Source organism: Phyllobates terribilis, unplaced genomic scaffold, assembly GCF_046119375.1.
Source record: "Phyllobates terribilis strain yellow unplaced genomic scaffold, ASM4611937v1 Scaffold_7__3_contigs__length_470593459, whole genome shotgun sequence".
NCBI classification, from domain to species: domain Eukaryota; kingdom Metazoa; phylum Chordata; class Amphibia; order Anura; family Dendrobatidae; genus Phyllobates; species Phyllobates terribilis.
Genome location: NW_027362767.1, coordinates 171,868,728 through 171,940,816, shown reverse-complemented (window position 1 = coordinate 171,940,816; position 72,089 = coordinate 171,868,728).

Here is a 72,089-nt window from a genome sequence, read left to right as displayed (position 1 = left end):
GCGTGTTGGGAAGGGGAAAAAAGGTTGTGTCCGTGGGGTAGGTGTTAAAGCAACAGTAACATCTGTAGAAGAAAGACCATCTTCCAGCCAAACTAAAATGTCTACTTCTTTTAGCGGACAATGTGATAAGATCCCTTTCTTACGGCCACGCCAATCGCTACAAATTCCAGATGAGGCACAAAAACAGCAGGTGCTTCAACGGATATCAAGTGCTCCTTTAAGTGGGCTCTCCTCCACATCAACTTCAACATCACAATTACTCCAGTCCTCAAAGGTGTCACCCAAATCGCACTTGCTTCCTCACAGCTCCCAAATCTCCAGCTGCCCGTCTGAGTATGAGGTAGAACAGATGGTTGAGTCTGCAGAGCTGTTTACGCATACTATAGCCTGGGAATCAGAGGTCGACTCCAGCGCTTCTGTGAATCCAGACGAGGAAATGATCTGCACTGATGCCCAGAATCTTTATGAGTCGGATCCAGGACCAGACGCAGAAGGTTCTGACCATAATGTAGACCCTCATTCCCAAACTGTAACTCCTGTTGGTGGAGACAATGAGGAAGACGATGATAAGACTCAAATACCTGATTGGAGCGACAACTTTAGTTTTTTGTCAGGGCAGGAAGAGGTTGGCTCTGAGGACGACGGGTGTGATAACGCACAGGGTGATGATGATGAGGTCGGGGATCCCACTTACTGTCAACCCACAGTCAGCCAAGAGATGAGGTCAGCAGAGGAGGTGGAGGAAGATGCTAGTGACGACGAGGTCAGGTTGCGCCTTCCTGGACAGAGACGTAGTACTGGAAGCACGTCAACAACTGCATCCTCAAACACAACTCTGCCTCTCACCACAAGTCGTGGTGGCTCTTCAGGTCGCATGGGTGCTAAGCCTTGCATAGCCTGGGCATTTTTTCAGATCGATAAAGATGACCCAACTCGTGTTATCTGTAACATTTGTCAGCAAAAGCTAAGTAGAGGCCAAAAAATACATAGTTTGAGTACTTCATGCATGAACCGGCACATGGACATGAAGCATAAGTTGCAGTGGGAAGCTCAGTGTGCTACAATGCGGCCTAGCCGGCCGGGCCAATCACCGTCTGCCATATCTTGTGCATCCGCGGCCTCTTCATCCTCTGTGACTGGGGGGACAGCAGTCACACCTGTTTTGGGGCGCAGACCTGCCACCTCTTTACCCGCAACAGCCAGCGTGATTGGCAGGTCATCATTTTCTTTGGAGGTGGTAACACCAGCTGGTGTTGAGCGCTGTCCGACATCGATAGCACCACCTTTGGATCAAGGCAACCTAACATGTCCGCCTGCATCTTCCTCACAGACCGGCAGTTTGCCGGGGACACCCTTATCAACCCCGTCTAAGCACAATAGCCAGCCCTCGGTCCCTCAGATGTGGACAAGTAAAAGACCATTTCCTCCTAGCCATGAGAAAGCTAAGAGGTTGAATTTCACCATCTGCAAGCTCTTGGCTACAGAAATGCTGCCTTTCCGCCTGGTGGACACAGAGGATTTTCGAGACCTTATGTCCGTCGCAGTGCCCCAGTACCAGATGCCCAGTCGGCACTACTTCTCAAAGAAAGGTGTGCGTGCGCTCCACCAGCATGTCGCACACAACATCACCGCTTCTTTGAGAAACTCTGTGTGTGACAGGGTGCATTTCACCACAGACACTTGGACGAGTAGGCATGGACAGGGGAGTTACATGTCGCTGACTGGGCACTGGGTAACTATGGTGACAGCAGGACAAGGGGCTGCTGTCCAAGTCTTGCCGTCCCCACGAGTTGTGCGTCAATCCTCTTTATGTCAAAGTTCCTCCACTGCTTCTGCCTCCTCAACCTCCTCTCAGTCTTCCACCTGCACCCAAAGCCTGTCTGGTCATGCCACAAGCTTTCTAACTGCGCAGAAGGGATCCTGCACACCTCCTTACTATGCTGGCAGTAGGGCTCAACGTCATCAGGCGGTTTTTACATTGAAATGTCTGGGAAATGTGAGTCACACAGCTGAGGAGTTGTGGTCAGCTCTGGAGAACCAATTTCATGAATGGTTGTCTCCACTGGACCTGAAACCAGGGAAGGCCGTGTGCGACAATGCTGCAAACCTGGGTGCGGCCCTTCGCCGGGGCAATGTCACACACGTGCCTTGTATGGCTCACGTGTTGAACCTGGTTGTCCAGCAATTTTTAGCCCACTATCCCAGACTAGATGGCCTTCTGCAGAGGGCACGGTCGCTGTGTGCTCACTTCCGCCGTTCGCATCCCGCAGCTCAGCGACTTACATCTCTACAGAAGTCGTTGGGCCTGCCACTTCACCGGCTAAAATGCGATGTGCCTACCCGGTGGAATTCAACTCCGCACATGTTGCAGCGACTGTGGCAGCACCGACAAGCCCTGGTGCAATACGTTCTGACGTATAGCCTGGGCCAACGAGATTCAGAGGTGGGGCAAATCACGCTGGAGGAGTGGTCTCAGATCAGGGACCTATGCACCCTTCTGCACAGTTTTGAAATGGCGACAGAATTCGGAGTCAGGTGGTGGCACAAGAGGAGGTGGAGGAAGTAGAGGAGGAGGAGTTGTATGCAGAAGGGCTAACATCTGCAAGGTCCAGACGGTCGGCAGCACCAAGGCGGCAGGCATGTGAGGGTGGGGGAGATGGTTTTACCAGGGCGCATGGTAGCAGCCAAACTAGTGAGGAAGGTGCAGGAGCCCAGGAAGAAGTGGAGGACGAACTGATGGAAGACTCATCAGATGAGGGAGACCTTGATCACATTTCTGTTGTGCGAGGTTGGGGGGAGAGGACAGAGGAAGGAAGCATGATTGTTACCTCGCCACCAACACAACAGGGACTTGGTGCTCCTGGATGCGCAACACACATGAGTGCCTTCTTGCTGCACTACCTGCAACATGACCCTCGAATTGTGAGAATTAGAAATAATCCTGACTACTGGGTTGCCACACTGTTAGATCCCCGGTACAAAAGTAAATTTGCAGAAATTATTCCTGCCATAGAAAGGGATGCACGCATGCAGGAGTATCAGCAGAGACTGTTGCAGAATCTTACATGTGCTTTTCCACAAAATACCAGTGGTGCACGTAGTGAATCTCACAGTTCCAACTTGCCAACCGTGGGACCGTCAAGTGTTCAGCACACAAACCGTAACAGAACCACAGTATCTGCTGGTAACATCAATTTTGCGGAATCATTTCACCACTTTTTTAGCCCATCCTTTGCAAGGCCACAGGAGACAAGAAGTCTGACACATAGTCAACGCCTAGAGACGATGGTACAGGAGTATCTCCAAGTAAACATTGAAGCCACGACTGTGTCACTGGACCCTTGCTCTTTTTGGGCTTCCAATCTGGATAAATGGCCGGAGCTAGCCACTTATGCCTTGGAGATCTTGTCATGCCCCGCAGCCAGCGTTCTGTCTGAACGTGTGTTCAGCGCTGCTGGTGGTGTGCTGACAGATAAGCGCACGCGGCTCTCCACTGATAATGTAGACAGACTCACGTTCATAAAGATGAACAAATCATGGATCCGAAACGACTTTTCTACCCCTGTGTCATCCTGGGGAGAGTAAAAGCTTGATGATTGGTTAAAATCACCCTACCAACCGTTTTAAGCTTTCAAATTACTAATCATGTTTATCTGTATCTTGACTGGAAAATAATTTGGGCTTTGTAGCAGTGTGCAGCAGTGATCCTATTAGGCCATTTATACTAAAGCTTCACCAGATTTAAAATTAAAAATAATTTTTAGCTGCATCTAGCCCGGAAAATAATTTTGGGGCTCCGAGATGCGCAAGGCACATTAGTGCCTTCTTGCTGCACTACCTGCAGCATGACCCTCATATTGTCAGAATTCGAAGTAATCATGACTACTGGGTTGCCACACTCTTAGATCCCCCAAACTTTTCGATCAACCTTTTCATTTTAATAAAGACCAAAAAAATGGTCATTTTTGAAATTATAAGCATTAGCAGGTTGTTAGAAACTGAAATCAAACAGTTTTCAACTCAAAACTTTATTCTAGGTGATGTTACATTTTCACATAGGACCCCTTGTTCGAAAGGAGCTTCTGAACTCTCTCGTCCATTGAATTTGTCAGGTTTTGGATGGTTTCTGCTTCAATTGTTTTGCATGAGGACAGAATACCCTCCCAGAGCTGTTGCTTAGATGTGAACTGCCTCCCGCCATCATAGACACTCCTTTTAATGATGCTCCAAAGGTTCTGAATGGGGTAGAGGTCAGGGGAGCATGGGGGTCACACCATAAGTTTGTCCCCTTTTATGCCCATATCAGCCAGAGATGCAGATGTTTTATGTGCAGCATGAGATGGTGCATTATCATGCAGAAAAATGATCTTGCTGTGAAATACACGGTTCTTCTTCTTGAACCATGGCAGGAAGTGCTGTTTGAGAAAATCCACATACATTATGGAGTTCATCTTTAGCGCCTTCAGGGATCCTAAAGGGGCCGACAATCTCTCTCCCCATGATTCCAGCCCAAAATATTACTCCACCTCCTCCTTGTTGGCGCTGTAGCCGTGTTTGCGTGGGGTGTCTATCAACCAGCCATCCTCCACTCCATCCATCTGGACCATCGAGCGCTGCACGGCACTCATCCGTGAACAAAACAGTTTTGAAATCAGTCTTCATGTAATGTTTGGCCCACTGGAGCCGTTTCTGCTTGTGTGAAGTGGATAGAGGAGGTCGACAGGATGGCGCATGCACAGCTGCAAACCTCTGAAGGACCCTGCATCTTGTTGTTCGGGGGACGTTGGAGGCACAAGCAGCTTCAAAAACTTGTCTGCTGCTATGACAAGGCTTTTTTGCCGCTGCTCTTTCAACCTGACGTAATTGCCTGTAGGAAAGAGTCCTCAATTTGCCCTTAGCAGCACGCACACGTGTGTACTGTGAATCAGCTACATACTTCTTGATTGCCAAGACACTTCATCCTGATCATCGCACAATGTTGATTGTAGTCATGCCTTGACCTAAACACTCCACAATTTGTTGCTTCTCAGCAGCCGACACATCCTTTTTCTTTCCCATTTTGGCAGAAAATGTAGGCTGCTTAATAATGTGAGAGAGCCTTCTTAAGTAGTCTTGCCTTTCATTGGACACACCTGCCAAACTAATTAGCACAGGTGTCTGCAATTGCTTACAGTGATATAAAGAGCCCTGACACACATCACCATCAATGAGTTTAACTGACAAACAAACAAATTCTTCCCTTATCACTCCTAAACACTTTTTGTATAATAATTTGGAACGCAGTGTACATGTGCTTTTCCACAAAACACCAGTAGTTCACGTAGTGAATCTTACAGTTCTAACTTGCCAACCGTGGTCTGTATGGAGTTGTTCAATAAAGGGCCCAAAATTAAGATAACATAGATGGGAGAGGTCTCTATGAATAGGAATTCCTAAGTATTTGATACCCTGTGAGGGCCAGGCAAAGGGAAAGTTGGACTGGATGGAATCCTATATGGATTTGGGGAGGGAGACATCAAGGGCCTCAGACTTCGCTGCATTGATTTTAAAATTTTACCATGTAACAAAGTGATCTATTTCAGCCATAACAGCATGGATGGATATATGTGATTGAGTGATATATACTAGGACATCATCAGCAAATAGAAAGCACTTGTACTCGGTGCCTCCCACCTCAATCCACCTAATATTGGGGTTATGGCCAATTGATGAGAGCAGGTGCTCCGTCACTAGGATGTATAAGAGAGGGGACAGAGGACATCACTGCCTTGTCCCATTGGTGATTGTGAAAGGTGATGAAAATGTTCTGACGCACCCCCTGGGCCTTGGGACACCCGGAGCCGGACCCTTTTTGGTGGATGCTGGTGGTTGTAGTCTTCGTGGCGGTGACCCAGTTCCGTGGCTCAGGGCGGTCAAACCAGTGGCGGAACTATTTATGTGGTTTTCATGTTTAAATGTCCGACTACGCCACCCGTGGATTGCGGTCAGAGTGAACCGCCGCTACAGGGCAGACCACTGAGGCTGGTGTTGTGGGTGCAGCAGAGCGTAGCATAACTCCCCACGGGAGGAGTATATGACGCGCCCCCTGGGCCATATTCTTTTAGGGGGAATATCCGGAGCCGGATCAGATGGGGTTGTAGTCTTCCGAGTGGCTGTGACCCGGTCCGTGCCCAGGGTGTCAAACTGAGTTGTATGTGGCAGTCCTACAGATGTTACTAAGTTCTTAATGTCGACTACGCCACCCGTTGTGTTGCGGTCACTATGGCCGCCGCTGCAGCAGGGTCCGCTGAGGCTGATGGTGCAGGTGCAGCTTGTGATGATATAACCCCCAACGGGTGGGGTATAGCCTCAGGGGGATCAGGTGCAGAGGATGGGGGTGGTGGTGATGCAGGGTAGACGGCAATCAGAGACAGAGTCGGGTTATGCAGTTTAGGATGTTTACTCACTGCTGATGTTCCGGTCACTCCAGCTTCGAGTGACCTCCCGAGCCGTGCTGCGTCCACCAGGTTCTGGATCCAGCCAACCCCCAAATAAGTCCGGAGCGTGACCCTGAGCTCTCCTTCTGTCCTTTCTCTGGCCGTCCCCACTATTGATCCACCCAGGTCCAGCTCCCTCGGGCCTTCTGTTGGGAGACCCTTGGCCTCGGGTTCCCTGACCCTCCACGTGGTATGCCTTCGTGGTGGATGTGGTGGGTGACCGTGGCAAACGCTGCCCACGGTCTCCGGTCTCTGGCTGGGGTGTGTTTTTGCCCCCCACCAGCTTGGGTTCCGGTACCCTGTGCCGACTCTTCACCCGGGGATTTAATTTGGGGTCTTAGAGTCCTTTCTTCTTTTTCCCCCTCTGGGTCTCTCTCTCTCCTCTCTCACTCAGGGTCTCTCTTCTCCTCCGCTCGCTGACTTTCTCTCTGCAACTGACCCTGTTCTTAGTTGGTGCCCACCTTATATACACCCTCTATGTGTGAGCTCAGGTGACCAGCACCCAATGAGCTCCTATCTTTACCCAGGCTGCTCCCCCTATCTGCCCCTACACTACTTGGGATGTTCCACCCCCCTCCCACTCCAGCCAGGAACAGACTCGGTCGTACCTGCACATTTCTAAGTGGGAGTACCGTCGGTCTGCTCCTCGGAAATGGGATGTGTGTAGTGCATGCAGCCTACCGAGCTCAGATCCACACTCCATCCTTACCCGGGAGTGGAATATCACACCTCTGGGTTGAGGTGCAATACCCCTGTAGCAGCCGAATCCTCAGGGTGCTACATTCCCCCCTGGTAAATCACAGCACGTCCTCGGGCTGTAAGACATAACACCAAAAACATACAAAATTTTTTCCATAAACATATAAAACATATAAAACATATAAAACAACATATATTAGCATATAAAACATTCTCGTCGCCTCTGGCTCCTCCTCCGGTCACTGTGCAACGTGTGACCGGGTAAAGTGCGACAGTCTCTCTGGAAAACTGGTTTTCCTGTAAAACCGGTAGGGGGCGCTTTAGGACGCGCAACTATATACAGGGATAGTGGCCGCTCTCAGTCCTCGGCCAGTTAAGGAGGGAAAGGGAATGGCTGCTCACAGTCCTCAGCCTGTGGGATTAAGGGTAAACGGGTAAACAGTTCACTCAGCTGGTCCCAACGGGGACTATATTTGCAGTAACAGTTTCTTTATACCCCGATCGGGTAACTATTTACAGCACCTACTCCGCTGTACTCAACAACGTCTTCCTCCTGCTCCTTCTTTGGGGATCTCAGCTTCAGACCCGTCCGGATCCTCTTGCTCTTCCTCCTCACATCGCAGCTCCTCCTCTGTCAGGCGATGCACATGGAGGGCGTAAGGTCCTTTGGCACACTTGTGCCGGGTGAAGGTGACCTCGTCCCCGATATAAAGGTCACGACCTCTGTGCCCCTCCGGCAGATGGGACTCCACATCTCTGCGCGTGACAAAGACGTCGCCGGGGGTGTTGTGGTCTCTGATGAAGCCCCACCCATGCTGCATGTTGAACTTAATTACAGTCCCGGTGGTGCGGGGACTGTGCGCTGCACGGGGGTCCCTCCTGGTTCGGCTCTTCTGCTCGGCGCTCCTTATTTGGGCCTGTTGTTCCCGGACCCGCCTCTCTCTCCGCTCCCTCGTAAACTCCTCGAGCTGCTGTCGGCAGCACTCAGCACGCTCCGCTGCAGCTGCCCTGGTTTCTTGAGTGAACCCCATTAGGTCTTCTCCGGTGGGGTCCCACTCAAATTGGGTCTCTTCAAGCGGGGGCGAGATCCTTATCACGGGCTTCGGAGCCGGAATCAGGGGTGCACACATGGCCCCAACTCTCCTCTGGTGCTCCAGTTCATAATATCTCTGGGGCCAGATGAAAGGCTGCCCGTCCGGCCACGTGTGCTGGGCAAACAAGTCCTCTCCCAGACGCGGCACCCTTGGTTTTACGGGTGCGGGCGCGGTGGTGGTGGCGCCCGGGTTGCCCAGGCCTTGCGGCCAGGCCTGGGGCACCTGGAAGGTGAAGGGCACCGTCAGGACGGCGGCGCCCTGGGCTACCTGGCCCTGCGGCCAGGCCGGAGGCTCCGCGGAGGTAGGGGGCGCTGTTGGTGATGCGACGCCCGGGAATTCTAGGCCCTGCGACCAGGCTGGTGTTACTTCCTGTTTTGCCACGCTCGGGGTCGGTGCGCATGGCGTCACAGGGGTCGCGGCGGCGGCTTCCGGTTGGGGCCTAGTCTGCGTCGGTGACATGGCGTTTTCGGGCACAGCAGGGGGACTTTCGGGCTCTGCGACGGGGAGCTGGGGCAGGTAAGTGGTGTCCTGGTTTGGGGTATAGACGTCCCCTTTACCTGCCTCCATGCGTTCGGCTCCCTTCTCGGCGCCGTCTCCGGCCTTGGGTCCTCCCGCGCCATCCTCAGAGGCGGTCTGTCTCCTCATCTTGGCTGGCGTGCTCCGGGTCTTGGTTTGCTGGGCCATCTCTCGGCTCCACTCCGCCAATGTCTCTCGCTGTACCCGGGCCATCCTCCTTGCGAGGCCCTCCAGAGCGGTCTGTGCACACTCCCGGTCTCGGGGGAGCTGTGCTAGGACCTCCACTAGGCCTAGTGGGGTCGTAGTTTCCAGCAGGCTCCTGACCAACGGGTCGGTGCTGCTCTGCTCTTCTTCCAGCAGGCTCCTGGCCAGCGGGCCGGTGCTGCTCTGCTCTCCGGCCATCTCCGGGTGAGCTTCTCTGCTACTCCTCTCCAGGCTTCTTGCCTCCGGGTGCGCTCGCTCCAGACTCCTCCAGGCGGCACCCATCTTTGTTCTTTCCTTTCGTCTCCTCCCCCTTCGAGGGCAGTCCCGGGGCCACTTGGTGACTGTCAGCTCCAGGGGCTGTTCTTTCACGCTGACAGACACCTCTAGCATCACAGTCTCTGTTGGTGGGGGCGGTTTCCACTTTTGGCGCCATTTTCGGTCCTGGCCCACGATGGGAGGTGGCCTCTCGCCACCCTCTGGCACGCCCATAATGGCGTCCGCTCTTCCAAGGCGGGAAACCTTTGGAAATGGCGGGAATCGCTTCCCAGTGGCGGGAAACTCTGCAGATGGCGGGAAAACGCTGTTAATGGCGGACAACCGGCGGGAATCGACTGGTGATGGGGTCCGATGGCGGGGACCCTCCGAAACCGGCAGGAGACTTCCTTTTGAGGTAAACTCGTTCTTTTCTTCAGGCACGCAGTACCCGGGTGTTGCGGGCACGTAATCCTGCCGACTACGCCAAAGTTGACGCGCCCCCTGGGCCATATTCTTTTAGGGGGAATATCCGGAGCCGGATCAGATGGGGGTTGTAGTCTTCCGAGTGGCTGTGACCCGGTCCGTGCCCAGGGTGTCAAACTGAGTTGTATGTGGCAGTCCTACAGATGTTACTAAGTTCTTAATGTCGACTACGCCACCCGTTGTGTTGCGGTCACTATGGCCGCCGCTGCAGCAGGGTCCGCTGAGGCTGATGGTGCAGGTGCAGCTTGTGATGATATAACCCCCAACGGGTGGGGTATAGCCTCAGGGGGATCAGGTGCAGAGGATGGGGGTGGTGGTGATGCAGGGTAGACGGCAATCAGAGACAGAGTCGGGTTATGCAGTTTAGGATGTTTACTCACTGCTGATGTTCCGGTCACTCCAGCTTCGAGTGACCTCCCGAGCCGTGCTGCGTCCACCAGGTTCTGGATCCAGCCAACCCCCAAATAAGTCCGGAGCGTGACCCTGAGCTCTCCTTCTGTCCTTTCTCTGGCCGTCCCCACTATTGATCCACCCAGGTCCAGCTCCCTCGGGCCTTCTGTTGGGAGACCCTTGGCCTCGGGTTCCCTGACCCTCCACGTGGTATGCCTTCGTGGTGGATGTGGTGGGTGACCGTGGCAAACGCTGCCCACGGTCTCCGGTCTCTGGCTGGGGTGTGTTTTTGCCCCCACCAGCTTGGGTTCCGGTACCCTGTGCCGACTCTTCACCCGGGGATTTAATTTGGGGTCTTAGAGTCCTTTCTTCTTTTTCCCCCTCTGGGTCTCTCTCTCTCCTCTCTCACTCAGGGTCTCTCTTCTCCTCCGCTCGCTGACTTTCTCTCTGCAACTGACCCTGTTCTTAGTTGGTGCCCACCTTATATACACCCTCTATGTGTGAGCTCAGGTGACCAGCACCCAATGAGCTCCTATCTTTACCCAGGCTGCTCCCCCTATCTGCCCCTACACTACTTGGGATGTACCACCCCCCTCCCACTCCAGCCAGGAACAGACTCGGTCGTACCTGCACATTTCTAAGTGGGAGTACCGTCGGTCTGCTCCTCGGAAATGGGATGTGTGTAGTGCATGCAGCCTACCGAGCCCAGATCCACACTCCATCCTTACCCGGGAGTGGAATATCACACCTCTGGGTTGAGGTGCAATACCCCTGTAGCAGCCGAATCCTCAGGGTGCTACATATAGCCTCAGGGCAGTGTATGCGGAGGATGGGGGTGATGGTGCAGGGCAGCAGCAGTAACGACACGGAGTCAGTGATGCAGTTCAGGGCCTTTACTCACAGTTCTTATTATCCAGACCACGTCTGCAGGTAACGGCTGCCCACGTCGTACTGTGCTCACCAGGTGAGGGGCTCAGACAACTCCCAGATAACTTTGGAGCACTTCACAGGACCCCCTTTGTGTGTCCTTTGTCTGGCCTTTCTTACCAACACTTCTGTCCGGCTGCCTCGGGCCTCCTCTTGGTAAACTTGGCGCCAGTTTCCCTGACCCTATGTGGTGACTTCCTAGCGGGTGTAGCGAGGGGCTGCGCCACATAAAATGTCAGAGCCTCCGGTTTCTAGCTGAGGGTCGTTTCCTGCCTCCACTAGTTCGGGGACCGGTCTCCCCCTTTGGCCTGACCCCTCCACGCAGGTGGATTCGGGCGTGCGGTGGCGACTCGCCCGTCCGCACCCCTGGGATCCCTTCATTCCTCGTTCCTGGAGCCTTCTCCGCTCCTCTTTCTTCCTTCTCCCTCTTCCAGGCCTGGGCCTCTGTTACTAGGCCCGCCTCCGGAGCAGAGCTCATGCAGAGCCCCTGCTCCCTGCCACTTCTGCTCAGACTTCTCTGCACTGAACTAAGATGGTGCCCACCTTTTATACTCCCTTCTCAATGCACCCAGGAACTGCTTCCTCCCTGCTCCTGCACTACAGGGTTCCCCTTCCTCAGTGTCATGAAATGTGGGAATTTAGTAGTGTGGCCTTTGGCTCGTTGGCTGCATATTTGCGCTTGCGTTCCAAGAACTGGGGTATGGACAACTGAACACTGCGCTGGGACAAGGACATGCTTGCTGATGGCGCTAGTGTAGAGTGTGCAACGACAGGGCAGGGCAGGAGGCATCTTCGCATGCACTATGGACAGGGTATTGGCTGGCAAGCACAACAGCGGAAGTAGCAGTGGTGTCACCCGCAGACACTGTTCCTAGACCCTGGGTTTTGGCCCACAAAGTCGGGTGCTTTACTGCCATGTGCCTGATCATGCTGGTGGTGTTCAGGCTGGTAGTTTTGCTACCCCTGCTGATGCTGGCCTGGCAGGTGGTGCAAATTGCCTTTTTGGGGTTATCAGCAGAGTCTTCAAAAAACAACCAGACTCGGGAAGACCTAACAGTTGTACTGGAAACTTCCATCGTGTTCATGTTACGGGGAACGGCTGCCAACCTTCTGTCTGCGGCCACCACACTGCTTTTTCCTGCCTGTTGGGGTGCACTGCCTCCCTCCCCCTGTGTGCTGCTGTCCTCGTCCTGCATGTCCTCCTGCCAGGTTGGGTCAGTTACTAAATCATCCACCACCTCGTCTTCCACTTCCACACTCTGGTCCTCCTCCTGACATTCTGGCAATTATGTTTCATCATCGTCCACCTCTTGTGACACTTTCCCACCATCGCCTTCGTATGACCGTGGCTGCTCAAATATTTGGGCATCGCTACATCTACTCTTGTCCCGCTTCAAGTGGACATGGCGAGAGACCCGAATCTATAAATAGAAAAGTAAAAAGCTCTTCGGAGTGTCTAAGTGTGGGATCAGTTGTCTGGGCACTCAGCATGGTGGGAAGAAAGAGGATTAGGGTGAGGAATATGCAGTCCAGACTCACAGCTACTGAGACTTGACCATGTGGAAGACAGGGTGTTGGTGGTGGCTAAGTGACTGGAAGCATTATCTGCTATCCAACCAATAACCTTTTCACACTGCTCAGTGTTCAATAGTGGTGTTCTGCGGTCCCCTATTAATTGGTACAGGAAGTTCGAGCGAGAAGATGTGGGTGTTTGTTGTGTCACAATTTCAGCTTGCCCACGACCATGCACCATCACCATTACCATCACATCCAGTTCCCATTGCCACGCGCCTTGCCCATTTTAAATGGAGGACAATATCTTCCACGCTCATTACAAATGGCTGAATTTGGAACGAACTTATATGTGATTCGTGTGACGGATAAACCAAAGTTTTAAATAGCTGGCCTGTAGGTAACTATTTTTAACAGCAAACTGGTGTCAACAAGTTCGATGACACACTGAAACAAAATTTTAATGGAGGCCAGAAATGGCAGAATTTAGAACGAACTTATATGTGATCCGTGTGATGGACAAACCACAGTTTTAAATAGCTGGCCTGTAGGTAACTATTTTTAACAGCGACCTCGTGTCAATAAGTTTGCTGACACACTGCAACAAAATTTCAATGGATGCCAGAAATGGCAGAATTTTCAGCGCAATTATATGTGATCCATGTGATGGACAAACCACAGTTTTAAATAGCTGGATTTTTAGAGCTGTAATATGGAAAGCACCTGGCTGTATTCTGCAGTGCCAACAAGGAAGTGGTGCAGAAAAACGGTGTTCTCTGAATTGTTTTTACAGCAAATAATCAGGATTAAGATAAAAAAAAATATTCCTGGCCCCTGATACCTGGGGCTATTTCTACAAATTTAATATCTGTAAAAGCACCAGCAGACAGAACTGGAGTGGACCCTCTTGATATGTGCACTGCAGTCTGCTATATACCCTGCCTGCCTGCCTGCCAACTCTGATATCTCTGCAGCTGGATTAGTCCTCAGAAGGACTGTTAGTTGAGATGGATATGTGTCACCCTGGCCTGGATGCCACAAATATAATAAAGCTGTGTCTGAGAGCAAGGGGGAGGTTCTCTAGTCAAGGAACATTAGCATTCAATACCTCCTGTCTCAGGCCAGTAGGGGGTGCAGGCTGCCCCTATAAAAGCTGGAACTGGAGGCAGGGTTAGAGAGAACTGGACAACCTGTCTCTGATTGAGAGGTGTCCCAGAGCAGGGACAGACAGATGTTTTGCAGCCTAAGAGGACGTGTGGCAGTAGGAGAGGCACGAGCCAGGGACAAGAGGCGAAGTGCACCTGTCCTGGCAGGCAAAGAGACTAATCTACCAGACTTTGGTGTCTGTGGCTGTGAGGATTCCAAGTCCTACAGCAAATAACCAGTCCGCAGGGGACTGTATGTTCCATGGCCTAAGAAGCCTGGAGGCTCCGCCACAGCAGAAGGGACCAGCAAAGCCATACCAGGCCGGGAGAAGAAAGGGACCCACGTTGCAAGCCATAAGGGCGAGAGGACACGGTGAGCTCGGGAACGTGGGCTGTTACCCTACAAGGAGGGAAATAGCCAGAAGTAGCACAGAGAGCATGGTAGGCCTACACCCTCACCCTGAACAGGGCCAGCCTCCCACTTGTTCTCAGACATCCAGGCCCCCTCCTAGCCGTGCCTGTTTCTGGGTCATATTACCTGTTCTAATAAAGACCCTGAACTGTTTAAGAGGCCTCCGTTTCCTGGCTATCGCGGTCGTAATCATCCCCTCCATCATCCATTATATATTCAGCCCTGGGGCCATACTTCTCCCGTGGAGAGTTGAACAATTCAGTGCTGCACATTTATATCAGCCCCAGCGGTCTGCACTGCAGCGGCGGTTAGCCCTGACCGCGATCCACGGGTGGCGTAGTCGGACATCACTTAAAACTTATAAAGGACTGCCACTGGTCTGACCACCCTGAGCCACGAACCGGGTTGCCACTACTACCCCCATCGTCTCCCTGTTGCCCGGCTCCGAGTGCCCCACGGCCCAGGGGGCGAGTCAGCTTTGGCGTAGTCGGCAGGATAGTAACCAAGCCGCCACAAACGGGTATTGCGTGCCTGAAAAAGACTGTACATGCACCTGAAGAAGAGTTTTCCCGCCATCCGGAGCCGTTTTCCGCCATTTTCAGCCGTTTCCCACCATCTTCCGTCGGTTCCCGCCATCTTCAGCCATTTTCTCGCCATCGGATGCCATCCTCAGGACGCCGCATGGGAAGAAGAGGGGCATGGAAGTCCAAACCGCGCGAGACCCGAAGCTTCGCCCCACGCACCGACGCTGCGCAAGGTCCTGGAAGGGTGAGAGAGCGACGCTGACGTCACCAGGACGCGACGCAAGGTCCTCGTCCAGAGCAGCCCCAGCGGAGCCGCGGCCTACAGAAGAGGATCGTCGGAAGGTAGGCCACGCTTAACTAGGGGGAGGAAGATGTCGGACACGGAGGCGCCCACTACCACCAGCGTAGCTGCAGCAGCGGTGATGCCATTTTCCCTGCACTACATCCCTGGAGCGGCCTGGCTGCCTAAGTATTCAGGGGAGCCCCATGCCCTAACTGACTTTAAGGTAAGGCTGTACAGTTTGTTCCAAGTTTACCCCCTGACAGAGGAACAGAAGATTAGCATACTGACAGGGCAGCTAACTGGCGCAGCCCAGCGGGAGGTAAAGTCATGGCCCACTGAGGAGAAAAGAACTGTAAAGGACATTCTGGCCCGGCTGCGGGGTACCTTTGATACACGTACCTCCGCTGAAATTAAAATGCGGTTCTATGGATGTAAGCAGCGGGCACAGGACAGCATCAGAGACTATGCCCTAAATTTGCAGGAAGCCTTGAGGGCCATCAAACAAGCTGACCCTGGCAGCGTGCAGGATACGGATAAGCTACTAACAGAACAGTTCATAGAAGGTCTGCTGTCTAGCGCTCACAGGACCCAGCTGCGCCTCATGTTCTTTCAGAACCCTGATCTGACCTTTGCCCAATTCAAAGACAGGGCCATAAGGGTGCTCTGTGAACCCGTAACCAGTGGCGCTATAAACCCCCGGCGCCCTGCTCTCACCTACCACCAGGAGGTGGCGACCTCCTCTATGGACTCCGTGGGGGCTGATGCACAGGCCCTGAACCAAGCCCCGTCGAAAGATCTGCACCACCAAGTCCAGGAGCTGACCAGGAGCATCGCGACATTGACCAGGACCGTCCAGGCGTTACAAGTGGACCCGTCAAGACCCATCGAGTTGGCTTCAAGTCCGGAGGATGTCCCGTGGCGTCGACAGAGGAGGATCCCGTCGTTCCGAGGGAGGCCCAAAGACTGCTACGCAGAGGATGGACAGCCCATTTGCCGTCGATGCAACCAGCCCGGACACATTTCTAGGTACTGTAATTTAAACGGGTCCAACCTGGGGCAGAGGGCCAACCCCCAGGCATAAGATCACCAGTAGAGATGAGCGTTGTTCTACTCGAACTGTTCGCCAATCTCAAATTCGAGCTGTTTTGGGCGGTGTTCGAGCCGTTCGGCGAACACGAACAATTTGAGAAAAATTCGGCTGTTCGAGGTTATGTTCGATAACTGTTCGTGCACCAAAATCATAACTGGATTTTTTCTCAGTAATGATGAAAATTAATATTAATACGCAGTTTGAGTGTACAGCGGGGTGGGGGGAGGGGCAGGGGATGGATCTCTGCAGGAACAATGAAGATCTCCATTTTTTTTTCTCTTTCCCGCATTTGCAGTGGGGAGGTGCAATCTGTCAGCCTATCAGCAGCGCACACACGGAGCGAAGTGCTTTTTTTCACACAAGCAAGGGCATGTGTCATTGGCAGTGTATGTCACATGTCCTTGCCCTATAAGACCAAGCCATTTTCCCCGTCGGCACCATTTTCTCACTGCTGCAGCTGCGTGTTAGACGGCACCGCTGTTGCAGTGTGCGCTATACCTTGTTAATTTCAAGCCAATTTTCGCACAAATCTACAGATAGCTTGGGAGTAGGGAATAGTTGTGATTGCAGTCCTTTTAAGGACTAGGTTACAGTATTTCCTACGACTTTTATCAGGGAGGTCTGTGCTCTTAAATAGATAGGTTGTGGGAGTAAAGACTAATTGTAATTGGAGTCCTTTTCAGGACTAGGTTACATGAGTTCCTATCAGTTTTTGCCAGGCAGGTCTGTGCCAGTGCTGTGCAAGTTTTTTTCACAGCATTTGGCTGAATCTAGCAAAGCTAATCCTTTTTGGCCTATTGCAGAGTGTGTTAGTCAGTGGAGTAGCCTATCTCTGTTGCAAGATATAACACCTGTGTATAGAATACCAATTTTTTTACTGCAACTAGTGAAGTAAAATCTTTTGGGCATAGCATCATTCTATTAGTCCATCTATACTGACCTCCATCAGGTTGCAAACTGAATATAATTTTTTTCTGCATCTAGCTCTGAAAAAATATTTGGGCTTCTAGCAGTGTGTGGGACTTGATCTATTAGTCCATCTATACTGACCTCCATCAGGTTGCAAATTAAAAATAATTTTTTTCTTCATTTAGCTCTGAAAAAATATTTGGGCTTCTAGCAGTGTGTGGGACTTGTTCTATTAGTCCTTCTATACTGACCTCCAGCAGGTTGCAAATTGAATATAATTTTTTTCTGCATCTAGCTCTGAAAAAATAGTTGGGCTTCTAGCGGTGTGTGGGACTTGGTCTATTAGTCCATCTATACTGACCTCCATCAGGTTGCAAATTAAAAATAATTTTTTTCTGCATCTAGCTCTGAAAAAATATTTGGGCTTCTAGCAGTGTGTGGGACTTGGTCTATTAGTTCATCTATACTGACCTCCATCAAGTTGCAAATGAAAAATAATTTTTTTCTGCATCTAGCTCTGAAAAAATATTTGGGCTTCTAGCAGTGTGTGGGACTTGGTCTATTAGTCCATCTATACTGACCTCCATCAGGTTGCAAATTAGAAATAATTTTTTTCTGCATCTAGCTCTGAAAAAATATTTGGGCTTCTAGCAGTGTGTGGGACTTGGTCTATTAGTCCATCTATACTGACCTCCATCAGGTTGCAAATTAAAAATAATTTTTTTCTTCATTTAGCTCTGAAAAATTATTTGGGCTTCTAGCAGTGTGTGGGACTTGTTCTATTAGTCCTTCTATACTGACCTCCATCAGGTTGCAAATTGAATATAATTTTTTTCTGCATCTAGCTCTGAAAAAATAGTTGGGCTTCTAGCGGTGTGTGGGACTTGGTCTATTAGTCCATCTATACTGACCTCCATCAGGTTGCAAATTAAAAATAATTTTTTTCTGCATCTAGCTCTGAAAAAATATTTGGGCTTCTAGCAGTGTGTGGGACTTGGTCTATTAGTCCATCTATACTGACCTCCATCAGGTTGCAAATTAAAAATAATTTTTTTCTGCATCTAGCTCTGAAAAAATATTTGGGCTTCTAGCGGTGTGTGGGACTTGGTCTATTAGTCCATCTATACTGACCTCCATCAGGTTGCAAATTAAAAATAATTTTTTTCTGCATCTAGCTCTGAAAAAATATTTGGGCTTCTAGCAGTGTGTGGGACTTGGTCTATTAGTCCATCTATACTGACCTCCATCAGGTTGCAAATTAAAAATAATTTTTTTCTGCATCTAGCTCTGAAAAAATATTTGGGCTTCTAGCAGTGTGTGGGACTTGGTCTATTAGTCCATCTATACTGACCTCCATCAGGTTGCAAATTAAAAATAATTTTTTTCTGCATCTAGCTCTGAAAAAATATTTGGGCTTCTAGCAGTGTGTGGGACTTGGTCTATTAGTCCATCTATACTGACCTCCATCAGGTTGCAAATTAAAAATATTTTTTTTCTTCATTTAGCTCTGAAAAAATATTTGGGCTTCTAGCAGTGTGTGGGACTTGTTCTATTAGTCCTTCTATACTGACCTCCAGCAGGTTGCAAATTGAATATAATTTTTTTCTGCATCTAGCTCTGAAAAAATATTTGGGCTTCTAGCGGTGTGTGGGACTTGGTCTATTAGTCCATCTATACTGACCTCCATCAGGTTGCAAATTAAAAATAATTTTTTTCTGCATCTAGCTCTGAAAAAATATTTGGGCTTCTAGCAGTGTGTGGGACTTGGTCTATTAGTCCAGCTATACTGACCTCCATCAGGTTGCAAATTAAAAATAATTTTTTTCTTAATTTAGCTCTGAAAAAATATTTGGGCTTCTAGCAGTGTGTGGGACTTGTTCTATTAGTCCTTCTATACTGACCTCCAGCAGGTTGCAAATTGAATATAATTTTTTTCTGCATCTAGCTCTGAAAAAATAATTGGGCTTCTAGCGGTGTGTGGGACTTGGTCTATTAGTCCATCTATACTGACCTCCATCAGGTTGCAAATTAAAAATAATTTTTTTCTGCATCTAGCTCTGAAAAAATATTTGGGCTTCTAGCAGTGTGTGGGACTTGGTCTATTAGTCCATCTATACTGACCTCCATCAGGTTGCAAATTAAAAATAATTTTTATCTGCATCTACAGTACCTCTGAAAAAATATTTGGGCTTCTAGCAGTGTGTGGGACTATTTGTATTAGTCCATCTATACTGACCTCCATCAGGTTGCAAATTCAAAATAATTTTTTTCTGCATCTAACCCAGCCAATAGTTTTGGCCTAATACCACAGTTTGGCCACTCAGCTCTGCTCGGTTACCATCCATTGTTTTTTTGTGCAAACAACTCCAGAGTTGTGAATTAGTTAACCACCAAAATGAGTGGAAAAAGGCCTGCTGCTGGTGGAAAGGGGAATAGGCGTGTTGGGAAGGGGAAAAAAGGTTGTGTCCGTGGGGTAGGTGTTAAAGCAACAGTAACATCTGCAGAAGAAAGACCATCTTCCAGCCAAACTAAAATGTCTACTTCTTTTAGCGGACAATGTGATAAGATCCCTTTCTTACGGCCACGCCAATCGCTACAAATTCCAGATGAGGCACAAAAACAGCAGGTGCTTCAACGGATATCAAGTGCTCCTTTAAGTGGGCTCTCCTCCACATCAACTTCAACATCACAAATACTCCAGTCCTCAAAGGTGTCACCCAAATCGCACTTGCTTCCTCACAGCTCCCAAATCTCCAGCTGCCCGTCTGAGTATGAGGTAGAACAGATGGTTGAGTCTGCAGAGCTGTTTACTCATACTATAGCCTGGGAATCAGAGGTCGACTCCAGCGCTTCTGTGAATCCAGACGAGGAAATGATCTGCACTGATGCCCAGAATCTTTATGAGTCGGATCCAGGACCAGACGCAGAAGGTTCTGACCATAATGTAGACCCTCATTCCCAAACTGTAACTCCTGTTGGTGGAGACAATGAGGAAGACGATGATAAGACTCAAATACCTGATTGGAGCGACAACTTTAGTTTTTTGTCAGGGCAGGAACAGGTTGGCTCTGAGGACGACGGGTGTGATAACGCACAGGGTGATGATGATGAGGTCGGAGATCCCACTTACTGTCAACCCACAGTCAGCCAAGAGATGAGGTCAGCAGAGGAGGTGGAGGAAGATGCTAGTGACGACGAGGTCAGGTTGCGCCTTCCTGGACAGAGACGTAGTACTGGAAGCACGTCAACAACTGCATCCTCAAACACAACTCTGCCTCTCACCACAAGTCGTGGTGGCTCTTCAGGTCGCATGGGTGCTAAGCCTTGCATAGCCTGGGCATTTTTTCAGATCGATAAAGATGACCCAACTCGTGTTATCTGTAACATTTGTCAGCAAAAGCTAAGTAGAGGCCAAAAAATACATAGTTTGAGTACTTCATGCATGAACCGGCACATGGACATGAAGCATAAGTTGCAGTGGGAAGCTCAGTGTGCTACAATGCGGCCTAGCCGGCCGGGCCAATCACCGTCTGCCATATCTTGTGCATCCGCGGCCTCTTCATCCTCTGTGACTGGGGGGACAGCAGTCACACCTGTTTTGGGGCGCAGACCTGCCACCTCTTTACCCGCAACAGCCAGCGTGATTGGCAGGTCATCATTTTCTTTGGAGGTGGTAACACCAGCTGGTGTTGAGCGCTGTCCGACATCGATAGCACCACCTTTGGATCAAGGCAACCTAACATGTCCGCCTGCATCTTCCTCACAGACCGGCAGTTTGCCGGGGACACCCTTATCAACCCCGTCTAAGCACAATAGCCAGCCCTCGGTCCCTCAGATGTGGACAAGTAAAAGACCATTTCCTCCTAGCCATGAGAAAGCTAAGAGGTTGAATTTCACCATCTGCAAGCTCTTGGCTACAGAAATGCTGCCTTTCCGCCTGGTGGACACAGAGGATTTTCGAGACCTTATGTCCGTCGCAGTGCCCCAGTACCAGATGCCCAGTCGGCACTACTTCTCAAAGAAAGGTGTGCGTGCGCTCCACCAGCATGTCGCACACAACATCACCGCTTCTTTGAGAAACTCTGTGTGTGACAGGGTGCATTTCACCACAGACACTTGGACGAGTAGGCATGGACAGGGGCGTTACATGTCGCTGACTGGGCACTGGGTAACTATGGTGACAGCAGGACAAGGGGCTGCTGTCCAAGTCTTGCCGTCCCCACGAGTTGTGCGTCAATCCTCTTTATGTCAAAGTTCCTCCACTGCTTCTGCCTCCTCAACCTCCTCTCGGTCTTCCACCTGCACCCAAAGCCTGTCTGGTCATGCCACAAGCTTTCTAACTGCGCAGAAGGGATCCTGCACACCTCCTTACTATGCTGGCAGTAGGGCTCAACGTCATCAGGCGGTTTTTACATTGAAATGTCTGGGAAATGTGAGTCACACAGCTGAGGAGTTGTGGTCAGCTCTGGAGAACCAATTTCATGAATGGTTGTCTCCACTGGACCTGAAACCAGGGAAGGCCGTGTGCGACAATGCTGCAAACCTGGATGCGGCCCTTCGCCGGGGCAATGTCACACACGTGCCTTGTATGGCTCACGTGTTGAACCTGGTTGTCCAGCAATTTTTAGCCCACTATCCCAGACTAGATGGCCTTCTGCAGAGGGCACGGTCGCTGTGTGCTCACTTCCGCCGTTCGCATCCCGCAGCTCAGCGACTTACATCTCTACAGAAGTCGTTGGGCCTGCCACTTCACCGGCTAAAATGCAATGTGCCTACCCGGTGGAATTCAACTCCGCACATGTTGCAGCGACTGTGGCAGCACCGACAAGCCCTGGTGCAATACGTTCTGACGTATAGCCTGGGCCAACGAGATTCAGAGGTGGGGAAAATCACGCTGGAGGAGTGGTCTCAGATCAGGGACCTATGCACCCTTCTGCACAGTTTTGAAATGGCGACAGAATTCGGAGTCAGGTGGTGGCACAAGAGGAGGTGGAGGAAGTAGAGGAGGAGGAGTTGTATGCGGAAGGGCTAACATCTGCAAGGTCCAGACGGTCGGCAGCACCAAGGCGGCAGGCATGTGAGGGTGGGGGAGATGGTTTTACCAGGGCGCATGGTAGCAGCCAAACTAGTGAGGAAGGTGCAGGAGCCCAGGAAGAAGTGGAGGACGAACTGATGGAAGACTCATCAGATGAGGGAGACCTTGATCACATTTCTGTTGTGCGAGGTTGGGGGGAGAGGACAGAGGAAGGAAGCATGATTGTTACCTCGCCACCAACACAACAGGGACTTGGTGCTCCTGGATGCGCAACACACATGAGTGCCTTCTTGCTGCACTACCTGCAACATGACCCTCGAATTGTGAGAATTAGAAATAATCCTGACTACTGGGTTGCCACACTGTTAGATCCCCGGTACAAAAGTAAATTTGCAGAAATTATTCCTGCCATAGAAAGGGATGCACGCATGCAGGAGTATCAGCAGAGACTGTTGCAGAATCTTACATGTGCTTTTCCACAAAATACCAGTGGTGCACGTAGTGAATCTCACAGTTCCAACTTGCCAACCGTGGGACCGTCAAGTGTTCAGCACTCAAACCGTAACAGAACCACAGTATCTGCTGGTAACATCAATTTTGCGGAATCATTTCACCACTTTTTTAGCCCATCCTTTGCAAGGCCACAGGAGACAAGAAGTCTGACACATAGTCAACGCCTAGAGACGATGGTACAGGAGTATCTCCAAGTAAACATTGAAGCCACGACTGTGTCACTGGACCCTTGCTCTTTTTGGGCTTCCAATCTGGATAAATGGCCGGAGCTAGCCACTTATGCCTTGGAGATCTTGTCATGCCCCGCAGCCAGCGTTCTGTCTGAACGTGTGTTCAGCGCTGCTGGTGGTGTGCTGACAGATAAGCGCACGCGGCTCTCCACTGATAATGTAGACAGACTCACGTTCATAAAGATGAACAAATCATGGATCCAAAACGACTTTTCTACCCCTGTGTCATCCTGGGGAGAGTAAAAGCTTGATGATTGGTTAAAATCACCCTACCAACCGTTTTAAGCTTTCAAATTACTAATCATGTTTATCTGTATCTTGACTGGAAAATAATTTGGGCTTTGTAGCAGTGTGCAGCACTGATCCTATTAGGCCATCTATACTAAAGCTTCACCAGATTTAAAATTAAAAATAATTTTTAGCTGCATCTAGCCCGGAAAATAATTTTGGGGCTCCGAGATGCGCAAGGCACATAAGTGCCTTCTTGCTGCACTACCTGCAGCATGACCCTCATATTGTCAGAATTCGAAGTAATCATGACTACTGGGTTGCCACACTCTTAGATCCCCCAAACTTTTCGATCAACCTTTTCATTTTAATAAAGACCAAAAAAATGGTCATTTTTGAAATTATAAGCATTAGCAGGTTGTTAGAAACTGAAATCAAACAGTTTTCAACTCAAAACTTTATTCTAGGTGATGTTACATTTTCACATAGGACCCCTTGTTCGAAAGGAGCTTCTGAACTCTCTCGTCCATTGAATTTGTCAGGTTTTGGATGGTTTCTGCTTCAATTGTTTTGCATGAGGACAGAATACCCTCCCAGAGCTGTTGCTTAGATGTGAACTGCCTCCCGCCATCATAGACACTCCTTTTAATGATGCTCCAAAGGTTATGAATGGGGTAGAGGTCAGGGGAGCATGGGGGTCACACCATAAGTTTGTCCCCTTTTATGCCCATATCAGCCAGAGATGCAGATGTTTTATGTGCAGCATGAGATGGTGCATTATCATGCAGAAAAATGATCTTGCTGTGAAATACACGGTTCTTCTTCTTGAACCATGGCAGGAAGTGCTGTTTGAGAAAATCCACATACATTATGGAGTTCATCTTTAGCGCCTTCAGGGATCCTAAAGGGGCCGACAATCTCTCTCCCCATGATTCCAGCCCAAAATATTACTCCACCTCCTCCTTGTTGGCGCTGTAGCCGTGTTTGCGTGGGGTGTCCATCAACCAGCCATCCTCCACTCCATCCATCTGGACCATCGAGCGCTGCACGGCACTCATCCGTGAACAAAACAGTTTTGAAATCAGTCTTCATGTAATGTTTGGCCCACTGGAGCCGTTTCTGCTTGTGTGAAGTGGATAGAGGAGGTCGACAGGATGGCGCATGCACAGCTGCAAACCTCTGAAGGACCCTGCATCTTGTTGTTCGGGGGACGTTGGAGGCACAAGCAGCTTCAAAAACTTGTCTGCTGCTATGACAAGGCTTTTTTGCCGCTGCTCTTTCAACCTGACGTAATTGCCTGTAGGAAAGAGTCCTCAATTTGCCCTTATCAGCACGCACACGTGTGTACTGTGAATCAGCTACATACTTCTTGATTGCCAAGACACTTCATCCTGATCATCGCACAATGTTGATTGTAGTCATGCCTTGACCTAAACACTCCACAATTTGTTGCTTCTCAGCAGCCGACACATCCTTTTTCTTTCCCATTTTGGCAGAAAATGTAGGCTGCTTAATAATGTGAGAGAGCCTTCTTAAGTAGTCTTGCCTTTCATTGGACACACCTGCCAAACTAATTAGCACAGGTGTCTGCAATTGCTTACAGTGATATAAAGAGCCCTGACACACATCACCATCAATGAGTTTAACTGACAAACAAACAAATTCTTCCCTTATCACTCCTAAACACTTTTTGTATAATAATTTGGAACGCAGTGTACATGTGCTTTTCCACAAAACACCAGTAGTTCACGTAGTGAATCTTACAGTTCTAACTTGCCAACCGTGGTCTGTATGGAGTTGTTCAATAAAGGGCCCAAAATTAAGATAACATAGATGGGAGAGGTCTCTATGAATAGGAATTCCTAAGTATTTGATACCCTGTGAGGGCCAGGCAAAGGGAAAGTTGGACTGGATGGAATCCTATATGGATTTGGGGAGGGAGACATCAAGGGCCTCAGACTTCGCTGCATTGATTTTAAAATTTTACCATGTAACAAAGTGATCTATTTCAGCCATAACAGCATGGATGGATATATGTGATTGAGTGATATATACTAGGACATCATCAGCAAATAGAAAGCACTTGTACTCGGTGCCTCCCACCTCAATCCACCTAATATTGGGGTTATGGCCAATTGATGAGAGCAGGTGCTCCGTCACTAGGATGTATAAGAGAGGGGACAGAGGACATCACTGCCTTGTCCCATTGGTGATTGTGAAAGGTGATGAAAATGTTCTGACGCACCCCCTGGGCCTTGGGACACCCGAAGCCGGACCCTTTTTGGTGGATGCTGGTGGTTGTAGTCTTCGTGGCGGTGACCCAGTTCCGTGGCTCAGGGCGGTCAAACCAGTGGCGGAACTATTTATGTGGTTTTCATGTTTAAATGTCCGACTACGCCACCCGTGGATTGCGGTCAGAGTGAACCGCCGCTACAGGGCAGACCACTGAGGCTGGTGTTGTGGGTGCAGCAGAGCGTAGCATAACTCCCCACGGGAGGAGTATAGCCTCAGGGCAGTGTATGCGGAGGATGGGGGTCATGGTGCAGGGCAGCAGCAGTAACGACACGGAGTCAGTGATGCAGTTCAGGGCCTTTACTCACAGTTCTTATTATCCAGACCACGTCTGCAGGTAACGGCTGCCCACGTCGTACTGTGCTCACCAGGTGAGGGGCTCAGACAACTCCCAGATAACTTTGGAGCACTTCACAGGACCCCCTTTGTGTGTCCTTTGTCTGGCCTTTCTTACCAACACTTCTGTCCGGCTGCCTCGGGCCTCCTCTTGGTAAACTTGGCGCCAGTTTCCCTGACCCTATGTGGTGAATTCCTAGCGGGTGTAGCGAGGGGCTGCGCCACATAAAATGTCAGAGCCTCCGGTTTCTAGCTGAGGGTCGTTTCCTGCCTCCACTAGTTCGGGGACCGGTCTCCCCCTTTGGCCTGACCCCTCCACGCAGGTGGATTCGGGCGTGCGGTGGCGACTCGCCCGTCCGCACCCCTGGGATCCCTTCATTCCTCGTTCCTGGAGCCTTCTCCGCTCCTCTTCCTTCCTTCTCCCTCTTCCAGGCCTGGGCCTCTGTTACTAGGCCCGCCTCCGGAGCAGAGCTCATGCAGAGCCCCTGCTCCCTGCCACTTCTGCTCAGACTTCTCTGCACTGAACTAAGATGGTGCCCACCTTTTATACTCCCTTCTCAATGCACCCAGGAACTGCTTCCTCCCTGCTCCTGCACTACAGGGTTCCCCTTCCTCAGTGTTCCCTCCCCCCACTCCAGCCAGGGACAGGGACTGTCGTGCCCATCTCAGGGGCATATTGGTCGCCCTGCCCCACGGCAATGTGGTGTAATGCATGCAGGTGTCGGGTCCTGATCCACACTCCATCCTTACCTGAGAGTGAGATATCACACCTCTGGGTGAGGTGCAATACGTCTGTAGCAACCGAGCCCTCAGGGTGCTACAGTTCCATTTATCTTCAGCCTAGGTGACGTATTGCGATACAGGGCCGTGATTTTGGCTATAAAAGGGTCCCCTAGACCCCTACCCCAAGCTTTTTAAGAGAATCATATATGGCGTGCCAGGAGACTCTATGGAATGCTTTCTCAGCATCCAACGAGAGTATCTAATTACAAATTTTTAACTGCATCTAGCCCAGGAAATACTTTGTGCCTAGTAGCAGTGTCTGCTAGTGAGCGGATTATCCCGGCTGTTAAGCAAGCTGCACCACCTGTAGTTTAGACACTTAATTTTTTCAAAGGAAATGCTTCGGGACCATGGGATACTTAGTGAAGAGCATCAGGAGGCACCCCAAGGCATAGGGGCTGGGACTGGCAGTAGGATGCCTTGCGGTGGACAGCCGAGCTCGATCCTTTTAAAAGCTTTTTAACTGCAGCAGCTTTAGTGGACGCTACTGGAGCTGGAATTACCGCGGCTGCTGGCATGAGACTTGCCCTCCAATAGATCCTTGTAAATGGATTTAAAGTGTATTCATTCAAATTAGAGAGACAATTTAAATTAAAAAGCTTAGAGCTGCCTCCACCACAGGGGGGCTCGCTCGACCCACCAGCGGACAGGCACCAGTATTGGGAGAGGGGGGCTGGCCGTCAGGGTTCACCGCGGCTCTGGCACAAACCCGGCGACACGGAGGTGGCACGGGCAGGAGCGGACTGGCCGTGTCGGCTTCTCACTTTTTGGATTTTAGAAGGGCATGACATGCCTATATCTGTGTCTCCCCCTCCTTTTACTCCTCCACCTCTTTTATTTTCGCATGACTATATGTACTTGTCACTTTTCCATGTGTTAGTTATGTCTTCTGAGCAGTTTGTCAGCTTTTGGACACCTTTGAAGGTGTTTTCTATGTGTTTCTATGTGTTTTTGTTTGCCTGCCATTGGTTTTAACGGTGTTCGAAGGTGTTCGACGAACAGTTCGACGAACAGTTCGGCGAACACACGGGTGTTCGACGAACCGAACCGAACTCGAACACTACGGGGGTGGCTCAACACTAATCACCAGGCCCTTACAATTGGCGTGATAAGTACGTTGGGGGGCGCCCGGTTTTACCCGTGGTGCTGGACGGTATCCCCATGAGCGCCTTGCTGGATACCGGGTCACAAGTAACTACTATCCCTTATGTACTTTTTAAGCAGTATTGGACTGATGCTGATATAACGCGGTATCCAGACAGTGACTTGAGCATCATCACCAGTAATGGCTTGTCCGTGCCGCAGATGGGGTTCAAGGAGATGACCATTAAAATTGGTAAAGTTGAACTACCGGCACAGGGAGTAATTATTGTGGACATTGACCGTCGTGAAAGTCACCCTAAAATAACTCTGGGTACTAATGTGATTGAAAATTGTCTTTCAGAGGTAATTGTAATTCTACAACAGGTGGCGGTGAATGCTAGTTCCTGCCAACTGAGAGTCCTCAACAAGGAGATAAAAGCCCTGATGAGACGGCAGCAGGTAGAACTGTCTGTTGGTGAGATCGGTAGCGTAAGACTGAGTGACCCATTCCCCATTTCCATGCCTCCCAAAAGTGAAATGATGATCTGGTGTCGGACTGCAATCGGGTTGAGAGGTAGAGACTATCAAGCCATGGTAGAACCCGTGTACTCAGACAGCAGGCCCACCATTTTGACAGCCCGGGGGGTGGTTGATGTCCGTCATGGGAGGGTGCCCGTTCGCATTCTCAACATTGGGGAGAGGGAGGTACACTTACCCAGGTACGCTACACTTGCCAAACTGTTTGTTGTCAAACACAAAGCTATCAGGGCCGTGGAGCCTTTGCCTCCATCTCCACAGGCGGAGGGTAATGGCTCCCAGAAACAAAAGGAGCACTGGTGCCAGAAACTCCATGTGGGTGCTGACTCCACTCCTCTGCACCAAAAACAAGGAGTCTACCGGGTGGTCCAGGAGTACGAGAGAATTTTTAGTAAGCACCCGCTAGACTTCGGCAGAGTAAAAGGGATAGAACACCATATCCCCACGGGGAGCCACCCACCAATAAAAGAGAGACACAGGCCTGTACCCACTGCACATTATCAGAATGCCAAGGGCATGCTAAGAGAAATGAAAGAAGCTGGGATCATTAAAGATAGCTGTAGCCCCTGGGCAGCCCCCCTGGTTCTGGTAAAAAAGAAAGACGGCACCATGAGAATGTGCGTGGACTGTAGACAAATCTACCGTATCACCCACAAAGACGCATATCCGCTGCCTAGAATAGAGGAGTCTTTAGCCGCACTAAAATCAGCTAACTTCTTTTCTACTTTGGACCTTACTAGTGGGTACTGGCAGGTTCCTGTAGCAGCGGCTGACAAGGAGAAGACTGCCTTCACCACCCCGATGGGACTGAGCGAGTTCAACTGTATGCCCTTCGGGCTCTGCAACGCACCAGGAACCTTCCAGAGGCTGATGGAGTGCTGTCTAGGGCACCGAAACTTTGAGACGGTCCTCCTTTACCTGGACGACCTGATCGTCTATTCGAAGACTTACGAGGACCATCTAAAGCACCTGGCCGAGGTGTTCGAAGCCCTGGCAGGCTATGGCCTGAAGGTGAAACCATCAAAGTGTCACCTTTTGAAACCAAAGTGTTACCTAGGGCACATGGTAAGTGCGGAAGGAGTAGCCCCCGACCCTGACAAGGTCACGGCAATCAAGAGCTGGCCAAGCCCTTCGAAAATCAATTAAGTGAGGCAATTCCTCGGGTTGATAGGCTACTACCGAAGGTTCATCCCTGGGTTCACTAAGATGGCAGCTCCTATTCAGGACCTCCTGATAGGATAGTCTAAGTCCAGAAGCCAAAAGCCACCCTTCAATTGGGATAAACCGGAAGAGGAGTCCTTCCGCCAGTTGAAGATGGCCCTCACAGGGGATGAGATCCTGGCCTACCCTGATTATGGCCAGCCTTTTATTCTCCACACAGACGCCAGTCATGTGGGGCTGGGAGCCGTACTGTCACAAAACCAACAGGGCAGAGAAAGGGTGATCGCGTACGCCTGCCAGAAGCGGAGGCCCACCGAGAGGAACCCGGAGAATTACAGCTCGTTCAAGCTAGAATTCTTGGCGGTGGTGTGGGCCATAACGGAATGCTTCAAGCATTACCTGGCCTCCGCAAAGTTCACTGTGTACATGGACAACAACCCGTTAACACACCTAGACAGTGCAAGACTTGGTGCCCTGGAACAGCAGTGGATGGCCCGTCTCTCCAATTATGACTTCATGATCAAGTACCGGGCAGGCAAATCCAATGCCAACGCTGACGCCCTATCGAGAATGCCTCACTTACCTGAAGGTGACGAAGACTCAGAAGAGCTGGAGGAGGTAGAACTCCCCGCGTTTCACCGGTATGGAGCCGCTCAATACTCTCACCGCGTGAAGGAGGAAGATTTAATAACCGTTATGATCAATCCCCTATCTCACCACAGCTGGGCCGAGACCAAACATAGTGACCCTGCAATCCGCCTGGTGAAAGATCTGCTGACCCAGGAAGACGCCCGCTAAGATCCGGATGCTCCAGAGGAAGCCAAGCAGCTATGGAAAGAGAAGAGCAAGCTGTTCCTCTACGAAGGCAAGCTGAGCAGAAGACTTGTCAACCACCGGACACACGAGCTGACCTGGCAAGTCGTGGTCCCAAGGCGGGATGCAGCTATGGTCCTAGGGGCTTACCATGACAGAGCGGGGCACTTCGATTGGAAGAAACTGGAGTTCCTGCTAAGAGGACGGTTCTTTTGGGTCGGCATGAGAGGGGCTGTAGAGAAATGGTGCAGGGACTGTGGCCTTTGTAACTTAAGGAGAAAAGACCGCACCATCCAGAAGACACTGTTGAAGCCCATCGTCACCCAGCAGCCTCTTGAGCTGGTAGCTCTGGACCACGTCAAATTGGCTCCAAGCCGGTCAGGATACATCTACGCCCTGACAATCGTGGACCACTATTCCCGTTTTCTAGTGGTGGTCTCGGTAAAAGACTTGACAGCCAAAACGGCGGCCAGAGCCTTCCAGCAATATTTCTGCCGCCCACACGGGTATCCAGAACAAGTTCTGACAGACCAGGGTCCAGCGTTCGAGGCCGAAATCTTCCAAGAGTTCTGCAACCTCTATGGCTGTAAGAAGATTCGGACAACGCCTTACCACCCACAAACCAACGGGATGTGTGAGAAAATGAACAATATAGTCATTGATCTCCTGAAGACGTTGCCCCTGGAGGAACGCAGCCTGTGGCCAGAAAAACTGCCGGACCTGATAGACTTATACAACCATATCCCGGTGAATGCTACAAACTGCACCCCGGCTTACCTGATGCGAGCCAGACCAGGTAAGCTGCCCGTAGACCAGGAGATGGGAGTCCTAACACCTGTGGACACCTCCCCGGATACGGACTGGGATACGGAAAGGCGACTGCAGTACAAAAAGGTACAGGAGAGTGTGGAGAAGAGTCTGGCCCAGGTGAGAGAAAGGCAAGAAAGACTTCAACCAACACGCCCCTGCTGGTCCCCTAGAACCTGGTGAGCAGGTCCTGAAGCAAAAGAGAAGGCTACATAAGTTGGACGACCAGCGGGAAAGGGAACCCTACACCGTACTGCAGTCTGATCACGACAACTCGCAGGTGTGCGTGATCACCAGGGATGGAGGAGAAACCACTAGTACCGTCTCCAGAGACCACCTCAAAAGGTGCCCCGAACAACTCCGTAGTGCAGAAGAGGATCAAAGTGACCTTAAACCCGCAGAGGACAAGGAAGAAATGATCAGCACCGTTCTCGGAGAGTTCCCTCAGTCCTGGACTCGAATAAACGATGCCATAGTGGTTCCCGTCCTGCATTTTCTGCAACCAGCTCAGCAACAACCTACACCAGAGACGGAAGGTATAGAAGAGCAAGCAGTTCCAGAGGCAGAAGATCCGGTACCAGCAGCCCAGGAGAGTCAACCCTCTGCTGACAGTGAGCCTGCCATGCCTGCGGTGAGCCAAAGGACCCGCAGACAGCTGCCTGCCCTACCTGTACACCCAGCTGGTAGCTGTACCCCTAACGCTAGTGGGGAAAGCCAGGTCGGTCCACCACCAGACAGTGGGTTAAGGAGGTCAACCAGGAGCACAAAGGGGCAGATACCCGCTCGCTGGAGAATATAGGGTGCACTAAAACTGTAAATAACCCTGTTGCCAAGTGTTGAAATGTTTGCAAAGTTACATGCATGGTTAGTAATTGTGTATTTCAGTTTCTTACAGTTACCAGACGGACTCAAAGGTTATGAACTTTTAATAACCGGGACTTTGTATGGACTGCGTTCGGAGCCTGACCAAGGAATGAACTAAGACTGTAAAGGACTTGGGGCTAGGACAGACCCCCACCTGGTTAAGGCTCCCTGTTGTGTTGGTGATATGGACACCCAGTCACAGACCACACTGTGATCTTAAGAACTCAACCTGTGCGTCGTCTGTCTACAAATGTTTTATGGTCATGCATGTTATTCTTGTTTCTTGTTTAGTCCCGGAGTACTAAATTTTACTAGGGGGGAATGTGTCACCCTGGCCTGGATGCCACAATTATAATAAAGCTGTGTCTGAGAGCAAGGGGGAGGTTCTCTAGTCAAGGAACATTAGCATGCAATACCTCCTGTCTCAGGCCGGTAGGGGGAGCAGGCTGCCCCTATAAAAGCTGGAACTGGGGGCAGGGTTAGGGAGAACTGGACAACCTGTCTCTAGATTGAGAGGTGTCCCAGAGCAGGGACAGACAGTTGTGTTGCAGCCTAAGAGGACGTGTGGCAGTAGGAGAGCCATGAGCCAGGGACAAGAGGCGAAGTGCACCTGTCCTGGCAGACAAAGAGACTAATCTACCAGACTTTGGTGTCTGAGGCTGTGAGGATTCCAAGTCCTACAGCAAATAACCAGTCCGCAGGGGACTGTATGCTCCTTGGCCTAAGAAGCCCGGAGGCTCCGCCACAGCAGAAGGGACCAGCAAAGACGTACCAGGCCGGGAGAAGAAAGGGACCCACGTTGCAAGCCATAAGGGCGAGAGGACATGGTGAGCTCGGGAACGTGGGCTGTTACCCTACAAGGAGGGAAATAGCCAGAAGGAGCACAGAGAGCACGGTAGGCCTACACCCTCGCCCTGACCAGGGCCAGCCTCCCACTTGTTCTCAGACATCCAGGCCCCCTCCTAGCCGGGCCTGTTTCTGGGTCATATTACCTGTTCTAATAAAGACCCTGAACTGTTTAAGAGGCTTCCGTTTCCTGGCTATCACGGTCGTAATCATCCCCTCCATCATCCATTATATATTCTGCCCTGGGGCCATACTCCTCCCGTGGTGAGTTGAACAATTCAGTGCTGCACATTTATATCAGCCCCAGCGGTCTGCACTGCAGCGGCGGTTAGCCCTGACTGCAATCCACGGGTGGCGTAGTCGGACATCACTTTAAACTTATAAAGGACTGCCACTGGTCTGACCACCCTGAGCCACGGACCAGGTTGCCACTACTACCCCCCATCGTCTCCCTGTTGCCCGGCTCCGAGTGCCCCACGGCCCAGGGGGCGAGTCAGATATGTGTAGAGAATCTTGTGGAATACCTACACTAACCAATGAAGAATGAAATCTCTCCCTAGCTCAGCAGCACCTCTCACTACACTGCCTGATTGCAGAGTAGACTGATGAGTATGGCGGCGCCAGGTCTGATATAGACCTGATGACACTGTGCAGCCAGCCAATCACTGTAACGCCACAACCAACATGGATGTGGGATTACAGTGTGTGGACGACAAGCCCTGCATGTTGAGAGGGAGAGGCCCCGAGCATCCGCCCAAGCATCTCGGAAGTACTAGGCGAGCTCCGAGCATCTTGAGCACTGAGATGCTCGGGTGAGTACTGAGTACTTGCGAGTATGATCGCTCATCACTAAACCAATTGACACTTGGTCGCTGACAAATGCCAAACTATTAGACAACTGCCTGAAACCGTGACCATCAGACGTTATCCCATATGACTGCTCTAATAATCCGGCCATTATTGTGAGCGTGTCAAATATTACACTCTATTTAAAGTATTTATTTTCAGTTGTGCCGCTGACAAATAGCATATCTGTGAACAATGTTGTATGAGTATTACGCCACTTTTGTGGACTGACAAAAAAAAAAACATACAAAAAACAAGCCAAAATGGAAAACATGTTAAGAAACATTCTTTCCAGGGTAATGACTTGTATATAAAGCCAAAGAAATAAAAAAAAATAAAGTTATGGACTGTGGAAGACATTTATGCAACCAGAATGTACACTCATGTGTATCTGGTGATGATACCACCTAGCAGCAGCACCTGTTCCTATTGTAAATGCATCTGACAGCGTTATCAGTAGGGAATAGAATAGATTTTATTTTTTTGGGGGGCAGCACCAGCAGCACGCAGTATAAGGCAATAATACCTGGCTGGATCGATGTAATACGCTATCGATACTGCGATACCTAACCCATAAAATAATTTCTGATAAGACAGTTAATATTCTAGAACATAGAATCTATTTGAATTGTTCTTCCCATTATTAAAGAGTGTGTCTCCTATACTGTTATTGCATATGCAACAATTTCAAGGGCTGCCAAAAATTAGGATGCACTCCAATGCACATTTGAAGAGACGTAAAAAAAACACAGTAGGATCTTTCTTTAGTATAAAAAACAGACTCACCAATGTAAACTCAATGTAATCACATTGTTCAGCTCCTGAACTTCCTCCTCCAGTTCAGCCTCCATCTCCAAAATGACCTCATCAGTCACAAGCTGGAAGCACTGCAGCACTGCCTTGGCCAAGTGGCAACAGGCTGTGCTGAAGATAATATGCTTAATGCTTAGGTGACAAACCACCCAGCACTGCAGAGTTGTTGAAAGCTGTAACACAGCAGCCTGATCTGTGGCGCTCACTGCTGAACATACAGCCAGGCCTGGTCGTGTGTGACAATGGGCGGAACCTGGTGGCGGAGAAATGACAGCCGGCATAGATACGGTTTCCCTCTATGCCAGTCCTTTCACCGAGCTAAAGAATATGACTGTGGTGAAATACAACTCTCACCGAGAAGCAGTGTCAGTGAAAAACATTTCTCCCCCGCTCAAGAGCCCCATAGCAGCTGGAAAGTTTGTGCTATCATGAAGTCTCCTGATGGAGAAGCCAGGGCCCACCAAGAATTCTCGGGTGTGCCCTTAAAACCCTGCCAAGAAGCAGCCCTGTCTAAGAAAAGTGTGTAGGAAGGTTCCTGGACACTCTATGGCTGCTTTTTTTTACTATGGACTGGCTCCAGCAATCTATAAGATTGCAATCTATGATCCCTTCACTGGCCCTCCATTGGCAAGAGACTTCAGTTCAAAACCATAACCGTGACCTGCAAAGCCATCCACAACCTGTATGCTCCATAAATCTGTGACCTACTCTCCCGGTACATACCAGCATGTAACCTCCGATCCTCACAAGATCTCCTTCTCTACTCCCGTCTTCACAGCTATTCCCACAATCACACACAAGATTTTTCCTGTGCATCCCTTCTACTCTTGAATTGTGTAACTCAACATATCAGACTCTCGCCTACTGTTGAAACCTTTAAGAGGAAGCTGAAGACCCACCTCTTCCGACAAGCCTTCAACCTGCAGTAACCCTCGCTCCACCATATCGCTGCACGACCATCTGCACCCTCACCTACTGTATCCTCACCCATCCCTTACAGACTGTTTGTGCGCCCTAATGGGCAGGATCCTCCCTGCTCTTGTACCAGTCAGTGACTTCTTTTCACATGTAAAGCCCAATGGAATAAATGGCGCTACAAAATGAATAATAATTACTATGCTACTTGTAAACTGAGTCAATTGATGGCACTTTCCTGGTGACTGTAACTAAATTGATGTGTTTTGGCAGCTTTTGGTCCCGTTTGAAGGTGTTTTGTATACGTTTGGTTTTGGCACCCATTGAATCCAATGGTGTTTGGCGAATATTCGACAATTACATTGGCGAATATTACAAAAACGGCGATTGTAATCCGAAACGAATATTGAAATATTTGCTGGTCTCTAATCAGAAACATTCTTAAAAAAATTATGTGGGTGTTGCATCACAGTCTCCCTGGTGATATGGTGGTGGAGGATGAGAAGGAGGAGGAGGGCGACATAAAATAGAAAAATTCCTGAAAGGTATACCCATGTCTCGATGTGAAGGAATGCATGGGAATAGACCCCCAAAAAAATAACCACTGGATTTGAGTTTATGTTTGATGCTATTATCTGGTGATGTTGAGAAGTCTGGTCCAATTCAGCCCTTGTTCATTTTTATAAGAGTCAGCCTGTCAGCATTTTCAGTGGACAGGCGGATGCGCCTATCAGTTTTATCAGTTATAATGCCCCTGGCGGCACTAAAAACTATCTCTGACAAAACGCTGGCGGCCAAGACCTCCAAGGCGTAGAAAGACAGTTTATGCCACGTGTCCAGCTTGCACCATTCAAAACTTTTCCCTCCTTGTCAGAGTACCCCGTGTATCAGGGTCTGGGCGCTGGGAGGGTGTGAGAAAACTGTCCCAGACCTTTGACAGCGTTGTCCTGCTTCTGCCGCATCTGGTTTGTGTCTTCCTTGTTTGTACTCCTTGGTTGTCCAATGAACTGTCTCACTGTGACCACTGCCACAAGAGTTGTCAGATGGGAATTTTTTTTTTGTTATAATTCTTCAACAAGGGACTGGACTTAATATCTCCCAAAATGAACTCCTTCGGTTTCCTCCCTCTACTAACCTACCTATATCTGACTTTGCAATTTCCTTTAGGTGGTGCCACCATAACTCCCACTCGGCACGCCTGCTATCTTGGAGTCGTATTTGACACACAACTTTCCTTTATTCAACCTAGAAAATCACTTACTCGCTCATATCACCTGCACCTTAAAAACTTCTCCAGAAGTCGACCTTTTCTCACCTTTGATACTGCAAAAACTTTTACTGTGACTCTTATTCACTAGTGCAACTCTCTTCTAATCAGTTTCCCCCTAACCAAACTGTCTCCTCTACAATACCTTCTGAATGCAGCAGCCAGGGTAGTATTTCTATCAAGCCGCTTCATCGACGCCTCTACCCTGTGCCAGTCATTGCACGGGTTAGGTTAAACAATTGACGCGCCCCTGGGCCTGTGTCGCGCTGCGTTGCGCACGCGGGAGCTTACCCGGAGCCGGATCTGTTTAGGGTTGTAGTCTCGTGGCGGTGACCCGGTCCGTGCCCAGGGAGTCAAACTGGACGGCAGTCTGTTAGCGGTAGAAAATGGTTGATGACTACGCCACCCGTTGAATGCAGCCAGGGGGCTGCTGCTGCAGGGCAGACCGCTGAGGCCGGTGGAAGGATGGTGCAGCGTGATAGTATAACCCCCAACGGGAGGGGTATGGCCTCAGGGCAGCCGACGTGGATGATGGGGGTAGCAGGAACCACTCAGAGACGGTATGGTAGCGTTCAGGGTCTTTACTGGTAACAACGATAGACCCTCCCGGAGTACTTGCTAGCGAACGGGGCCTGGTCAGTCCTTGAGCAGATGGGATCTCCCCTGGCCAGGCGTAGTTGTAGGCCTCCCAAGCTGACTGTACTCTTCTGGCTACCTTGCTAGAAGCTGATGTAAGTAGCCCACGTCCCTGAGTGTACCGTGTGGTGCTCACCCGTATGGCCGGTGACTCGGGGCCTTCTAATGGCTTCCGCTCCACGATGGCAGTGCTGGTCCCACGCGTGTGACCGGGCCTTCGGGCTTCTGGGCCAGGGGACCTGAAATCCCCTGCCTGGCGGATTCTGCTGCTGGGTAGAAGTTAGTTCCCACAGCCTCGGACTCCGGGTCCGGTAAAGAATCTTCTTAGTCAGGGCGAGCTCTTTAGCTGCCAGCCCCTGACTCCTTGTGACTCTGATGCTTCCTATGCTGCTCTTGTCTCTACTCTTCCTGGACTCTCTAACCCTGCCTCAGCCCCGGGTTTATACAGGGGAAGTTCTTCCCCTCCCAAGGCTGGGCAGGAGGTGTGGCATGCACAGGATCCCTGACCAAAGGACCTCCCACCTGCTCTCAGACGTAATATCTCTATCACTGTGGCAACCAGACCCCTGGGGTGTCACATTCCCCAATAGTGAAATTTAGTACTCCGGGACTAAACATATTTTTTTAGAAAAACATAACAAGGTATAACAATAACAATACAATAAGAAAAACACATAAGATGGTTACGGCGTGTCCGCAACCGGGTGCAGTCTCTGAAGAGAGCAAGGTGTCCATTTCACCAACACAGGGAGACGTAACCAGGTAGGGGTCTGTCCTACCCCGAGTCCTTAACAGTCTCTAGTCCATCCTGGGTTACGCTCCAACTATATACAAAGGATTCCCGGCAAATCCACCGAAGACTCCTAAAAACAACTAGAAACACAAAATTACACACAAGCAACAATAAACAGGTAAACATTGTAAAACAACTTAAACATTTAGATCCTCCAACGTGCGGGTAACTGGCCTCTAGTGGCCCTAGTGGACCTACGGAGCTGACTGTCTGGCCCTGAACTACAGGGTGTAGGAGCTGTCAAGGGTAAACTGGGCAGCTGTCTACCGGCTCTTTGTCTCACTAGGGGTACGGCAGGCTCACTATAAGCAGAGGGTGGATTCTCCTGTTCCGCTTGGGTGGAGTCTTCTGCCTCCTGGACCGGCTGCTCTTCCAGCTCTACCCGTTGCTCCGTAGGTTCTTGGGATGATGGTTGGAGGAAGGTGAGTACGGGTACCACAACTGCACCATTGACTTGAGTCCAAGACCGAGGGAAGTCCCCGAGCACGGTACTAACCATATCTTCCCTTTCTTCCACGGGTCGATGGTCTTCCTGTTCCTCCTCAGGGTTCCTCAGTTGTTCGGGGCACTTCTTCAGGTGGTCCCGGGATACAATGGCTGTGGTTTCCCCTCCGTCTTTACTGATGGTACAGACCTTCGGGTTCTCGTGGCTTGAGGGCAGTACGGTGTACGGGTCCTTCTCCCACTGGTCGTCCAACTTGTGGAGCCGTCTCTTCCTCTTCAAGACCTGCTCTCCGGGTACCAGGGGAACAGCGGGAGCATACTGGTTGTAAGTCTTCTCTTGTCTTTCCCTAGCCTGACAGAGACTTCGCTCCACGCTCTCCTGTACTTTCCGGTACTGCTGCTGCCTCTCTGTGTCCCAGTCTGTTTCTGGTGAAGTGTCCTCGGGCGTCAGGACTCCCATTTCCAGGTCAACAGGTAACTTACCAGGTCTTGCCCTCATTAGGTAAGCCGGGGTACAGTTGGTGGAACCTACCGGGATGTGGTTGTATAGGTCCACCAGATCGGGCAACTTCTCAGGCCACAGACTGCGTTCTTCCAGGGGCAACGTTTTTAGAAGATCCATTACCACCTGGTTCATTTTCTCACAAAGTCCATTAGTTTGCGGATGGTAGGGTGTCGTCCTTATCTTCCGGCAGCCATACAGATTGCAGAATTCCTGGAAGACCTCCGCTTCAAAGGCAGGTCCCTGGTCCGTCAGCACTTGGTCCGGGTACCCGTGTGGACGGCAAAAGTGCTGCTGGAAGGCTCTAGCTGCTGTTCGAGCCGTTAAGTCCTTGACGGGGACGACAACCAGAAACCGGGAGTAATGATCCACGATGGTTAACGCGTAGACGTAGCCACTTCTGCTGGGGGTCAGTTTTACATGATCCAAGGCTACCAGTTCCAACGGTTGCCGGGTGACGATGGACTGCAGGGGAGTCTTCTGGCTGGCCCGGTCCTTCCTTCTCAGATTGCACGGGCCACAGTCTCTGCACCACTTCTCGATGGTTCCCCTCATGCCTACCCAGTGGAACCGCTCGCGCAGCAGGAACTCCAGCTTTTTCCACCCGAAGTGTCCAGCTCCGTCGTGGTATGCCTCCATCACCATGGCTGCGTCTCTTCGTGGCACCACTACTTGCCAGAGTAGTTCATGCGTCCTGGAGTTAACCATTCTGCGGCACAACTTCCCCTTGTAAAGGAACAGTCGACTCTTCTCTGCCCATAGTTGTTTGGCTTCCTCTGGAGCGTCTGATTCCAGGCTAGCCTCCGGGCGAGTCAGCATCTCCTTCACCAGTCGGACGGCAGGGTCGCTGTCTTGCGTTTCCGCCCAGTTGTAGTGAGGTAAGGGGTTCAACGTAGCAGCCTGCTTACTCCTTACCCGGTGGGAATACTGGATAGTCCCATGACGGTGGAACGCAGGGAGTTCAACTTCTTCCAGTCCCTCCGGATCTTCTCCTCCGTCCGGCAGGTTGGGCATCCTGGACAGGGCGTCCGCGTTGGTATTGGAGCGCCCTGCCCGGTATTTAATTGTGAACTCGTAGTTGGACAGACGGGCCATCCACCTCTGCTCCAGGGCACCGAGTCTTGCCGTGTCCAGGTGTGTCAGCGGGTTGTTATCCGTGTATACGGTGAACCGGGAAGAAGCGAGGTAATGCTTAAAGCGCTCGGTGACTGCCCATACCACGGCCAGGAACTCTAGCTTGAATGAGCTATAATTCTCGGGATTCCTTTCGGTGGGTCGCAGTTTTCGGCTGGCATAGGCGATTACTCGCTCTTTCCCCTGCTGAATCTGGGACAGTACGGCTCCTAGCCCGACGTTACTGGCGTCGGTGTAGAGGATGAAGGGCTGGCTATAGTCCGGATACGCCAAGATTTCATCCCCCGTGAGGGCCATCTTCAGCTGGCGGAAGGACTCTTCCTCTAGCTCTTCCCATTTGAAGGGCGGCTTCTGGTTCTTGGCCTTCCGGGACTGGCCTATCAGGAGGTCCTGCATAGGCGCCGCCTTTTTGGTGAAACCGGGAATAAACCTTCGGTAGTAGCCTACCAACCCTAGGAACTGCCGCACTTCTTTTACGCTGGAAGGGCTTGGCCATCCTTTGATTGCGGTGATCTTATCGGGGTCGGGAGCCACTCCGTCAGCGCTCACCACGTGTCCCAGGTATTGCACCTTTGGTTTCAGGAGGTGACACTTGGAGGGTTTCACCTTTAGGCCGTAACTCGCCAGAGCTTCGAACACCTCCGCCAGGTGTTTCAGGTGGTCCTCATAAGTTTTGGAGTATACGATGACATCGTCCAGGTACAACAGGACCGTCTCGAAGTTTCTGTGGCCCAGACAGCACTCCATTAATCGTTGGAAGGTTCCTGGGGCGTTGCAGAGTCCGAACGGCATGCAGGTGAACTCGCTAAGTCCCATCGGGGTGGTGAATGCGGTCTTCTCCCGGTCCGCCTCTGCTACAGGAACCTGCCAGTACCCGCTAGTGAGATCCAAGGTAGAGAAGAAGTTAGCAGATCTTAAAGCAGCCAATGACTCCTCTATCCTTGGTAAGGGGTACGCATCCTTGTGTGTGATACGGTTGATTTTCCGGTAATCTACACACATCCTCATGGTGTTGTCTTTCTTTTTGACTAAAACTAGTGGGGCTGCCCAGGGGCTACAGCTATCCCGGATTACCCCAGCCTCCTTCATGTCTCTAAGCATCCCCTTGGCGTGTTGGTAATGTGCAGGGGGTACGGGTCGATACCTCTCTTTTATGGGAGGATGATCTCCCGTGGGGATGCGGTGTTCTACCCCCTTGACTCGCCCGAAGTCTAACGGGTGTTTACTAAACACTCTCTCATACTCTTGAACCACCCGATAGACTCCTTGTTTCTGGTGTGAGGGAGTGGAGTCAGTACCCAGATGTAGTTGCTGACACCAGTCCTCCATGTCTTTCTTAGAGCCGTTACCTTCCTCCGGGTGAGATGGAGGCAAGGGTTCCACAGATTGTATAGAATTTTGATTAGTGGTATATAATTTGGCTAGCGTGGCATACCGGGGCAGGTACACTTCCCTCTCCCCGATATTTATTATGCGAACGGGCACCCTCCCATGGCGTACATTGACCACCCCCCGTGCTGTCAAAATGGTGGGCCTACTGTCTGAGTAAACTGGTTCTACCATTGCCTGGTAATCTCTACCTCTCAGACCAATAGCTGCCCGGCACCAAATCATCATTTCACTTTTTGGGGGCATGGCAATAGGAAAAGGGTCACACATTCTTACGCTACCAATCTCACCGCCGGAGAGTTCCACTTGTTGCCGTTGCATCAGTGCCCGGATCTCTTTCTGGAGCACCCGCTGCTCGCCGGAGCTGGCATTCTTGGCAACCTGCTGTAAAAGGAAAATCACCTCTGCAAGACAATTTTCAATTACATTAGTTCCTAGAGTTATTTTTGGGTGACTCTCATGTTTGTCAATATCTACAATGATCAGTCCCTGTGCGGCCAGTTCGACTCTACCAATTTTGATGGTCACCTCTTTAAATCCGATCTGTGGCACGGGCTGACCATTGCTGGCGATGATACTCAAGTCGTCGTCAGGGTAGCGGGTAATATCCGAGTCATTCCAGTACTGCTTGAAGAGCACGTACGGGATGGTGGTGACCTGTGACCCGGTGTCCAGTAGGGCACTCATGGGAATGCCATCCAGTACCACAGGCAAGACTGGACGTCCTCCCACATATCTGTCGCGCCAGTTCGATGGGCCTGGTGATCTTTTTCCTGGGGGTTGGCCCTCTACCCCAGGTTGTGCCCGTTTAAAGAACAGTACCTTTCCATATGTCCGGGTTGATTGCAGCGGCGGCAGATGGGTCGTCCGTCCTCGCTGTATCGGTCACTGGGTCTTCCTCTGGCCGGTGGGGTCCTCCTTGGTCGACGCCACGGGATGTCCTCCGGTCCGGATGCCAGCTGGATCTTCCCTGGAGTGGAAACCTGTAAAGACTGCACAGTTCGGGTTAGCGCAGCAACGCTTTTAGCTAGCTCTTGGACCTGATGGTGTAGGTCTGGAGCCGGGTCATTGTCCAAAGCCTGCGCATCAGCTCCCACAGGCCCTGCTGACAAGGGCGCCGCCTCCTGGTAGTAAGTGGTAGTGGGGCGTCTGTGGGTCACAACGCCACCTGGTGCCGGTTCTCGGAGCACCCGGATGGCTCTGTCCTTGAACTGTGCAAATTCTAGATGAGGGTCCTGTAAGGCCATTGCCCGCAACTGGGTGCGGTGGGCATTGCAATATAAACCCTCTATAAATTGTTCGGTCAACAGCCTGTCCTCGTTTCCCACTCCATTAGGGTCGGTCTGCTTAATGGCCCTCAGGGCCTCTTGTAGGTTGAGTGCATAGTCCCTTATACTCTCATGCGCTCGCTGCTTGCACCCGTAGAATCTAAGTTTAATCTCGGCTGAGGTGCGGGTATCAAAGGTGTCCTTCAGCCGGGTTAGTATCCCTGCGACAGTCTTCCTCCCAGGTGGCCAGGATTTTACTTCCCTTTTGGCTGCCCCAGTTAGTTGGGCCACCAGGATGCTCACTTTTTGCTCTTCTGTGAGGGGGTACACCTGGAAGAGGCTATCCAGCTTTTCTCTAAAGTCATGCAGGGTATGTGACTCCCCTGAGTACTGGGGTAGCCAAGCTGCTCCCGGGATATAGGGCATGGTGAAGGGCATAACTGCAACAGCGGTAGCGCTGGCGGGGGTTGAGGCAGTGGAGCTCTCCTCCGTATCCGACATCTTCCTCCCCCCTAGTGGACCGTGGCCTACCTTGCGATGATCCTGTTCCGTAGGCCGCGGCTCCGCAGTGGATCGTCAGGGTTGAGGACCTTCCGTCGCGCTCCTGTGACGTCGGCGTCTGTTGGGCTCCTTCCAGGACCTTACGCAACGTCCGGACGTGAGGCGGGGCTTCAGTTCTCGCGCGCTTTCGGAGTCCACGCCCCTCTTCTTCCCGCGCGGCGTCCTCAAGATGGCGTCCAATGGCGGGAAAACTCCACGGATGGCGGGAAGAAGGTCGAAGATGGCGCCGGATGGCGGGAAAACTTCGCGGATGGCGGGAAGAAGGTAGAAGATGGCGCCGGATGGCGGGAAACCTTCACCACTGGTAAGTTTGAACAGTCTTTGCTTTTCAGGCACGCAGTACCCGGTGGTTGCGGGCACGAAATCCTGCCGACTACGCCAAAGTTGACGCGCCCCTGGGCCTGTGTCGCGCTGCGTTGCGCACGCGGGAGCTTACCCGGAGCCGGATCTGTTTAGGGTTGTAGTCTCGTGGCGGTGACCCGGTCCGTGCCCAGGGAGTCAAACTGGACGGCAGTCTGTTAGCGGTAGAAAATGGTTGATGACTACGCCACCCGTTGAATGCAGCCAGGGGGCTGCTGCTGCAGGGCAGACCGCTGAGGCCGGTGGAAGGATGGTGCAGCGTGATAGTATAACCCCCAACGGGAGGGGTATGGCCTCAGGGCAGCCGACGTGGATGATGGGGGTAGCAGGAACCACTCAGAGACGGTATGGTAGCGTTCAGGGTCTTTACTGGTAACAACGATAGACCCTCCCGGAGTACTTGCTAGCGAACGGGGCCTGGTCAGTCCTTGAGCAGATGGGATCTCCCCTGGCCAGGCGTAGTTGTAGGCCTCCCAAGCTGACTGTACTCTTCTGGCTACCTTGCTAGAAGCTGATGTAAGTAGCCCACGTCCCTGAGTGTACCGTGTGGTGCTCACCCGTATGGCCGGTGACTCGGGGCCTTCTAATGGCTTCCGCTCCACGATGGCAGTGCTGGTCCCACGCGTGTGACCGGGCCTTCGGGCTTCTGGGCCAGGGGACCTGAAATCCCCTGCCTGGCGGATTCTGCTGCTGGGTAGAAGTTAGTTCCCACAGCCTCGGACTCCGGGTCCGGTAAAGAATCTTCTTAGTCAGGGCGAGCTCTTTAGCTGCCAGCCCCTGACTCCTTGTGACTCTGATGCTTCCTATGCTGCTCTTGTCTCTACTCTTCCTGGACTCTCTAACCCTGCCTCAGCCCCGGGTTTATACAGGGGAAGTTCTTCCCCTCCCAAGGCTGGGCAGGAGGTGTGGCATGCACAGGATCCCTGACCAAAGGACCTCCCACCTGCTCTCAGACGTAATATCTCTATCACTGTGGCAACCAGACCCCTGGGGTGTCACACAATCACTACAGAATACAATACAAACTCATCTCTCTCACCCACCAAGCTGTCCACAGTTCTGCACCGGCCTATATCTCTTCCCTCATTTCTGTGTATCACCCCTCCTGTGCCCTCTATTCTGCAACTGATCTAAGAGAGGCATCCTCCTTAATCAGAGCCTCACACCTCCGTCTCCAAGAATTCTATCGTGCCATGCCAGTTTTCTGTAATGCTCAAAATGCATACAACGCGATGGTCACGGTAAAGGCAGGGGAACATAAAGTCGGCCTTGTGTGCCAGACTGACAACAGTCAAGACTTCCCTGTTCTCACCAAGAGGATTACTGTCTATGTTCTCTTCCTCCTCCTCCTCATTATCATCCAATCCGTGCTGAGATGAGGCTGAGCTGGGTAGCATCACCCTGTACAGTTCCTTGCTCCACCTGCAATGCCTCCTCTTTAATTGTGGGCAGCGAGCGTTTCAGTAGAAAGAGAAGCGAGATGGTGACGCTAATTATGGCATCATCGCCGCTCATCATCTTAGTGGAGTCCTCAACATTTTGGAGGAGGGCACAGATGTTCATGCCCACTCATCAGCTCTTATGTGCGGAGGCTGACCTGAATGCCGATGGACGTGTTGAAGCTGGTACTCAACAACTGCTCTCTGTTGCTTAAAATCATTCCAAACATCTGCAACGTTGATTTCCAATGTGTAGTCACATTGCACACCAGTCAGTGAGCTGGAAGCTGCAAACGCTGCTGAAGACCTACCAGGGCGGCCGAAGCTGTAGCTGACTTTCTGAACTGGGCGCACACGCTGCGTACTTTCACAAGCAGCTCTGGCAGATCCGTGTAGATTTTGAGAAACTGCAGAATCACTAAGTTGAGCACATGGGCCAGGCATGGTACCTGTGCGAGCTTGCCTAGCTTCAGAACTGACACCAGGCTCTCTGATACAGCTTTCAACAACTGTGCAACAGTGTGCGGTTTGTCTCCTAAGCATACAATCCTGCTTATTGTTATTGCCACATATGAAGTTTAAGTAAATAATCTGGAATATGTCCTGAAAAAATAAATCAAGTGATGGAGATCGAGGCTAAAGAGGAGGAGGAGGTGGTGCAGGAGCTGTAGAATGTAGGGGTAACCCTAATTGACCCAGGTCCCGCAATCTTCTGCGTCGGGAGGACGTGTTCTGTACCAGGGTCCCACTGGAACCCGGCTTCCACAATATTAACCCAGTGGAATGCGTCAGTGAGATGAATCGTCCCTGGCCACATTCACTTGTCCATGTGTTTGTGGTTAGGCGGTCCTTCCCACTTAAGTGCACTGGGGAGGGCACGGGAAATGTTCTGGGACTCGCGCTTGTGGAAGGCGGAGATGATACCGGGAGAAATAGTGGCGGCTGGGGACCGAGTATGGACACCCGGCTGCTGCCACCATGAGGTTGTGGAAAGGTTCCGCCTCCACGAGCCTAAAAGGCAACATTTCAAGTGCAAGCAGTCCAGAAATGTGGCAGTTTAGGATTTCAGCCTGTGGGTGGGTGGGTGGTTGGCTGCATACTTGCGCTTTCATTACAAGTAACACAAAGTTTAGGAGATGGATGATCCAATCATCATGAATAATTTAGTTGTTGTATAGGAGACCGAGCACAATATTAACCCAGTGACATGCTTTCGTGAGATGTACTTTCCCGGGCCACATTCACCTGTCCACGTGTTTGTGGTTAGGCGGTCCTTCCCAGTAAGTGCACTGGGGAGGGCACGGGTAATTTTCTGGGCCTCGTGCTTGTGGAAGGCGCAGACGATACCGGGAGAAATAGTGGCGGCTAGGGGCTGAGTATGGACACCCGGCCGCCACCGCCCTGAGGTTTTGGAAAGCTTCCTCCTCCACGAGCATAAAAGGCAACATTTCAAGTGCAAGCAATCCAGAAATTTGGCAGTTTAGTATTGCGGCTTTTGGCTGCATACTTGTGCTTGCATTCCAATAACAGAAAACTAAGCAGATGGTGGCCTCTATCATCATCACGACCTCACCTCGGCACTATGAACTCTCCTGAAGGAGAAGCCAGGGCCCATCGGAGGAGTCTCCGGTTCTCTGGTGGGCCCACCCAAGCCTGCCGAGAAACAGCCCTGGCTAAGAAAAGTGTGTGGGAAGGTTCCCGGACACTCTATGGCTGTTTTTATTTTTTTACTGTGGACTGGCTCCGTATTGTCCCTGGCCACATTCACCTGTCCATGTGTTTGTGGTTAGACGGTCCTTCCCAGTAAGTGCACTGGGGAGGGCACGGGTCATTTTCTGGGCCCCACGCTTGTGGAAGGCGGACACGATACGGGGAGAAATAGTGGTGGACACCCGGCCACCGCCGCCATGAGGTTGTGGAAAGCGTCCGCCTCAATGAGCCTAAAAGGCAACATTTCAAGTGCAAGCAGTCCAGAAATGTGGCAGTTTAGTATTTCGGCCTGTGAATGAGTGGCTGGCTGCATACTTGTGCTTCTATTTTAAGAACTGTTGTAGAGACAACTGAATGCTGCAAAGGGACAAGGACATGGATGGTGATGGTTGCAAGTCTGCAATGACAGGTGCAGGGCGGGAGGCATCTTTGCATGCGTCATGGACAGGGGATTGGCGTGCATGCACAACAGCTGACACTGTTCTGGACCTTGGTGTTTGGCCCAGCTTGTCAAGTGCTTTGCTGTCATGTGCCTGAGCATGCTGGTGGTGGTCAGGCTGGTAGTTTTGGTGCTCTTGCTGATGCTGGCCTGGCAGATTTGCAAATGGCCTTTTTTGGGGTTATCTAAACAGTCTTTAAAAAAGAGCCTGACTCGGGAAGACCTAACAGTTGTACTGGCAACTTCCGTCGTGTTGGTGTTCTGTGGAGCTATTGCCCGCCTTGTGTCTGTGGCCACCACACTGATGGTTCCTGCCTGTTGCGGTGCTCCACCTTCCTCCCCCTGTGTGCTGCTGTCCTCGTTCTACATGTCCTCTTGCCAGGTTGGGTTAGTGACTTCATCGTCCACCGCTTCGTTTTCCACTTCCGCACCCTGGTCCTCCTCCTGACTTTCTGTCCATTGTGTCTCATCACTATCCACCTCTTGAGACAGTATTTGTACTTTCCCACCACCACCTTCATGTGACCATGGCTCCTCAAATCGCTACATGTGATTTTCTGCTGCCCTGCTCGAAGCTGGCCGGTCTAGAGACCCAAATTTATCGATGGAAAAGTTAATAGCCCTTGGTGTAACCCTGGGCTCAAATCTCTCCTTCAAACCACATATCCAAGCTCTTTCCACTTCTGAGCGGACCGAGCGAGAGGCCAGAATCTATAAATGAAAAGATGAACAAAACAGCTCTTCAAAGTGTCCAAGTGTGGGATCAGTTGTCTCAAGGCACTCAGAATGGTGGGAGGAAGGAGGATCAGGGTGAGGAAGATGCCGACTCGAAGTAAAAAAATCTCCTGGATCCGCACATTACTCAACCACTAATCTACAAAAACACTAGTGCACGCGCTCATCATCTACCTTCTCGACAACTGCAACCTCCTGCTCTGTGGCCTCCCTTTTAACACTCTCGCATTCCTCCAATCTATCCTAAAGTCTGCTGCCCGACTAATCCACCTGTCCCCTCCCTACTCCCTAGTCCTCTCCTCTCTGTCAATTCCTTCACTGGCTCCTCATTACCCAGAGACTCCAGTTCAACACCTTAACCTTGGAATGCAAAGCTATCCACAACCTGTCTCCTCAATACATTTGTGAATTGTCTCCCGGTACTTACCTGCATGCAACCTCCGATCCTCACAAGATCTCATTCTCTACTTCCCTCTTATGTCCTCTTCTCACAATCGCATACAAGATTTCTCCCGTGCATCCCCACTTCTCTGGAACTCTCTACCCCACCATTTCTGACTCTCGCCTACTGTTGAAACCTTCAAAAGGAAGCTGAAGACCCACCTCTTGCGACATGCGTGCAACCTGCAGTAACCCTCACTCCACCATACCGCTACAAGACCAGCTCTATCCTCATCAATTGACACCAGATTGCTGTTCAAAATAGTTACCTACAGGCCAGATATGTCAAACTGTGTTTACTCCGTCACACTGATCACATATACGTTTTCAGACAATACTGCCATTTATGACCTCCATTAAAAATTTGTTTCAGTGTGCCAGTGAAGCAATTGACACCAGAGTCTGTAAAAGTGGCGTAATACCTCTGACAACATTGTTGACAGCTGTGACCTGGGAGTCAGAAATGCATCCAGGGGTCTTTCCCATGTTGTTCCCATGCAATTTTTAGCACTGTTCCCATCGACTTGGGCAATTTTTAAGGCCTTTTGCAGACCGCCAGGGGGGAGCCGCCTGAAAAATGCTGAAGTTTCCCATAGACTTACATTGGGCTCATTACTTGGACCGAGCACTCAAGCGTTCCAATTTGCTCAACTCGAACAACAAGTACCTGAGCATGTTAGTGCTCGCTCATCACTAGTCTCCATCCATAATGAGTAGTCCTTTGCTAAAAAGGGCTAGGGTTTCCAGTGCTTTAAGAAACCACGTAGTTTGTCCTTGATTTGGGGCGTATGGGTTGCATAATAGGAGTACTAGCTATGTAACCTTTTCAAAAATATATTTATCCTCTTTAATGTGAAGGACAAGTCTTTACTAGTGATGAGCGAGCATGTTCGCTACTGCTCTGTGCTCGCCTGAGCATCTCACTGTTCGACATGCTCGGCGCTCGCAAGTATTTCCGAGGTTGCTCGGCAGGAGCTCGGGTCTCCTCCCTGCTTGTTTGGCGCTCTTTAGAGCGCCAATGATCATGCAATGATTGCCTGCCACTCACTGTAATGCTGTATCCATGTTGGTTGTGGCATTACAGTGATTGGCTGGCCACACAGCGTCATCAGGTCTATATCAGACCTGGCGCCGCCATGCTCGTCACAGTCACTCCGGAATCAGACAGTGTAGGGAGAGGTGCTGCTGAGCTAGGGAGAGATTTGCTTGTTTCTAGTTAGTGTAGGTATACCAAACTATATTAGAGACACATATCAATCTCAACAAACAGTCCTTCTGAGGACTAATCCATCTGCAGAGATATCAGGCAGGCAGTGTATATAGGCAGGCAGGCAAGGTATATAGCAAACTGCAGTGCACATAGGACCACAGGCTCCATTCCAGTTTTGTCTGCTGCTGCTGTTAGATTTTTCTAGAAATAGGCCTAGGTCTCAGGGGCAAGGAATAATTTTTTTTTGGATCTTAATCCTCATTATTTGCTTAAAAAGCAATCCAGAGAACACTATTTTTCTGTGCCATTTGCTTGCTGGCACTGCAGAATACAGCCAGGTCCTTTCCATATTACAGAGCTAAAAATCCAGCTATTTTTAGAAAATACTGCCATTTCTGGCCTCCATTAAAAAAAATGTCAGTGTGTCAGTGAAGCAATTGACACCAGATTGCTGTTCAAAATAGTTACCTACAGGCCAGGTATTTAGAACTGTGTTTTCTCCGTCACATGGATCACATATACTGTGGTGCAGCGGCATTGCTATAATGATCTGGTATGTCTGTTTATGCTATTTCCTTCCCCCTCAGCTGACTGGTCACATGACTGTGACATCACACAGGTCCTTTTGCACAACGGAAGGTCTGGACACGTGACTGTGAGATAAGCACAGGTCCTGTGGCTGTTTCTATAGGATATAAAAAAAAACTGGTAATTTGGGACAGGTGTGGAGTGTGCAGTGGTGCAAGGGGTGTGATAGGTTTGAGGCCTGTTCCCAGTGTGTGTGGCACCGTGTGAGGCCTGGTGAGGCCTGACGAAGCTTGGTGGACTCCTGGAGGGTGAAGCCTGGGTCTTGTGACTGGACGCCAGTAAGCCTTGGAGGGCCAGATGCTTGGTGGACTCCTGGAGGGTGAAGCCTGGGTCCTGTGACTGGACGCCAGTAAGCCTTGGAGGGCCAGAGGCTAGAGACCCCCACCTGGGAACCAAAAGGCCAGAAGCAGCCATAAGCCTCAAAAGGTAAAAACACTGATTATATGGACATTGATATGGACATTGTTATTATTACCTTGCGGGGAGGCTGTAACTAGAGCCAAGTTGGCCGGTCTGCCACTTGAGGCTCCTGGACATTATATGCGTGTCGATTGGCCACGGAGTTGGACCCGGAAATCAGCAGATTATGGAGTTAATAAACTGCTGAGTTGAGAAATACTGGAAAATATGGCTGGTGTGTTTTAAATTGACACAGCGAAGCAAGTATCCCCCAGGATGATGACTAGCGCTGCCTTACATGTGGTTTGAGAGTGCGGGCGACTGCAGTTTGGTTGCTGGGGGAAACTGCAGTCCGGTTGCTAGCGGCAATGGCACAGGTCGACTAGTGTGGTAAAGCATCTGGCTGCAATTCGGCGGGGTTGCGAAGATTGTCGTCGCACACAAACCTGGTTTGCTGTGTCTCGGCGGGGCTCACGAAGATCAAAGCATCTGGCTGCAACTCGGCGGGGTTGCGAAGATTGGCGTCGCTCTCAAACCTGTTTTGCGGTGGCTCAGCGAGGCCACGAAAATTTTTTGGGGAGAGCGGTATAAAGTCTAGTGTGTACCGCGATGGCCATGAATGGTGCAGTATCTCCAGACGGAATGGAGAAGGGGTTAGATGACCGAGTGAAATCGCTCTTCGGCATAATGGAGTGTCCTGAGGAAATGCAGAAGCTGATAAAGATGGCTGTGGAAGGAGCAGCAAATGAGTCTGAAGCTGTTGAGCGTTTGAAATGCCTGGTGGAGTCGCAGCAGCAGGCGTTTGAGAAACAGCCACAGGACTCACATCAGGTATTTGAGAAACTTTTACAGGACATGGTGCAGGAACCGCAGGAGCTGTGGGCACCATCTAGAATGGTGGTAGTGGACCATTCTATGGACCCTCCGGGGGCGCCAGTATTGTCCCAGAGTGCCCGGGGAGGTGGTAAGAGCTGTGGTGAACTGAGTCCTAAGACTACTGTTAATTTTTCGTGTAAAAATTACCCTGCCGGTGTGGTTATTTAAAAGGGGGCGGAGTCTAAAAAAGGGGCGGATTTTCACAAGAGTGTAGAGTGTAGAAAACTGAGAATTGTTACCGGTGGTGGGTTGGTACCTCCTAAAAATGACAATTTGACCATTGATAAAGGGGAGACTCCAGTGGAGGGGGTTGACGTCAAGGTGGGAGGCGACCTGTTAGTCCACAACACCAGGGGGAGTGGTACAGACCCCGTAGCTGACGGTGACACTACGGAAGTAGAAGGAGAGGTCAGTCAGGAGGGGATAGACGAGGTGGGAAAGTCCCCATCTCGTAGACGGCGCAGGGGCCACAAAAAGGTTGCTCCTGTGGTCTTGACTAAAAGTGAAAATAAAGAAAATGTAATGGTGTGTGCCATTGTTTCAAGGGTGGATCCTCTTTTAGAAGAAGAGGAGGTGACGTTGCCAGTAGCAACCTCCGATACAGAAGAGGAGGTGAACGAGAAAGTTAATCAATGGAAGGAAATGTTCCTGGAAATTAAGGAGGACCGCCGAAAACTCAAGGAGGAGGTTTTGCAGTTGAAACTTGAGAAGGAGGCGCGGCGGGATGGAGTTTCTGGAAGTGAACAGGAACTAGAACGACTGCGCGAACAGTTCAACCAGGAGCTGTGTAAATCCAATAAGGAGTATGATGAACTCATGAGGGAGCTGCAGCAATTCCAGGACCAAGTAAAGCCTCTAATGAAGGAGAAGGAGCGGCTGGAGGACTCTCTGTACCAGCGAGACCGGGAGCTATCCGCCCTGAAAGAGGCAATAAAAGTTGAAGTGTCTGCTCACGACCATGAGGCAGAAAAGAGGCATGAAAGGTTCAGTGAGGAACTGCAACAGATTAAGAGAGATTACGAGGACCTCCTCAAGGTTAAAGAAAAACTAGAGGAGGATAAGGCGGATGCAGAGCAAGTGTGCCAAGTGGTTGAGACCACGCTGCAAGACACCCGTGATGAAAATGGGTATCTTCGCAGAAAGACTTTAGGTCTGGAAGCTCAGGTGAAGGAGCTTCAGACGTGCTGTGATACTCTCCAGAAGGCAGAGACGTGCCTTAAGGAAAAGCTCAGCAAGATGGAAGCTGAGCGGGAAAAGATGGAGGAGTCCATTGGAGAAGCCACAGACCAGGGCCAGGAGTTGGCCACTGGAGGTGGGAGGTATGAAGCAGATACCTCCTCGAATAATGCGAGCTCGGGTGATTCGGTGGATGTAGGAGCCGAGATCAAGGAGCTCAAGGAGTTGCTGCAAGCCCAGTGGACGCAAGAGAAGCTTGAGATACTGGCTGTTGAGAACCGAGAAGGCGCATTGGAGATGGAGAGGTCTGACAGAACTCTACTATTAAAAGAGCAGTTGAAGCAAGAGGAACTTCAGAGACGGGTCGCTGAGAGGCGAGTAGCTGAGAAAGAGGAAGAAGTTTTAGAGCTCAAAGGTCGCCTAGCAAAGTGTCACGTGGTGAACGAGGTCTCCTTGGAGGAGGGAAGGGGCAAACAAGTTGCACTTACTCCCTTAGACTATGAGAAGGTGGACCTGAGGAGAGCTAAGAGTATGGTGTTGGAAGATAAAGGTGAAGTGGAAGTGATCAAGACGAAAGTTCGTGAATTGGTAACTGTGAGTCAGCTCAGGGGAAGCGTAAAGGTGGAAGAAGATGAGAGTCAGTTGTCCCTGAACCCTGAGCTGGTTGATCGTCTGGAGACCGAAACGTCTTGGTACAAGTGCCTCATAGATGTTCCCGAGGATTTGAGGGAGGAATGCACCAGTGAGTCCGTGCATGACCAGTTTAAGAAGGCCGTGGGAGCCTGTAAGGTGTACTCGACCTCAGAAGCTAAACAGCTGGTGGTCCTGTCCACAACCGAAGTCACAGTGAAGAGGGTGGCGATCCTAAGTGACATACATTGGCGATGTGTTCGCACGAAGCGGTTTCTCCAGTTGAAGACGGAACAAGCCGCCAGACAACTGGAGCTGATGAGAAAAGCTCACAGTCTACGGGAAGAGGTCATCCGGGTGCCTCATGTTCTGGTGAGCAAGCTCGTTGGGAGAAATGGTCGAGCCATGCAGATGATGGTCAAGAAGTCTGGTGTCGTGAAAGTAAGCAGTCCACGTGATCGTCAGGACTGGATACCAGATGAAGACGGCATGGTGTCATTCTACGCTATAGGAACGGAAGAGAGTCTTGCATATATGAGCAAGCTGGTGGAGTACCGAGTGACCTACCTGTGAGAGGTGGAACAGTTGAATCACGCTAGACAGCGAGTAGATGGACAGCATCATCTGAGCAGTAGAGGATGGCAGCCGTCTGGAAATGGTGGGACCCGACAGAGAAAGGGCTCCCTAGATAACAGAACAGCTGAAGTTAGGGACCCTTCAAGATGTCCTGAGAGTAATGGGCGTGGGTTTAGAGGTAGTGAGACCTATAGTAACTCAGGTTTGGGTGGCCCATACAAACGACCCAATAGAGGATGGGACAATATGGAGTCGAACCGGACCTTAGGTACAAGGACACGTGAATCGCACTGCCGTATTGACCGCTGGGAGCGGGGGAGACCTGACAGGGTTTCGGCTGACCGCTGGGAGCGGGGGAGACCTGACAGGGTTTCGACTGACCGCTGGGAGCGGGGGAGGTCTGATAAGTTTACGACCCGGAAACATGACCTGAAAAAGTCAGTGACAATGACAGATGGTAGGTCCCTAAGGGATGGGCTAATGTCGTTGACTAATGTTCCAGGGGCTGAGCAGCGCAATTGTCCAGTAAATGGTCTCTGTGTGAACTGTGGGTTATAAACTGTTGTGTATATTATGTGTTCAACCCCACAAGTTTGAACAGAGGGGGGAATATGTGGTGCAGCGGCATTGCTATAATGATCTGGTATGTCTGTTTATGCTATTTCCTTCCCCCTCAGCTGACTGGTCACATGACTGTGACATCACACAGGTCCTTTTGCACAGCGGAAGGTCTGGACACGTGACTGTGAGATAAGCACAGGTCCTGTGGCTGTTTCTATAGGATATAAAAATACCCTGGTAATTTGGGACAGGTGTGGAGTGTGCAGTGGTGCAAGGGGTGTGATAGGTATGAGGCCTGTTCCCCGTGTGTGTGGCACCGTGTGAGGCCTGGTGAGGGCTGACGAAGCTTGGTGGACTCCTGGAGGGTGAAGCCTGGGTCTTGTGACTGGACGCCAGTAAGCCTTGGAGGGACAGAAGCTTGGTGGACTCCTGGAGGGTGAAGCCTGGGTCCTGTGACGGGATGCCAGTAAGCCTTGGAGGGTCAGAGGCTAGAGACCCCCACCTGGGAACCAAAAGGCCAGAAGCAGCCATAAGCCTCAAAAGGTAAAAACACTGATTATATGGACATTGATATGGACATTGTTATTATTACCTTGCGGGGAGGCTGTAACTAGAGCCAAGTGGGCCGGTCTGCCACTTGAGGCTCCTGGACATTATATGTGTGTCGGTGGGCCATGGAGTTGGACCCGGAAATCAGCAGTTTATGGAGTTAATAAACTGCTGAGTTGAGAAATACCGGAAAATATGGCTGGTGTGTTTTAAATTGATGCAGCGAAGCGAGTATCCCCCAGGATGATGACTAGCGCTGCCTTACAATACGTTTTCAGAAAATACTGCCATTTCTGGCCTCCATTAAAAATTTGTTTCAGTGTGCCAGTGAAGCAATTGACACCAGATTGCTGTTCAAAATAGTTACCTACAGGCAAGGTACTTAAAACTGTGTTTTCTCCGTCACATGGATCACATATACGTTTTCAGAAAATACTGCCATTTCTGGCCTCCATTAAAAATTAGTTTCAGTGTGTCAGTGAAGCAATTTACACCAGATTGCTGTTCAAAATTGTTACCTACAGGCCAGGTATGTAAAACTATGGATTGTCAGTCATACGGATCACATATATGTTTTCAGAAAATACTACCATTTCTGGCCTCCATAAAAATTTGTTTCAGTGTGTCAGTGAAGTAATTGACACAAGATTGCTGTTCAAAATAGTTACCAACAGGCCAGGTATGTAAAACTGCGTTTTCTCCGTCACACAGATCACATACACGTTTTCAGAAAATACTGCCATTTCTGGCCTCCATTAAAAATTTGTTTCAGTGTGTCAGTGAAGCAATTAACACCAGATTGCTGTTCAAAAATGTTACCAACGGGACATGTATTTAAAACTGTGGTTTGTCCGTCACACGGATGCATATAAGTTTGCTCCAAATTCAGTCATTTGTTGTGAGCATGGAAGATATTGTTCTCCATTTAAAATGGGCAAGGCACGTGACAAGGGACGGGGAACTGGACGTGATGGTGATGATGGTGCATATAGAGGCCGAGGCTGTGGGCAAGCTGAAATTGTGCCACAACAAACACCCACATCTTCTCGCTCGACCTTCCTGTCCCAATTAATAGGGGACCGCAGAACACCACTATTGAACAAAGAGCAGTGTCAAAAGGTTATTGTTTGGATAGCAGATTATGCTTCCAGTCACTTAGCCACCACCACCACCACCACCTTGTCTTCCACACAGTCAAGTCTCAGTAGCTGTGAGTCTGGACCGCATATTCCTCACCCTGAACCTCCTTCTTCCCACCATGCCAAATGCCAAGAGACAACTGATCCCACACTTGGACACTCCGAAGATCTGTTCACTTTCCCATTTATAGATTCAGGCCTCTCGCCCGGTCCATTTGAAGCGGGGAAAGAGGAGATCGCATGTAGCAATGCCCAAGTATTTGAGCAGCCACAGTCACACGAAGGCGACAGTGGGAAAGTGTCACAAGAGGTGGACGATGATGAGACACAATTGCCAGAATGTCAGGAGGAGGACCAGAGTGTGGAAGTGGAAGACGAGGTGGTGGATTACATAGTAACTGACCCAACCTGGCAGGAGGACATGCAGAGCGAGGAGAGAAGCACACAGGGGGAGGGAGGTAGAGCACCCCAACAGGCAGGAAGAAGCAGTGTGGTGGCTGCAGAAAGAAGGCTGTTCCCCATAACACCAACACGATGGAAGTTGCAGTACAACTGTTAGGTCTTCCCGAGTCTGGTTGCTTTTTAAAGACTCTGCCGATAACCGCAAAAAGGCCATTTGCACCACCTGCCAGGCCAGCATCAGCAAGGGTGGCAAAATGACCAGCCTGACCACCACCAGCATGATCAGGCACATGGCAGTAGAGATGAGCAATGTTCGACTAGAACTGTTCGCCAATCTCAAATTCAAGCTGTTTTGGGTGGTGTTCGAGTTGTTCGACGAACCCGAACGATTTGCAAAAAATTCGGCTGTTCGAGGTTATATTCGATAACTGTTCGTGCACCAAAAGCGTGTCCTGCATGTCTGGCACTATTTAGAGCACCAATCATGCAAGGATTGTCTGCCACTCATTGTAATGCCACAGCCATGGTGGTTGTGGCATTACAGTGATTGCCCAAATCGATGGGAACAGTGCTCACAGTGAAACATGAAAAGCCGGAAATTCAGCAGCGGCATACACCGGTACCTGACAATTTAGAACCAAAGAATAGAGTATCACACATAGATTAGATAGATAGAAACATGTCAGTCACATATACAAGAAGTACAGTGACAGTGTTGGTTACTGTACTTGTCATTTAGTGTAAAGAATTTATTAAAAAAAATATTAGTGTTTTCATGCACCGTCTCTTTAAAAAAGCCGGCCTGCAATTCAGCATCAGTACCCGACAATTTCTAACAGAAAGAATAGAGCATCACACATAGATTAGATAGATAGAAACATGTCAGTCACATATATAAGAAGTACAGTGATAGTGTTGATTACTGTACTTGTCATTTAGTGTTAATATAAAGGATTTATTAAAAAAAAAATTGGCGTGGGGTTCCCCGTAATTTTAGTCTCTAGCGGAGGTTAAGCAGACGGCTGGGGCAGATGTTTGAATCCTGGGAAGGGGGTAATACCCACGGACCTTCCCAGGCTACTAATATCAGCCCCCAGCTGAATACCTAGCCTTTACTAGCTACTAAAATGGGGGACCCCCAAAAAAATGACGTGGGGTCCCCCCTATTTTAATAGCTAGCAAAGGCTAGGCAGACAGCTGGTGGCTGATATTAATAGCCCAGGAAGGGTGCCATGAATATTGGCCCCCTCCCAGGCTAGAAACACCAGCCATCAGCAGCCCCAGAAATGGCGCATAAATAGGATGCGCCAATTCTGGCATTTGGCCTCGCTCTTCCCACTGCCCTGTAGCGGTGGCAGTGGGGTAATAGGGCTGGGGTTGATGTCAGCTTATAATGCCAGCTGACATCAAGCCCAGGTTAGTAATGGAGAGGCGTCTATAAGACACCCCCATTACTAACCCCATAGTCAAAGTTACAAAAAACCACAAACACCCAGAATAAAGTCCTTTAATTGAAATAAAGACACAATTCTTTATTGTTCTAAATTAAACCATACTTACCATCACGCCCATTCCAGCTGAAGCCAACGATCTCCTGCAATAAAAGTAAAATAATAAAGCAACATCATCCTTACCTTTCTATGGTTACCACAACAGCTTCAGCTCTGCTACATTCACATGACAGGCTGGACCGCAGCAGAACCCTGCCATCCAGTTTGCCATGCGGCAGACACTGAGAAGCGCAGGCATGCTTGCGCTCCTCAGTGTCTCGCTGTGACGGCATCCAGATGAGCCGACAATGAACTCAGCTCACCTCATGCACGTCACTGACAGAGTGGGAAAATTCTCATGCACTCAGCGCTTCAGCGTGAGAATTCTCCCACGCTGTCCGTCCTTACCCAGGAGTTGTCTTCAGGACCGAAACCCTTCCAGGAGACAAGATTAGTGTTGAGCCACCCCCGTAGTGTTCGAGTTCGGTTCGGTTCGTCGAACACCCGTGTGTTCACCGAACTGTTCGTCGAACTGTTCGTCGAACACCTTCGAACACCGTTAAAACCAATGGCAGGCAAACAAAAACACATAGAAACACATAGAAAACACCTTCAAAGGTGTCCAAAAGCTGACAAACTGCTCAGAAGACATAACTAACACATGGAAAAGTGACAAGTACATATAGTCATGCGAAAATAAAAGAGGTGGAGGAGTAAAAGGAGGGGGAGACACAGATATAGGCATGTCATGCCCTTCTAAAATCCAAAAAGTGAGAAGCCGACACGGCCAGTCCGCTCCTGCCCGTGCCACCTCCGTGTCGCCGGGTTTGTGCCAGAGCCGCGGTGAACCCTGACGGCCAGCCCCCCTCTCCCAATACTGGTGCCTGTCCGCTGGTGGGTCGAGCGAGCCCCCCTGTGGTGGAGGCAGCTCTAAGCTTTTTAATTTAGATTGTCTCTCTAATTTGAATGAATACACTTTAAATCCATTTACAAGGATCTATTGGAGGGCAAGTCTCATGCCAGCAGCCGCGGTAATTCCAGCTCCAGTAGCGTCCACTAAAGCTGCTGCAGTTAAAAAGCTTTTATAAGGATCGAGCTCGGCTGTCCACCGCAAGGCATCCTACTGCCAGTCCCAGCCCCTATGCCTTGGGGTGCCTCCTGATGCTCTTCACTAAGTATCCCATGGTCCCGAAGCATTTCCTTTGAAAAAATGAAGTGTCTAAACTACAGGTGGTGCAGCTTGCTTAACAGCCGGGATAATCCGCTGACTAGCAGACACTGCTACTAGGCACAAAGTATTTCCTGGGCTAGATGCAGTTAAAAATTTGTAATTAGATACTCTCGTTGGATGCTGAGAAAGCATTCCATAGAGTCTCCTGGCACGCCATATATGATTCTCTTAAAAAGCTTGGGGTAGGGGTCTAGGGGACCCTTTTATAGCCAAAATCACGGCCCTGTATCGCAATACGTCACCTAGGCTGAAGATAAATGGAACTGTAGCACCCTGAGGGCTCGGTTGCTACAGACGTATTGCACCTCACCCAGAGGTGTGATATCTCACTCTCAGGTAAGGATGGAGTGTGGATCAGGACCCGACACCTGCATGCATTACACCACATTGCCGTGGGGCAGGGCGACCAATATGCCCCTGAGATGGGCACGACAGTCCCTGTCCCTGGCTGGAGTGGGGGGAGGGAACACTGAGGAAGGGGAACCCTGTAGTGCAGGAGCAGGGAGGAAGCAGTTCCTGGGTGCATTGAGAAGGGAGTATAAAAGGTGGGCACCATCTTAGTTCAGTGCAGAGAAGTCTGAGCAGAAGTGGCAGGGAGCAGGGGCTCTGCATGAGCTCTGCTCCGGAGGCGGGCCTAGTAACAGAGGCCCAGGCCTGGAAGAGGGAGAAGGAAGGAAGAGGAGCGGAGAAGGCTCCAGGAACGAGGAATGAAGGGATCCCAGGGGTGCGGACGGGCGAGTCGCCACCGCACGCCCGAATCCACCTGCGTGGAGGGGTCAGGCCAAAGGGGGAGACCGGTCCCCGAACTAGTGGAGGCAGGAAACGACCCTCAGCTAGAAACCGGAGGCTCTGACATTTTATGTGGCACAGCCCCTCGCTACACCCGCTAGGAAGGCACCACATAGGGTCAGGGAAACTGGCGCTAAGTTTACCAAGAGGAGGCCCGAGGCAGCCGGACAGAAGTGTTGGTAAGAAAGGCCAGACAAAGGACACACAAAGGGGGTCCTGTGAAGTGCTCCAAAGTTATCTGGGAGTTGTCTGAGCCCCTCACCTGGTGAGCACAGTACGACGTGGGCAGCCGTTACCTGCAGACGTGGTCTGGATAATAAGAACTGTGAGTAAAGGCCCTGAACTGCATCACTGACTCCGTGTCGTTACTGCTGCTGCCCTGCACCATCACCCCCATCCTCCGCATACACTGCCCTGAGGCTATACTCCTCCCGTGGGGAGTTATGCTACGCTCTGCTGCACCCACAACACCAGCCTCAGCGGTCTGCCCTGTAGCGGCGGTTCACTCTGACCGCAATCCACGGGTGGCGTAGTCGGACATTTAAACATGAAAACCACATAAATAGTTCCGCCACTGGTTTGACCGCCCTGAGCCACGGAACCGGGTCGCCGCCACGAAGACTACAACCACCAGCATCCACCAAAAAGGGTCCGGCTCCAGGTGTCCCAAGGCCCAGGGGGTGCGTCAGAACATTTTCATCACCTTTCACAATCACCAATGGGACAAGGCAGTGATGTCCTCTGTCCCCTCTCTTATACATCCTAGTGACGGAGCACCTGCTCTCATCAATTCGCCATAACCCCAATATTAGGTGGATTGAGGTGGGAGGCACCGAGTACAAGTGCTCTCTATTTGCTGATGATGTCCTAGTATATATCACTCAATCACATATATCCATCCATGCTGTTATGGCTGAAATAGATCACTTTGTTACATGGTAAAATTTTAAAATCAATGCAGCGAAGTCTGAGGCCCTCAATGTCTCCCTCCCCAAATCCATATAGGATTCCATCCAGTCCAACTTTCCCTTTGCCTGGCCCTCACAGGGTATCAAATACTTAGGAATTCCTATTCATAGAGACCTCTCCCATCTATGTTATCTTAATTTTGGGCCCTTTATTGAACAACTCCATACAGACCACGGTTGGCAAGTTAGAACTGTAAGATTCACTACGTGAACCACTGGTCTTTTGTGGAAAAGCACATGTACACTGCGTTCCAAATTATTATGCAAAAAGTGTTTAGGAGTGATAAGGGAAGAATTTGTTTGTTTGTCAGTTAAACTCATTGATGGTGATGTGTGTCAGGGCTCTTTATATCACTGTAAGCAATTGCAGACACCTGTGCTAATTAGTTTGGCAGGTGTGTCCAATGAAAGGCAAGACTACTTAAGAAGGCTCTCTCACATTATTAAGCAGCCTACATTTTCTGCCAAAATGGGAAAGAAAAAGGATGTGTCGGCTGCTGAGAAGCAACAAATTGTGGAGTGTTTAGGTCAAGGCATGACTACAATCAACATTGTGCGATGATCAGGATGAAGTGTCTTGGCAATCAAGAAGTATGTAGCTGATTCACAGTACACACGTGTGCGTGCTGATAAGGGCAAATTGAGGACTCTTTCCTACTGGCAATTACGTCAGGTTGAAAGAGCAGCGGCAAAAAAGCCTTGTCATAGCAGCAGACAAGTTTTTGAAGCTGCTTGTGCCTCCAACGTCCCCCGAACAACAAGATGCAGGGTCCTTCAGAGGTTTGCAGCTGTGCATGCGCCATCCTGTCGACCTCCTCTATCCACTTCACACAAGCAGAAACGGCTCCAGTGGGCCAAACATTACATGAAGACTGATTTCAAAACTGTTTTGTTCACGGATGAGTGCCGTGCAGCGCTCGATGGTCCAGATGGATGGAGTGGAGGATGGCTGGTTGATGGACACCCCACGCAAACACGGCTACAGCGCCAACAAGGAGGAGGTGGAGTAATGTTTTGGGCTGGAATCATGGGGAGAGAGATTGTCGGCCCCTTTAGGATCCCTGAAGGCGCTAAAGATGAACTCCATAATGTATGTGGATTTTCTCAAACAGCACTTCCTGCCATGGTTCAAGAAGAAGAACCGTGTATTTCACAGCAAGATCATTTTTCTGCATGATAATGCACCATCTCATGCTGCACATAAAACATCTGCATCTCTGGCTGATATGGGCATAAAAGGGGACAAACTTATGGTGTGACCCCCATGCTCCCCTGACCTCTACCCCATTCAGAACCTTTGGAGCATCATTAAAAGGAGTGTCTATGATGGCGGGAGGCAGTTCACATCTAAGCAACAGCTCTGGGAGGGTATTCTGTCCTCATGCAAAACAATTGAAGCAGAAACCATCCAAAACCTGACAAATTCAATGGACGAGAGAGTTCAGAAGCTCCTTTCGAACAAGGGGTCCTATGTGAAAATGTAACATCACCTAGAATAAAGTTTTGAGTTGAAAACTGTTTGATTTCAGTTTCTAACAACCTGCTAATGCTTATAATTTCAAAAATGACCATTTTTTTGGTCTTTATTAAAATGAAAAGGTTGATCGAAAAGTTTGGGGGATCTAAGAGTGTGGCGACCCAGTAGTCATGATTACTTCGAATTCTGACAATATGAGGGTCATGCTGCAGGTAGTGCAGCAAGAAGGCACTTATGTGCCTTGCGCATCTCGGAGCCCCAAAATTATTTTCTGGGCTAGATGCAGCTAAAAATTATTTTTAATTTTAAATCTGGTGAAGATTTAGTATAGATGGCCTAATAGGATCAGTGCTGCACACTGCTACAAAGCCCAAATTATTTTCCAGTCAAGATACAGATAAACATGATTAGTAATTTGAAAGCTTAAAACGGTTGGTAGGGTGATTTTAACCAATCATCAAGCTTTTACTCTCCCCAGGATGACACAGGGGTAGAAAAGTCGTTTTGGATCCATGATTTGTTCATCTTTATGAACGTGAGTCTGTCTACATTATCAGTGGAGAGCCGCGTGCGCTTATCTGTCAGCACACCACCAGCAGCGCTGAACACACGTTCAGACAGAACGCTGGCTGCGGGGCATGACAAGATCTCCAAGGCGTAAGTGGCTAGCTCCGGCCATTTATCCAGATTGGAAGCCCAAAAAGAGCAAGGGTCCAGTGACACAGTCGTGGCTTCAATGTTTACTTGGAGATACTCCTGTACCATCGTCTCTAGGCATTGACTATGTGTCAGACTTCTTGTCTCCTGTGGCCTTGCAAAGGATGGGCTAAAAAAGTGGTGAAATGATTCCGCAAAATTGATGTTACCAGCAGATACTGTGGTTCTGTTACGGTTTGAGTGCTGAACACTTGACGGTCCCACGGTTGGCAAGTTGGAACTGTGAGATTCACTACGTGCACCACTGGTATTTTGTGGAAAAGCACATGTAAGATTCTGCAACAGTCTCTGCTGATACTCCTGCATGCGTGCATCCCTTTCTATGGCAGGAATAATTTCTGCAAATTTACTTTTGTACCGGGGATCTAACAGTGTGGCAACCCAGTAGTCAGGATTATTTCTAATTCTCACAATTCGAGGGTCATGTTGCATGTAGTGCAGCAAGAAGGCACTCATGTGTGTTGCGCATCCAGGAGCACCAAGTCCCTGTTGTGTTGGTGGTGAGGTAACAATCATGCTTCCTTCCTCTGTCCTCTCCCCCCAACCTCGCACAACAGAAATGTGATCAAGGTCTCCCTCATCTGATGAGTCTTCCATCAGTTCATCCTCCACTTCTTCCTGGGCTCCTGCACCTTCCTCACTAGTTTGGCTGCTACCATGCGCCCTGGTAAAACCATCTCCCCCACCCTCACATGCCTGCCGCCTTGGTGCTGCCAACCGTCTGGACCTTGCAGATGTTAGCCCTTCCGCATACAACTCCTCCTCCTCTACTTCCTCCACCTCCTCTTGTGCCACCACCTGACTCCGAATTCTGTTTAACATGTGCTCCAGCATGTAAATCACCGGAATAGTCATGCTGATAATGGCATCGTCAGCACTAAACATCTTCGTCGCCATTTCAAAACTGTGCAGAAGGGTGCATAGGTCCCTGATCTGAGACCACTCCTACAGCGTGATTTGCCCCACCTCTGAATCTCGTTGGCCCAGGCTATACGTCAGAACGTATTGCACCAGGGCTTGTCGGTGCTGCCACAGTCGCTGCAACATGTGCAGAGTTGAATTCCACCGGGTAGGCACATCGCATTTTAGCCGGTGAAGTGGCAGGCCCAACGACTTCTGTAGAGATGTAAGTCGCTGAGCTGCGGGATGCGAACGGCGGAAGTGAGCACACAGCGACCGTGCCCTCTGCAGAAGGCCATCTAGTCTGGGATAGTGGGCTAAAAATTGCTGGACAACCATGTTCAACACGTGAGCCATACAAGGCACGCGTGTGACATTGCCCCGGCGAAGGGCCGCACCCAGGTTTGCAGCATTGTCGCACACGGCCTTCCCTGGTTTCAGGTCCAGTGGAGACAACCATTCATGAAATTGGTTCTCCAGAGCTGACCACAACTCCTCAGCTGTGTGACTCACATTTCCCAGACATTTCAATGTAAAAACCGCCTGATGACGTTGAGCCCTACTGCCAGCATAGTAAGGAGGTGTGCAGGATCCCTTCTGCGCAGTTAGAAAGCTTGTGGCATGACCAGACAGGCTTTGGGTGCAGGTGGAAGACCGAGAGGAGGTTGAGGAGGCAGAAGCAGTGGAGGAACTTTGACATAAAGAGGATTGACGCACAACTCGTGGGGACGGCAAGACTTGGACAGCAGCCCCTTGTCCTGCTGTCACCATAGTTACCCAGTGCCCAGTCAGCGACATGTAACGCCCCTGTCCATGCCTACTCGTCCAAGTGTCTGTGGTGAAATGCACCCTGTCACACACAGAGTTTCTCAAAGAAGCGGTGATGTTGTGTGCGACATGCTGGTGGAGCGCAGGCACACCTTTCTTTGAGAAGTAGTGCCGACTGGGCATCTGGTACTGGGGCACTGCGACGGACATAAGGTCTCGAAAATCCTCTGTGTCCACCAGGCGGAAAGGCAGCATTTCTGTAGCCAAGAGCTTGCAGATGGTGAAATTCAACCTCTTAGCTTTCTCATGGCTAGGAGGAAATGGTCTTTTACTTGTCCACATCTGAGGGACCGAGGGCTGGCTATTGTGCTTAGACGGGGTTGATAAGGGTGTCCCCGGCAAACTGCCGGTCTGTGAGGAAGATGCAGGCGGACAAGTTAGGTTGCCTTGATCCAAAGGTGGTGCTATCGATGTCGGACAGCGCTCAACAACAGCTGGTGTTACCACCTCCAAAGAAAATGATGACCTGCCAATCACGCTGGCTGTTGCGGGTAAAGAGGTGTCAGGTCTGCGCCCCAAAACAGGTGTGACTGCTGTCCCCCCAGTCACAGAGGATGAAGAGGCCGCGGATGCACAAGATATGGCAGACGGTGGTTGGCCCGGCCGGCTAGGCCGCAATGTAGCACACTGAGCTTCCCACTGCAACTTATGCTTCATGTCCATGTGCCGGTTCATGCATGAAGTACTCAAACTATGTATTTTTTGGCCTCTACTTAGCTTTTGCTGACAAATGTTACAGATAACACGAGTTGGGTCATCTTTATCGATCTGAAAAAATGCCCAGGCTATGCAAGGCTTAGCACCCATGCGACCTGAAGAGCCACCACGACTTGTGGTGAGAGGCAGAGTTGTGTTTGAGGATGCAGTTGTTGACGTGCTTCCAGTACTACGTCTCTGTCCAGGAAGGCGCAACCTGACCTCGTCGTCACTAGCATCTTCCTCCACCTCCTCTGCTGACCTCATCTCTTGGCTGACTGTGGGTTGACAGTAAGTGGGATCTCCGACCTCATCATCATCACCCTGTGCGTTATCACACCCGTCGTCCTCAGAGCCAACCTGTTCCTGCCCTGACAAAAAACTAAAGTTGTCGCTCCAATCAGGTATTTGAGTCTTATCATCGTCTTCCTCATTGTCTCCACCAACAGGAGTTACAGTTTGGGAATGAGGGTCTACATTATGGTCAGAACCTTCTGCGTCTGGTCCTGGATCCGACTCATAAAGATTCTGGGCATCAGTGCAGATCATTTCCTCGTCTGGATTCACAGAAGTGTTGGAGTCGACCTCTGATTCCCAGGCTATAGTATGAGTAAACAGCTCTGCAGACTCAACCATCTGTTCTACCTCATACTCAGACGGGCAGCTGGAGATTTGGGAGCTGTGAGGAAAAAAGTGCGATTTGGGTGACACCTTTGAGGACTGGAGTATTTGTGATGTTGAAGTTGATGTGGAGGAGAGCCCACTTAAAGGAGCACTTCATATCCGTTGAAGCACCTGCTGTTTTTGTGCCTCATCTGGAACTTGTAGCGATTGGCGTGGCCGTAAGAAAGGGATCTTATCACATTGTCCGCTAAAAGAAGTAGACATTTTAGTTTGGCTGGAAGATGGTCTTTCTTCTGCAGATGTTACTGTTGCTTTAACACCTACCCCACGGACACAACCTTTTTTCCCCTTCCCAACACGCCTATTCCCCTTTCCACCAGCAGCAGGCCTTTTTCCACTCATTTTGGTGGTTAACTAATTCACAACTCTGGAGTTGTTTGCACAAAAAAACAATGGATGGTAACCGAGCAGAGCTGAGTGGACAAACTGTGGTATTAGGCCAAAACTATTGGCTGGGTTAGATGCAGAAAAAAATTATTTTGAATTTGCAACCTGATGGAGGTCAGTATAGATGGATTAATAGAACAAGACCCACACACAGCTAGAAGCCCAATATTTTTTCAGAGGTAGATGCAGGAAAAAAATATATTCAGTTTGCAACCTGATGGAGGTCAGTATAGATGGTCTAATACAACAAGTCCCACACACAGCTAGAAGCCCAAATATTTTTTCAGAGGTACTGTAGATGCAGATAAAAATTAGTTTTAATTTGCAACCTGATGGAGGTCAGTATAGATGGACTAATAGAGAAAGTCCGACACACTACTAGAAGGCCAAATATTTTTTCAGAGGTAGATGCAGAAAAAAATATATTCAGTTTGCAACCTGATTGAGGTCAGTATAGATGGACTAATAGAGAAAGTCCGACACACTACTAGAAGGCCAAATATTTTTTCAGAGCTAGATGCAGAAAAAAATTATATTCAGTTTGCAACCTGATGGAGGTCAGTATAGATGGATTAATAGAACAAGACCCACACACAGCTAGAAGCCCAATATTTTTTCAGAGGTAGATGCAGAAAAAAATATATTCAGTTTGCAACCTGATGGAGGTCAGTATAGATGGACTAATAGAGAAAGTCCGACACACAGCTAGAAGCCCAATATTTTTTCAGAGGTAGATGCAGAAAAAAATATATTCAGTTTGCAACCTGATGGAGGTCAGTATAGATGGACTAATACAACAAGTCCCACACACAGCTAGAAGCCCAAATATTTTTTCAGAGGTACTGTAGATGCAGGTAAAAATTAGTTTTAATTTGCAACCTGATGGAGGTCAGTATAGATGGACTAATAGAGAAAGTCAGACACACTACTAGAAGGCCAAATATTTTTTCAGAGCTAGATGCAGAAAAAAATTATATTCAGTTTGCAACCTGATGGAGGTCAGTATAGATGGATTAATAGAACAAGACCCACACACAGCTAGAAGCCCAATATTTTTTCAGAGGTAGATGCAGAAAAAAATATATTCAGTTTGCAACCTGATGGAGGTCAGTATAGATTGACTAATACAACAAATCCCACACACAGCTAGAAGCCCAATATTTTTTCAGAGGTAGATGCAGAAAAAAATATATTCAGTTTGCAACCTGATGGAGGTCAGTATAGATGGACTAATACAACAAATCCCACACACAGCTAGAAGCCCAATATTTTTTCAGAGGTAGATGCAGAAAAAAATATATTCAGTTTGCAACCTGATGGAGGTCAGTATAGATTGACTAATACAACAAGTCCCACACACAGCTAGAAGCCCAAATATTTTTTCAGAGGTACTGTAGATGCAGATAAAAATTAGTTTTAATTTGCAACCTGATGGAGGTCAGTATAGATGGACTAATAGAGAAAGTCCGACACACTACTAGAAGGCCAAATATTTTTTCAGAGCTAGATGCAGAAAAAAATTATATTCAGTTTGCAACCTGATGGAGGTCAGTATATATGGACTAATAGAGAAAGTCCGACACACTACTAGAAGGCCAAATATTTTTTCAGAGCTAGATGCAGAAAAAAATTATATTCAGTTTGCAACCTGATGGAGGTCAGTATAGATGGACTAATACAACAAGTCCCACACACAGCTAGAAGCCCAATATTTTTTCAGAGGTAGATGCAGAAAAAAATATATTCAGTTTGCAACCTGATGGAGGTCAGTATAGATGGATTAATAGAACTAGACCCACACACAGCTAGAAGCCCAATATTTTTTCAGAGGTAGATGCAGGAAAAAAATATATTCAGTTTGCAACCTGATGGAGGTCAGTATAGATGTACTAATACAACAAGTCACACACACAGGTAGAAGCCCAAATATTTTTTCAGAGGTACTGTAGATGCAGATAAAAATTAGTTTTAATTTGCAACCTGATGGAGGTCAGTATAGATGGACTAATAGAATGATGCTATGCCCAAAAGATTTTACTTCACTAGGTGCAGTAAAAAAATTGGTATTCTATACACAGGTGGTATATCTTGCAACACAGATAGGCTACTCCACTGACTAACACACTCTGCAATAGGCCAAAAAGGATTAGCTTTGCTAGATTCAGCCAAATGCTGTGAAAAAAACTTGCACAGCACTGGCACAGACCTGCCTGGCAAAAACTGATAGGAACTGATGTAACCTAGTCCTGAAAAGGACTCCAATTACAATTAGTCTTTACTCCCACAACCTATCTATTTTAAGAGCACAGACCTCCCTGATAAAAGTCGTAGGAAATGCTGTAACCTAGTCCTTAAAAGGACTGCAATCAAAACTATTCCCTACTCCCAAGCTATCTGTAGATTTGTGCGAAAATTGGCTTGAAATTAACAAGGTATAGCGCACACAGCAATAGCGGTGCCGTCTAACACGCAGCTGCAGCAGTGAGAAAATGGTGGCGACGGGGAAAATGGCTTGGTCTTATAGGGCAAGGACATGTGACATACACTGCCAATGACACATGCCCTTGCTTGTGTGAAAAAAAGCACTTCGCTCCGTGTGTGCGCTGCTGATAGGCTGACAGATTGCACCTCCCCACTGCAAATGCGGGAAAGAGAAAAAAAAATGGAGATCTTCATTGTTCCTGCAGAGATCCATCCCCTGCCCCTCCCCCCACCCCGCTGTACACTCAAACTGCGTATTAACATTAAATTTCATCATTACTGAGAAAAAATCCAGTTATGATTTTGGTGCACGAACAGTTATCGAACATAACCTCGAACAGCCGAATTTTTCTCAAATTGTTCGTGTTCGCCGAACTGCTCGAACACCGCCCAAAACAGCTCGAATTTGAGATTGGCGAACAGTTCGAGTAGAACAACGCTCATCTCTAGACAAGATACTGTAATTTCCCTTCAAAATATGAGAAATTTCATATTCACCATCTTCCACCACAGGGGGAACAGTGACAGTGGCGTCCCTATTAGAAACATCAGCCTTTTTCAACAAGGAAACATGAAATACAGGATTAATCTTCCAAGAAGTAGGGACATCCAACCTGACAGCAGATGGGTTAACAACCTGGAGCACCTTAAATGGACCCACAAACTTAGGACCCAGTTTTTTAGTGGGAATCCTCAACCGCAAGTTCTTTGAGGACAACCAAACCATGACACCCACAGTAAACAAAACCTCCTTACGTTTCCTGTCAAAATACTTCTTGGACTTCTTGTTAGCCTGTTGCAGGTTACAACTAGAGATGAGCGGTGTTTGACTAGAACTGTTCGCCAATCTCAAATTCGAGCTGTTTTGGGCGGTGTAAGAGCCGTTCGGCGAACACGAACGATTTGAAAAAAATTCGGCTGTTCGAGGTTATGTTCGATAACTATCCGTGCACCAAAATCATAATTGGATTTTTTCTCAGTAATGATGAAAATTAATGTTAATACGCAGTTTGAGTATACAGCGGGGCGGGGGGAGTGGCAGGGGATGGATCTCTGCAGGAATAATGAAGATCTCCATTTTTTTTTCTCTTTCCCGCATTTACAGTGGGGAGGTGCAATCTGTCAGCCTATCAGCAGCGCACACACGGAGCGAAGTGCTTTTTTTCACACAAGCAAGGGCATGTGTCATTGGCAGTGTATGTCACATGTCCTTGCCCTATAAGACCCAGCCATTTTCTCCAATGCCACCATTTTCTCACTGCTGCAGCTGCGTGTTAGACAGCACCGCTGTTGCTGTGTGCGCTATACCTTGTTAATTTCAAGCCAATTTTCGCACAAATCTACAGATAGCTTGGGAGTAGGGAATAGTTGTGATTGCAGTCCTTTTAAGGACTACGTTACATCATTTCATATGACTTTTATCAGGCAGGTCTGTGCTCTTAAATAGATAGGTTGGGAGTAAAGACTAATTGTAATTGCAGTCCTTTTCAGGGCTAGGTTACATCAGTTCCTATCACTTTTATCAGGCAGGTCTGTGCTCTTAAATAGATAGGTTGGGAGTAATGACTAATTGTAATTGCAGTCCTTTTCAGGACTAGGTTACATCAGTTCCTATCAGTTTTTGCCAGGCAGGTCTGTGCCAGTGCTGTGCAAGTTTTTTTCACAGCATTTGGCTAAATCTAGCAAAGCTAATCCTTTTTGGCCTCTTGCAGTGTGTGTTAGTCAGTGCAGTAGCCTATCTGTGTTGCAAGCTACACCACCTGTGTATAGAATACCATTTTTTTACTGCACCTAGTGAAGTAAAACCTTTTGGGCATAGCATCATTCTATTAGTCCATCTATACTGACCTCCATCAGGTTGCAAATTGAATATAATTTGTTTCTGCATCTAGCTCTGAAAAAATATTTAGACTTCTAGCAGTGTGTGGGACTTGTTCTATTAGTCCATCTATACTGACCTCCATCAGGTTGCAAATTCAATATCATTTTTTTCTGCATCTAGCTCTGAAAAAAATATATGGGCTTCTAGCAGTGTGTGGGACTTGTTCTATTAGTCCATCTATACTGACCTCCATCAGGTTGCAAATTGAATATAATTTTTTTCTGCATCTAGCTCTGAAAAAATATTTGGGCTTCTAGCAGTGTGTGGGACTTGTTCTATTAGTCCATCTATACTGTCCTCCATCAGGTTGCAAATTGAATATATTTTTTTTCTGCATCTAGCTCTGAAAAAATATTTGGGCTTCTAGCAGTGAATGGGACTTGTTCTATTAGTCCATCTATACTGACCTCCATCAGGTTGCAAATTCAATATCATTTTTATCTGCATCTAACCCAGCCAATACATTTGCCCTAATACCACAGTTTGGCCACTCAGCTCTGCTCGGTTCCCATCCATTGTTTTTTTTTGCAAACAACTCCAGAGTTGTGAATTAGTTAACCACCAAAATGAGTGGAAAAAGGCCTGCTGCTGGTGGAAAGGGGAATAGACGTGTTGGGAAGGGGAAAAAAGGTTGTATCCGTGGGGTAGGTGTTAAAGCAACAGTAACATCTGCAGAAGAAAGACCATCTTCCAGCCAAACTAAAATGTCTACTTCTTTTAGCGGACAATGCGATAAGAGCCCTTTCTTAAGGCCACGCCAATCGCTACAAATTCCAGATGAGGCACAAAAACAGCAGGTGCTTCAACGGATATCAAGTGCTCCTTTAAGTGGGCTCTCCTCCACCTCAACTTCAACATCACAAATACTCCAGTCCTCAGAGGTGTCACCCCAATCGCACTTGCTTCCTCACAGCTCCCAAATCTCCAGCTGCCCAACTGAGTATGGGGTAGAACAGATGGTTGAGTCTGCAGAGCTGTTTACTCATACTATAGCCTGGGAATCAGAGGTCGACTCCAGCGCTTCTGTGAATCCAGACGAGGAAATGATCTGCACTGATGCCCACAATCTTTATGAGTCGGATCCAGGACCAGACGAAGAAGGTTCTGACCATAATGTAGACCCTCATTCCCAAACCGTAACTCCTGTTGGTGGAGACAATGAGGAAGATGATGATGAGACTCAAATACCTAATTGGAGCGACAACTTTAGTTTTTTGTCAGGGCAGGAACAGGTTGGCTCTGAGGACGACGGGTGTGATAACACACAGGGTGATGATGAGGTTGGAGATCACACTTACTGTCAACCCACAGTCA